We start from the raw sequence: 72,089 nt of genomic DNA, 5'->3' as shown, positions 1-72,089 counted from the left end.
TTCCAGAGCTTTACTAGAATCACAATGTTCACAATCTCCAGCTCCTGAATAGCTAGATGCATGCTTGTTTTAAAGAGTAGGAAGAATGTACAGGAACCGCCTAGTCCTATGTTGAGAATTATCTGAATGGGAATTGCTTCAGCACATTGCTGGTTTACAGTGCAGTTAATTGAGACAATAATTATATCAATCCTGAAAACATGCATATTCTGTGATTTTGGTGGTTATTTCCCACTTAAGTTGGTAAGGAGCATTTATGAAAAAGTTAATATACTACCATTAATTTCCAGTCCCACCTATCGAATGAGTATCATCTTGTTTTCAGCTGTTTGAAAGATTTTTTTTTCTCATTGTAACAAACTACATTGGTATGGAAAATTGATAGTGGAAGGAATAAGTATTCAGGGGGCAGAGGAAAAATTTTGCTCCATTCTGCATGTTTAAAGATTGCTTTAAACAATAAAGTTTGATAAACATATATATAATCAAATGATATCCAGACTCTACTATTTCAATTTTAAATGCATAAAACTTCATGTGGTACAAACGCCTGTTTTCATATGTGGCTCCTAGTGCACTATTATTATTTGCCAATCATTTTTCTTTGCTTCTGGTTTAACTTAACTCTAGCTTTAATTAGCACATTACTGAACCATCTGAAATCAGTAATAATTTTGATTCTACCCTATGCTCCTTAATCACTTGTTGGTTCTCTCTTTTTTTGGTGATTAAGACAGAGCATGTAATTATTGAATAATTCTTAGGTCATTTTTACTTCTGTTTCTAAAATACACTAAGTGAGTCATTTTACAAGTATCCTGATATCCAGTCATTATTGCCTCACTGCATATAATTCATCGTTGGTCAGATTTCTGCAGAATTTTAATTCCTTCAAAGCATCTACTTTTATTACATCTCAGTGTTCACTCATAAGTGATACTGGCCTGTATAATACATCTTTATAAGTAAATGGAAACTTTTTACAACAAAAGTTTAAAATGCCATGTTTGGATGATAATACTGTAGAAAAATAAAAGTAAATACAGAACTCACAATCTGAAGAACACAGTTACTAGATTTTGTAGAAGTATCATAATTCTCTGCAATCTCTGTTACCACTCTGCCAGTTGCAACACCCCCCTGTACCCTAATAAGAACATCAAATTACAAACAATCTCTGTGTATACTAGTTCTTGTGTGTTTCTAATTAAAGTCGTAGCAGTGCTACCCCATAGACTGTAAAGAATGAAGAAGTTATCACTTGTTCTGACACATAGGAGGAATTTGTACATTATAAATGCTCTCTAAAGTTATATTTCAATGACTGGAATCCTCTTAGCAAAAGGCAAACATTGAGGAAATATTTCTAGTGGGCCTAGCTGAATGGAGGATGTTGAGTTCAGTGGACTCAGTGCATGCAGCCCATGCCTGTCTTCCCATGCAGGGTCCTCTGGCTCAAACAGGAACCTACAAGATGGAAGCCAGTGGTGTGGCTGTGGGAATGATCTTCCTATTACAGGCTGTGGTCGGAATTCTGGCAAATTCCTCTCTTCTCTACCATTGTTTGTTCCTTTCCTTCATGGGGTGCAGTTTAAAGCCCACAGAGTTTATTCTTGAGCACTTGATTGTGGGTAACATCTTAGTTCTCCTGTGTAAAGCAGTTCCCCAGACAACGGCAGCTTTTGGTTTGAAAAGTTTTCTCAGTGATATTGGATGAAAACTGCTTTTCTATCTTCACAGAGTGGGCAGGGACGTGTCTCTTAGCAGCACCTGCTTTCTGAGTATTTTCCAGGCCATCAGCATCAACCCTAGTGGCTCTAAGTGGTCACAACTTAAGTTGAAAGCTCTCAAGTACACCGACTCCTTCATATACCTGAGTTGGATTCTATACCTCCTGATAAACATTGTTTATCTTATATATATGACTGGAAAGGGAAGAAATAAAAACAGCACAAACCTAAAAGATTTTGGATATTGTACATCTGTTCGTCATGACAAAACCAGAAACATACTGTTTTCAATATTTATGGCATTTCCTGATGTGTTGTATTTGGGGCTCATGCTCTGGGCCAGCAGTTCCACGGTTTTCATCCTGCAGAGAATGCAGCACATTCATAGGACCAACCTCTCCCCCAGATCCTCCCCTGAGTCCAGAGCTACCAAAACCCTCCTTCTCCTGGTGAGCACCTTTGTCTTCTTTTACATACTTTGTTGCATCTTTCATGTTACTGTGTCATTTACTTATGATCACAACTGGGTGATGGTGAATGCAGCTGCAATTGCCTTGGGATGTTTCCCCACGTGAGCACCTTCCTGCTCATGAGCCATGGCTTTAGAGCATCTAGTCTTTGCTTTCCCAAGACAAGGAAAAGAAAATTCCCTACTTTCTGAGGACATTTGAAACTTATATTTTTGCATAATTTTCAGTTTTCCTTTCATCTGCATACATCCTTAGAGCAGTAAAACAGTCTCATCATGGAAATAGGTATTAGTCACACACATAAACTCACATAGGTACTCACATTTACCTTTCTATACTGTATTATATGTATTTGCGTGTCTCAAATTATGTCGTTTTTCCTTTAAGAAAATTAAAAATTGTTTTATAAGTAATATAACTTTTAGATTTTATAATATAATTTAAAAATGACAACCTTCAGTTTAGAGACCATTTCTTTTGTTGAGCAGAAGCTTTTTAGTTTTATGAAGTCCCATTTATATATGCTATCTCTTAGTTGCTGTGCTGCTGGGGTTCCACTGAGAAAGTTCTTACCTATACCTATTAATTCCAGAGTATTTCCTACTCTTTCCTGTATCAACTTTAGAGTTTGTAGTCTGATATTAAGATCCTTGATCCATTTTGAGTTAATCTTGGTATAGGGTGATATTCATGGATCTAGTTTCAGTTTTTTGCAGACTGCTAACAAGTTTTCCCAGCAGTTTTTGTTGAAGAGGCTGTCTTTTCTCCATCATATATTTTTTAGCACCTTTGTCACACCCACAGAGTGGGAGAAAATATTTGCCAGGTACACATCAGACAAAGGACTGATAACCACAATATATAGGGAACTTAAAAAACTAAATTCTCCCAAAATTAAAGAACCAATAAAGAAATGGGCACGTGAACTAAACAGAACTTTCTCAAAAGAAGAAATTCAAATGGCCAAAAAACACATGAAAAAATGCTCACCATCTCTAGCAATAAAGGAAATGCAAATTAAAACCACATTAAGATTCTACTTCACCCCTGTTAGAATAGCCATCATTAGCAATGCCACTAAGAACAGGTGTTGGCGAGGATGTGGGGGAAAAAGGAACCCTCTTACACTGTTGATCGGAATGTAAACTAGCGTAACCACTCTGAAAAAAAATTTGGAGGCTACTTAAAAAGCTAAACGTTGATCTACCATTTGATCCAGCAATACCACTCTTGGGGCTATACCCAAAAGAATGTGACACAGGTTACTCCAGAGGCACCTGCACACCCATGTTTATTGCAGCACTGTTCACAATAGCCAAGTTATGGAAACAGCCAAGATGCCCCACTACTGACGAATGGATTAAGAAAATGTGGTATTTATACACAATGGAATTTTATGCAGCCATGAAGAAGAAGGAAATGTTATCATTTGCTGGTAAATGGATGGAATTAGAGAACATCATTCTGAGTAAGGTTAGCCTGGCCCAAAAGACCAAAAATCGTATGTTCTCCCTCATATGCAGACTTAGATCAAGGGCAAACACAACAAGGGGATTGGACTTTGAGCACATGATAAAAGCGAGAGCACACAAGGAAGGTATGAGGATAGGTAAGACATCTAAAAAAACAGATAGCATTTGTTGCCCTCAACGCAGAGAAACTAAAGCAAATACTTTAAAGCAACTGAGGCCAATAGGAGAAGGGGACCAGGAACTAGAGAAAAGGTTAGATCAAGAAGAATTAACCTAGAAGATAACACACATGCACAGGAAATCAATGTGAGTCAACTCCCTGTATAGCTATCCTTATCTCAACTAGCAAAAACCCTTGTTCCTTCCTATTATTGTTTATACTCTCTCTACAACAAAATTAGAGATAAGGGCAAAATAGTTTCTGCCAGGTAGCGAGGGGGTGGGGGGGAGAGGGAGGGGGTGGGGGAGGGGGGAGAAATGACCCAAACATTGTATGTACATATGAGTATAAATAAATAAGTAAATAAAAAATTAGAACAAGAACAAAAAAAATAAAAATGACAACTTGCTTTAACATAAAATCTGTTTTATTTGAACTTTATCTTGCCATTCAGTTGTTTTCCAGGATAAAATGCAGTGCATGTATTTTGATTTATCTACTTCAATTCTATATTTAAGTCACTTCTCTTGGGAAAAGTAGACAAATGAATACAGTAAGTAGTATTTAACTTTAAAACAGTAGTTAGTTTTCATATTAACATAATGATAATAGTCATAATTGGGAAGAATTTACCAACAAATTATATGCTCTTCATGACACTTTTCTAGTGTCTAATTTTTTGTGTTGATTTCTTACATGTAATTTATTTTCATAATTCTATATTTTACCTCTTTCCTTTGGTGGTGATCTATTAGATTTTAATTTGAAATTAAAAAAACCATACTTTTGAAAGTGATCACACCTTATTTATTTTATTGCAGTTGTGGGGTTTGAACTTAGGTTCTTGTGCTTCGTAGGCAGGTCTCTACCACTTGAACCACACTCTTAACCCAATTTATTTTTAAAAAAATTTAGTCTCTCTTTGACAGTATAAGCCATTATGTACTACCCTATTTGCTGTCCTGCGTTTATGGGGTCATACTTGCACCCCTGGATTAAAGCCAAAGACAGCGTGGTACGTGATTTTTTTCACGTGTCATTGAATTTAGCTTGGAAGTTTTTTCTTAAGGATTTTTCCAGCTACGATTATCAAGGAAGTTGTCTATAATTTTTTGCTGTTGTTTTATCCTTATCTGGTTTGGAATCACAGTAATACTTGTTTTATAGATGAGTTTGGTAGTGTCCTTCCTTTCCTTTTGTATTTTATGTAATAGTTTGAAAAGCGTTGATGTCAGCTCTACTTTAAAACTCTGCGATAACTCAGCAGAGAATCTGTCTAGTGCCAGCCTTTTCTTGGGAGACTACTACTGCTTCATTCTCATTGCCCATTACAGATGTTTGTATCATCTTAGATCAAGTTTGATTGTTCATATGTGTATAGAAATTTATCCATTTCTTCCAGCTTTTCTAATTTATTGGGGCATGTTTCTTAAATATCCCCAAATGATTCTTTGGATTTCATTGGTCTCTGTTCTAATATCCCTTATTTTGTTAACACGGGTCTTTGCTTGTTCTCTTGGTTAGTTTGGCTGAGTTTGTTCATCTAGTTTACCTTTTCAAAGAACCTGTTCCGTCTTTGATTGACTTGTTTTATTATTCTTTTAGCCTCCATTTCATTGATTTCTATACTGATCTTCACTATTTCTTTCTACCTACTAATTTTGAGTTTTCATATTTTTGTCTAATATCTTAAGGTGCATCTTTTGGTTATATATTTCAGCTATGTCTGATTTTTTAAAATGTAGACACTCACAGCTATAAACTTCCCTCAGCCTTTTACTTATCCTAACGGTCTGTAATTTGTATTCGTGTTTTTATTAGATCCTAGTAATTTTGAAATTCCTCCTTCATTTCAATGACCCACTAATCATTCAAAAGTGTTTTGTTCACTCTCCACGTTTTTATATAATTTCTTCAGTTTCTCTTGATTTCTAATTTTATTCCATGATAGTCTAATCAGACAAAATTTATTTCAGTTTCTTGTATTAAGACTTACTTTATGTCCTGATTGTAGTCTACTTCTGGGAAGTTTTCATAGGCTGCTGAGAATGTGCATTCTGTAGCATTTAAATGGAATATTCTGTACATGTATGTTAAGTCCATTTGATGTATGGTTCAGTTTAATTCTGAAGTTGCATTATTAATTTGGTCTGGATAATCTATTAGTCAATGAGAGTGGGGATGGTCAACCACTATTATTGTATCTGGACTTATCTGTCTACTTATGTCCAGTAGTGTTAAGTTTTATTAAATTAGTTGCAAGATGTTTGTTGCATATTTATTTGCAATCATATCCTCTTGATGAATCATTCCCTTATTAGTATATATAATCCCCTTCCTTTCCTCAGACTAATTTTGGCTTGATGTCTACCTGAGCATTTGTGAGTACAGCCACTCCAGCTAGCTTCCAGACTCCATTGCACTTCCAGTCTGTTTGTGTCTTTGCCAGTGAGGCATGAATCATATAGACACAAAGATTTTGAATGTTACTTTTTAGTCCAGTTGGCCCCATGAATGTCTTTTAAATGGAGGATTAAGACTTTAACACTTAAGGTTATTATTATTTATAAATTCCTGTAATTTTGTTGCTTGTTTCCTTGTTGATTCTTGTACTGTTTTCTCTTTTCTTTCTCCCTAATCATCTTAGTAGTTTTCTGAGTCCAATATATTTTTTTCTGAATTCTCATTTGTTTAATTTATCCCTCTCATGAAATTGATTCTTTGCTAATCTCTTGTGTTTGTGATTGTTGTTTTTCTTCATCTCTGTGTAAGATTCCTTTATGTATCTTCTGCCATGCTGCCTTCATAAATTGCTTTAGCGTGTGTCCATCTTGGAAGGTCTTTATTTCTCCGTTGATTTTAAAGGATCACTTTGTTAAATATAGTAACCTTGGGTGATAGTTATTTACTTTCAGGATATGAAATATATCAATCCCTTCTTTCCTGACTCTCAGGATTTCTCTTAAGAGGTCTGATAGGAGAAAATTGACATATGGCATTGCATTAAATTAAATAGCTAATGTATAATAAAGGATAGCATAAAAAAAGAGTGTACAATCAGTCAATAGAAATGGGAGATAGTGTTTACCAGAAAATCACCTGGCAAAGGATTAATCCAGAGTGCATGAAACAAAATTTAAACACAAAACATCAAATCATCCAGTCAATAACTGCAAGTGAACTGAACAGACACTTTGCAATGAAGAAGGAGAAACTGCAAAAATTACATGAGAAAATGTTCACCATCTTTAGACATCAGGGAAATACAAAACTATATTGAGATTCCATCTCACTCCAGTCAGAATGGCTATCATCCAGACCAAAAAAAATTTTTTTTTTTGCTGAGATTGTGGAAAAGGAACTCTTATACACTGTTTTAGGAAATATAAAGTCCACCATGGAAATTAGTATGGTTGTTCCTCAAAACACTAAAAATATAACTACCATACTATACAGTTTTACCACTCCTGGTATATACAAAGGAATCAAAGGCAGAATGCTATGGACCCTACATACCATGTTTATTGTAGCACTGCTCAGAGTATCCAAGTTATGGAGTCAGCATGGATGCCCATCAATGGATGATGGGTTAAGAAAATATAAGTAATTAAGCACTATTCAGGCACTAAAGAAATGAAATTGTGTCCTTTGTAGGTCATGGTTGGAACTGGGGAACATTATGTTAAGTGAAGTAAGTCAGACTTACAAACATAAGTATCACGGTTTTCTTTCGTATGTGGAATCTAAAATAGATGATAGATAGAAAGACAGAAGAGAATAGGGGGACTACTAGGGAATAAGAGGGGGACCAGTGGCATGGGTTTGGAGTAGAAGCATAATGGGGGATTTGGCTAAAAAGGATCAAAATACTTTATGCACATTATGAAAATGTTACATTGAAAATATTTGTATTTCACAACTAATATACACTAATTAAAAAGTAGGAAAAAAAACCCTAATGTATGCTGCAGGACTCTCATTCTGGGCATATATATTCAAGGGACGGAATTAAGTACCTCAAAGAGATATCTGCATTTCCATTATCAGTTCAGCACTACCCACAAGAGCCAATAGGAACAATTATACTGGAATTTTATTTATTTATTTATTTATTAGCACTGGTGTTTGAACTCAAGGCCTCATGTTTGCTAGACAGTTGCTTTTACCACCTGACCACCTGAGCCACTCCACCAGCCCATTTTTGGGGATGGGCTTTTTTGAGATTGAGTCTCAGGAACTTTTTGCCCAGGCCTGGCTTTGAACTGTGATCTTCCTGATCTCTGCCTCCAGATTAGCTAGGATTACATACATGAGCCATTGGCACTGCCTATTTGGCTTCTGAAGAGTAAAACACTGCCACCATTTTATGACATAAATGGACCTTAGCACAATATGCCAAATGACATGTCAGAGTAAGATACTTCATGATCTCACTTACATGTGGAATCTTTAAAAAAAAAAATCAAATGCACAGAAATGTAGAGTATGATGGAGGTTACCAAGAGCTGAGCAATGAGGAAAATGGGAAGAGGTCAGTCTAAGGGTATAAACACTTAGGTACCATAAGTTCTGGGGATCTATGTGCAGCATAGAAACTGCAAATACAGTATGGTATACTTGAAATTTTGTAGGCGAGACCTTAAATGTTCTCAACACACACACAAACACATAGCCTTGTAAAGTCATAGATATGTTAACTTTTTAGTGTTTGATTTTCAAAATTCCATGTTTTAATTTATCTGCATTCATGCTGTTATTGGTAGAATTCCACTGTGCGAGTATTTAACAGTTAACATAATCACGACTCTCCTGATGTACATGAGTGACTTTCAGTTTGTGAACAGCAGTCTTGGTATGTAAACTCTACCATGTTTAGATATACATGTAGGGATTTCTGTTGGGTGTATGTGTAGCAGTCAAAGTGTTGGGTTACAGTTCTATGGGTTTATGCAGATGTACATAAATTTAGAAAATCCAACCAGCTCTATTAAATTTTTATATGAATTTCACTCTAACCAAGAGCTCTTAATTTTTAATATAACATCTATATTGACACTATTTCATTTTTCATTCTATTTAAGAATTACTGTTCATAAGGAATGAAATGTTCATCATACATAAGTGGGAAGAGAAGTAAGACAGACTCAGGAAAACAAGTATTATGTTTTCTCATATTTGAAATTTAGATTTTGAAAAAACCATGAATGTGAAATGGGGACTATCTGGGAAGTGGAAGAAGATCAGCGGGAGGATAGAGGGAATGAGAGGAATAGGGAGGATGAATATGACACATGTAGTAAGTGTCATAATGAAACCCTTTGTTATTCACTTTTGTTTCTGTCTTTTGAGGCAGGGTCTCACTGTTATAGCCCAGGCTGGTCTTGAACTTGCTCTGTAGCACAAGCTAGCATGAAACTCAGACTCTCCCTACCTCCGCTTCCCAAGTGCTGGGAAAATAGGCCTGCATCACCATACCCAGCTTGAAGCCCGTTATTTTGTACAATTAATATACGCTAATTTAAAAAATTGTTTTACTTGAGCTGCAGTTATATTTCAGTGGTACAGCACCTACTTTGATAAGTGAATCCTTGGGTTCAATACACATCTCAAAAACAAAAACAAAAAAAAAACCCAAACGAACAACAAACAATTCTTTTCTCATCTCAGAGATGTTTTTCCACTTCTAAAAGTAACTATTTATACATTAAAATTTTAGAATCACCCACCCATTCAGAACCAATTTATGGGTGGGCAGCAATTTCAGTCCTTTTTTTCTCCATCAAGCTAATAAACTGATTCTGAAGATACTATGGATGTGGCTGTTTTTATTTTCAGCATTCGCCATGGCCTTACACCTGTTAACCAGTAAACATAACCTCATCCTCAGACTGACCTCTTTAAAGTTTCCTGATCATTCTGTCTCCTGGTTCTTTTTCATATTGACAACTCCACTTCACCACAGTCAAGGTAATTAGTCTTGGCATCAGAAATGTCTAATGGAAAGGGATTCTGAGAAGATGGTAGAGTACAAGCATCAGAATTAAGTCTTTTCAGAATCGGTCTCCTCACCTGAACTGTTGCACTGACAGTACCTGTCTAAGCTAAAATATTCTGACTCTGGAGTCTTTCCCAAGCAAGGATTGCAACTTCTAAGAGACAGAATGGAAGTTAAACTGCATTCAATTTAGGTCAGTTTCAGCACTTAGAACAGTAGCATCTAGTCTCCAATCTCATGGCAGGCATCCCTGAGCCTGTTCCTGGAGCAGCTTGTGGGAGCAAGGGTGATCAATAAGGACCCTAATCAGTAATAGTGTGAACCTGTGTTCTATATTATGGCCTTGACCTCTGTTGTCCTGTAAACTTTTTGATGTCTATCACTCTGTGACTACTATTCTAGGATTTCAGTCTGTTCCTCTTCAACTTTTATTACACCTGCACATTCCACTTCCTCTTGTCCAGCATCCATTCCCAATCTCAGAATCTCCATCCCATTCCTCAAGTCTTCTATGCCTCACAATAGCAAATGCCCACCATCCACTATCAGGCATCAACTAGTCCACAAAACCAGTCCATCCAACTCTGTAATCCCGGACACTTTCTCTGGGGTTCTTTGGCTTACTCATGCCCACTGTCCTGTCTAATCCTCCTTTGTCCTGTGTCCTTTCTGGCTCTTTGCCAGGCATCTTATCTTCCCCTACTTTTGTCACCTACTCCCACACCCTTAATCTGCCTTGGACTACTATCTCCTTCCAAGATCTGCCTTCCCCACACATGTCCCTTAACCCAGCACACCCTGTTGCTAAATCTCTCATATAGTCACTCATCTAATCATTCCCAAATGCTGGCCCTTACTATGCCCAGTAACTCCCCAACCCCATTTCTCCTTTCATTCTAAAAAAAAAAAAAAAAAGTCCTATACCCTTGTATAGTTCCCATCCCCTTAGTTTAACTTCTTCACACCCACTACCCCCTTCCCCCCACCCCGTGCCCTCAATCCTGGTAATGGACCATACCGCTCTGCTACACTTGACACAAATTTGCCTTCTATCCACTCTCCTTTCTTCCCCTGCACTCTCTATTCCCCATGCCCATAGACTCTCCTAACCTCCATACTATCACTGCAAATTAGGGTTTGGATTTTAAACATTCCTCAAGTCATGTGTTGAAGCCTTGGTAGCACTGCTGGGAAATGAAGCCTTCAACAGGAGGGGCCTCTTTGAAGAATGTAGGCATGGGCAGAGTAGGGGGTGACCCCTTGAAGGGGATTAGATGATGGGATCGCAGCTTCTTTCTCATCATTTCCTGGATTGTGCAGTTTGACTCTACCACGACTCACAGACCCAAAGTAATAGGGCGAGGCTGGGACCAGATATCCTACATTCCTAATAAGCCTTAGGGATGCCCAGGCTGCAGCTGCAGACTGTCTGGTTATTCTGGTTATCAGGATTCTGAAGTCCTTGCATTAGCTGGGCGGGTTAAGGTCTGAATTTAAGCCAGACTTCTGTGTGTTCAGATATATACGATGTCACTTGCAGAGCCTTGGTTCTCAACCAAGTCTTTCCATCCTAGGGCACACACAGTGAAGACTGAAGATGCTTTCGGTCTCTTTCAACCTCACCCCCCAGAGCCCAACAGGGTCTAACAAACAGAAGGGGCTGTCACACAGGGGCAGGGCTGGTGAAACCACTATCACCTAGTGCCATATTTCCCTTCCACTTAGCTGAGCCACATGTCGCTGAGCTGTCATTGCCTCTGAAACCCTTTCATACATGTACACTGTCCCTAAGTCTTTCTCCTTTCTCCAGGGCTCTTTAGGTCCCTTGCTGCATCATTTATAGTTTGGGTGACCTTCAAGTGATGAGATCCCAGTCACAGAGTTTAGACTTCCAAAGGAGACCAAACTTGGCTGGTTGCTCATAGCATGATGGACCCAGGCTCTTGTCTTGTTCTTCTGTCCTGCCTGGCCTATACTCCCAAAATCATTTGCTGGCCTGAGATGGCTGCCCCTACTCCAGCCATCTGCTTTACATTCTAGAGCACAAAGAGGGAAAATGTTCCTAGAAGCTGCACACACCACTTCTGGTCACATCTCATTGGCAAGATTTAGTCACACCACCACACCGAATGAAGCTCCCTTAGCCAATTGTTGCTGTAGCCTGGATTGTTTTTTCTTGGTTTTGGCAATACTGGGGTTTGTACTCGGAGCCTGTGGCCACCTGAGTGCTTCAGACCTTTTTGCTTTTAGTTGTTTTTCAGATAGGGACTCACATTTCTTGTCAGTTTTTTGGCTCGGGCTAGCCTCAGTTTTCTATCCGCCTACCTACATCTCCTAAGAAGGTGGGATTACAAGCATGAACCACTACACTTCACTTGTTTGTTGAGATGGAGCCTCACTTACTTTTTTCCCAGGCTGGCCTTGAACCTTAATCTTCCTGATCTCCACCTCCTGAGTAGCTGGGTTATAGGTGTTCCCCACAACACTCAGCCCAGCCCTGATTATTCTGAGACTCCTTGAAGACATGGTCAAAACCCAAGTGTTACCAGCACATAGGGCCTGACCTGCAGGGGGTGTGTGGAAAATCAACAGCTAGCCCTGAATTGATTGCATATCATGTGTCACGAAGGACTTCACACTTCCTAATTCAGCCAGGACTCACACACAACCCTGTGATCCAACCAAAATTGCCACCCCAATGTACAAAGCACAAAACTGACTACTCTGCCAGGGTCTAAAACTGAACTTCACCAGGGGACTCCATGGCCTGAGATGCCTTGGTGAGCCTCTACTCTGCAGCAAGCTGCTCTCCTGCTAGACTAGTTCCCCCCAGAGAGAAGGCCAGACACTGTAGCATTGAGATGGTGCCCCCTCCTCCATGTTGAAGACTAAGAACAGAGGACCAACTATTTCTAGACCTTTATTTCTCTGTGAAAATAGGGGGGAAAAGAATAAAATAAAAACGGCACAGTTGACACAAATAAACCACCAGGAGGAGGGAAGGAACAGGGATGGGAAAAAAGGAGGTGGATTAAGTATGTGGGGGAGGGGGTCCCATTACAGCAGCAGGAGCCAGTGACCTAGGATGCTTGCTTCTCTCCCCCAACTTGGTGGGCAAGAGCAGCCCATTCCTCCTGGTTGCTGCCCTGCCCCACCTTGTGCTCCCCCAGTCCCTCGGGAGGTGGGCAGTGAGAAGTCTTCCCAGGCTGGAGAGAAGAACCGTGCTAGGGGAAGGGGCCTGGGGTCAGACCATGCACAGGGAGTGACAGTCAGTGGCCCCCCCACTATCTCCCCAAGGGAGGTACTTGGTGGGAGTGGGTGGGAGGGTGGACACCAGAGGCCGGTGTTGGCTCTTCTTCCAGCATCAGGCAAGAGACAGAACTGGGGAAACAGGAACAGGTAGGACTCAGAACCACATAGTGCTATATCACCAGCCCCTTCCCAGGAGCCCCCGAGGCCTTGCAGACCACCCTTCTGCTGGGTACTCTAGGTTCTCAAGGCCTCACCAGTCAGAGCCTCCTGGGCAAAGTACTTGACATCCACATCCTGGTCCTGTGTCAGCTTTTCCAGGATGGGCTTGACTTCACTCTGCAAGGTGCTGGAAAGAGAAGGGAAAAGAGAGGGTGAACCAGGCTGGGCTGGGGACCACAGGCAGGTGGAGGGCTCCTGAGCAAGGAGGTATAAAGAGACACAAAGTGTGGGGGGATCCTCCAGAGTGCAGGGGACACACACATACACACACAAATTAGAAGTCTCCGAGGCCCAGGTAATAATTACTTTGAAGGTTAGAGTATGAAAAACAAGGACATAGCCGTCTCTGTGGCCCAGAACAGGAAAGTAAGTGCAGTCTGGGATTGCAGACCATGGAAGCATAGAGTCCACAATTCTCTGAGGCTGAGCAAACAGATTCTTTTACTGACTGAATGTACATCACTGAGGCCTACTGTGTAGTAGGTAGAAATCCAGATGTACATTCATAACTGCTGATTCTTGTCCATGTGAAGCTTGGACCAGGAGAAAGACATGCCCTAACTCGTAAGAACCAACAGGTGTGGCAAGAGACTGAAGGGGAAGTTCTTGGTCCTGGATTTGCAATGCAGTCCAGGCTAGCCTAACTCTCAAGCCTCCTGGAGTGCTGGGATTATAGGCATGTGCCACCAAGAGCTGGTTCACCTGTTTTTTTGTTTTTTTGTTTTTTTTTTCAGACTGGGTTTTGAACTCAGGGTCTATACCTTGAGCTACTCCACCAGCCCTTTTTTTGTGAAGGGTTTTTTCAAGATTGGGTCTCATGAACTATTTGCCTGGGCTGGCTTCAAACCACAATCATCCTATCTCTGTCTCCTGAGTAGTTGGGATTACAGGCATGAGCCACCAGTGCCCAGCTGGTTTCCCTGTTTTTGGGTCTGGTCTCTCCCTCAGTATGATGTCTGTGAATCACTCATGCTGCTGCTTAGAGCAGGAGTCTCTTTTCTCATTTCTGAACAGTTTTCTATCATAAGAATAAACCACAATTTATCCATCCACTGTGGAGAGGCATATGGATTGTTTCTGACTAATGGCTACTACACATAAAGCTACCATACACGTTTTTGACAGAAATGAGCATTCATCTCTCTGGGCTATAGAACCCAGGAGTGCAAGGGCTGACTCAAAGTACATAACTGGCTTCACTACATCCCACCAGTTTTCAGAGTGCTCAGCGACCTTTAAGCCTTACCTGCTGGAAGTGAGGTGTCCCACCTACTCTACACCCTTGCCTAGACCCCACACCAGCACCATTGTGTAGCCAGCTGAGAAGTGTGCAACAATACCTCACTGGGTTCTAATCTGCATTTTCCTGATTGCTAAAAATGTTCAGCATTTTGTTACACATATACACTACATATATAGAATACTAGATAATTTCATTTTCTAATGATTTGTTGCTAGTATACAAAACTAACACCTTCTCTCCCCTCTCCTTCCATTCTGTGCGGGCATACACACATGAATTCTCATGTACAGTTAAGAAGGGGAAGGGACAGGCTAGGACCACAGAACCAGCAGAGAACAGTGCTGGGCCTCAAGCCCTGGGCTCCATTTTGAAGAGGCAAACATTAAAATATCCACAAGAAGCCCTAGCTAGTGTATGAAGGAGAACTCAACCCTCACCTGTTGTCAAGGATGGGTCCTATCTTCTGTAGGGACTTAGCCACATTGAAGCGGACATTGGCGACCGGGTCCCCAGCCATACGCAGAACTGTGGGCAGCATGTGCTTGGTGGTGATGTCCTGTCCGCAAACTTCGGAGAGGACCTAAGAGGCCAGTGAGTGGCAAGGGCATGGATTATGCAAAGTTCACTACTGAATTCTATGTCCCTCTTCTTCTGACCAGGCCACATAGTGATTATCGGCCCGAGGGGCAGACTGGGCAACACAGGAGGCTCAAGGTCCAGAAGTTCCACCTTAGAGGAAGTTTACCCCCTACAGCTCCCAATCCCCTGAAGACCATACATCTCCAATCTGGGATGTAATGTTCTCTGCCCTCAAACTTCCTGCATCTCTTAAAGAAAGGTCTTCATTCCTAACTCAACCCAAGATCCCTCTGTAAGGCAGTGGTCTTCAAACTGTAGCATGGGAAGAAATTATCAGAGTACTCAGTTGTATGTATTTCTAAATCCCAACCTGTAGTTTCTAGCTCTGTATATGATTTATAGCTAAGTACTGTAATACATGACATGATTACAATAATGAAAATCAACAGACATGTGTACTTCCTATACATATCCTAACTGTTCTAAGTCTTTTGCACTTATAACCAGGTTAAGCTTCACAACCTAATGAATGAGGTACTCTGAGGACCAGCATGAATCCTTTACAGATGAGAAAAAAGCACCTTTAAATGCTTAGGTAATCTCTCCAAGGTTCAGAACTAATGTGTGACAGAGCTAAATTTAAACCTAGATTCAATTGTAGCCTGCACACTCAGCCACTGCATCATAAATAGATATGTTCACCCACTCTACAGGGTACAAGAAAGTGCCCAGAATGCTTTGAAGACCACTGCTCAAACAAGTCAAGCCTCCCCAGCCCTGGATCGCTCACCATGCAAGTCCCTGCCTGCAGAGGCTCTATGACCTAAACCCTGGAGACCTAAGGCCATGGCCAGGGTTGGGTCCCAGGCAGGCGGGATACTCACGTTGATGCAGAAGAGCGTAGTCATTCGGTGAAGGTAGTTGGGGTCCCCAGACATGGCCAAGACCTTGGGGATGATAGTGGCATGGGCCCACTCCTTCCCGAACTTCTCTACCAGCTTCTTCAGGTTGCTGGTGGCCGCCTCACGGATAGCATAGACTGCAGTCAGGTAAGGGTGAGAGGGGAGGTGATTCGAGGGTAGAGGACAGAAGGAAGTAATGGTCACACTTGCTACTGCTTACTGAGTAACCCTGTTGCCAAGTCACATGGAGCCAATCAACAGCCAAAAAGAAAAAAAAAAAGCCGGTCACTATGCTTAATTTAGGGTCTTCCCCTCGTACAGCACCTTCTTACCACTCCAACAGGTAGGCTCCATTATTTGTGTCATTATACAGAAGGGCAACTATGGCTCTGAGAAGTCATTTGCCCAAGTAAACTATTTAGCACTGACAAATAGTGCCTGATAAGATAAACATTAACTTTTATGTTTTTACCACTCTTAATAAAAGCAATGAGCATATTTCACAATGGTCTAGAAAGATTGGAATAAGAAGTCTCATGAATGAGTACAGGGCAGAAAAATAGTAAGTGACTTATTTAAGCTTCAAAGGCCAAGGCAGAAGAATAAGGGGATTCAAACCCAGTTCTATCTGCTCAGATGGGAGGGTAGGGAGAATGCAAACCCAGATCTGTCTGCTTGGTAGGCCTTTATCTCCATATTAGGCAGTCCCTGGGTGATCTGCTAGGTCCTCATCCCAGTCAACACTTCTATAACCAGCAAGGAAATGCGTCCATGTGAGCATCCCACAGATGGGGGAATGGCCCCAGTCCGTGTGTCCATCTTTCTTGGAGCTGACACCTCTCCCGTCTGTCCTTCTGGAGGTACTCACCATGATCCACCAGCCAGGCCATGCACAAGGAATTGAGTTTCTCATCAAAGAATTCCACTCCCTGCAAGAAAAAAGGAGTAAGGGCTCAAGGCAGAGTATACAAGGAGAAGTGGATCATGGGCACCCACCCTGAAGAAACTGGATCCTTCTTACTCTCAGCTGTGCTACCCCTTCCCCTCCTCCCTCTAATTGAACTCTACCTACCTTCTAAGGACCTGTTTCCTGATTCACTTCCTTCAAACCCTTAGGTAGTATCACAACTATACCAGGCTTCCAACCCCCTAGTCATATTATCACAGCCCTGGACATTGCACCATAACCAGACCCTGGCAGTGTAGCTCCTGGAGCAGCACTGCCTAGCCCCCAGGCCTACCCACTCACCAGCTGTCCAGCCAGCAAGGGCATGTACTCAATGATGGCCAGCCGCACTCGCCACTTGGCATCCTCAGCCAGCTCCACAATGGCCGGGAGCAGTGACTGAGAGAGCTGCCGAATGCCGATCACCTCGTTCACACAGTCCAGGTTGGAGATGATGTTCAGCCGCACCTCAGGGCACTAGGGAGAGGACAGGAGGGTTCTGAGAGAATGTACCACATTCAGCAACCCAGGACAGGGCACAAGGAGCCCAATGGCAGCAATTCCATATCACCACCACCTCCTCAGGGTGCACTGCCTAAGCCCACCTCCTGGCCCTGGGAACACATTAAAGGCACACACACACACAAAACAAGCAGCGTGGGTCATTAAGCAAAGCAGCTTGTTTTTTTTTTTTTTTGGCAGTACTAGGACTTGAACTTGGGGTCTCACACTTGCTAGGCAGGCGTTCTACCACTTTAGCCACTCTGCCAGCCCTTTTTTGTGTTGGGTATTTGAGATAAGGACTTGTGAACTATTTGCCCAGAGCTAACTTCAAACCTTAATCCTCCTGATCTCTGCCTCCTAAGTAGCTAGGATTATAGGCATGAGCCACTAGTACCTGGCTGTTAAATCTTAAAAATTGCATCACTACACATATTTAGCCATTTTGAAAGAACTTGTAGGAATTACAAGGAAGACCTATCATTGTGGGAGTAAAAAGGTTAATGCAGACATAATTCTAATTCAGGCTCTGCTGCCTGTTAGTTATGGGCCCTCAGGGCAGGGCTCCTTTCTGGATACTAACGAGTAACATGAAATATCCATCTAGCCTTAAAAAGTGGTTGAAGCTATGAAGAATGAAGTGGGAGCCACAAAATCTGGCACAAAAGGTTAACATTTGGGCTGGCAGAGTGGTTCAAGCTGCCTGAAGGCAGGTGCTTCAAGAGTATCTACTTTCCAAGAGTGAAGCCCAGTGCCACCAAAAAACCCAAAAAAAGTTTGGTCTTCTGCCTTGGGACCCTTTTCTTACCTTCCCTCTTACTTCTATTCTCTGCTAGTCTGAGTTCCCAGGGCTCAGGGAATAGTCTCATTCATCCTTTTGTCACCAGTGCCCAGGAGAGTCTGTGGCCCATAGTAGGCACTCACTGCAGGTCTGCTGATGAACTAAAACAGATTTTGAACTGCTTCTGACTGTATTATAAGCCTAACTCCCAGTATGTATGCACACCCAGCATGCAAAAAAACTTACAAGAAAAACATAAACACAAGTGCTTCCTATTATTCAAAACAGAAGCCCAACTAGAACCTGTCCTACATTATATATTCCTAGATGGCACATACCAAAAGTTATTCCTCTCTATATTTCCCCAGCGGTTAAGAGTTAAGAAACAATGAATTAAATCAATGAACTATATGAGTCTACAACAAAGGGTTAACTCAGCAGGTTAAGGCTGCTCACATTCTGCACATTCCAAACAAAAGTCTGGCTCTCAATCAGCTCCTGGGAGGGAACCTCCAAGGCCCTCAAATGTCCTGCCTGGTAAGAGTATCTTAAGTTTGCCTGGGACCTCCAGCCACACCAAAAAGTCTATGTTAAGTCTGTGATTTATGTTGGGCCCTTTTACCACTCAGTGTCAGCCTGACCTCTGGAGGGGCTGGAAACAGAGTAAGGCTAGCCATGCAGGTGATCCAGGTCTGTGCAAATAACTACCAATGACCACCAAGGCTCAGGTGCACCTCCTGGTTGGCAACACTCCATATATGATGCCACTCAGGGTTGCTAGGAGAAGTGAGTGCTGTCCACACAACTCTCCTAGGAGAAGTTATATGGAAACACAATTGGTCTCTCTCCCACACACCTTTTTCCTGTGCTGATTTCAATCTGTGCCCTTCCACAGTATGAAACAGGAAATGTGAATATAAAGCTTTTCTGAGTTCACAGGTTTTTCTAGTAAATCATAGAACGTGAGGGTCATCTTAGATACCTAGACGCAGAAGCATTGAATGAGAAGTGGCAATCACTGGGAAGACAAGACGGCCTTATTCCAAAGTGAAGTTCCGCAAGAGGTCCCCCAACAATTCCTTTGTGAAAAAGCATATAAACCCCTCCTTATCAAAATAACAAGATTCTCCCTCAGGAATGGAAGACAGCCAGTATGCTCTAGAGTCTGAAAGCTAAAGATGTATTAGAAGCAACACAGCTTCCCTCCTTCCACCGTCTGAGTTCATTTCTCCTAAAGCCCAGGTCACTGAGGAGAGGGGCATGGCTGTCCCGTGCTCATCAACGTGCAGTTTCCTTTTTCCGTTACATTCCTCTCAGCAGTCCCTCCACATCAGTTCTTCAACATTTGTGTAACACTGTTCACATACATTGCAGAAAATAAGTAATCACCACAAGCTTCCTCAGCTTTCCCTACCTAGGACCCTGTATGCAATGTCTAAAAAAGGTGATTGTCACGACATTGGGAGAGCCATCCCAGCATTCTTCTACCAAAGCAAAACTTGTATGAAATACAATGACTCCACCAGCAGTCTGAAACCTAACATAACCCTTCTGTTCTGCTTACTTGGCTCTAAGAACTAATAGCTCTATGGGACCTAAGCCCAGAATTGATACACTGAATACCGACTTTCCTCAAGAAAAAAAACCTCAATTACAAGTAAAAGCTTCTTCATTCGCCCATATGCTTGCTTCGTTATTGTTGTGGTGCTGGGGATTGAACATGGACCCTTGTACACAAGAGCTTCTGGTCCATTCTTTCCTTCTCTGAAGCCAGACTTCTGAAATAGGAACGGCCTATGTGGCCATTTTTGCTCTAGTCTGGGAAAATGAGCTAATTTTATGTGCTCATGCTAGAATCTACACCTAGATAATGAAAGCACTCCACTGGAAACAATAAACAGCACCACCAGTTCAGCCTTATCCCCTCTAGGTCCTTGCAGTTACCTCCTTTGGTCCCATGCACCCACTGGCACCTTGCCCATCTTTCCCACAGTGGTTGCAGGGTTACTTCCTAACATACAGATCTACCCAGCTCAACCACTTGTCCACAGATTCAAAGCCAAACTCCTTCCCCAATGGTCCCCCTGATGACCTTTCTAGTTTTATCACCCAGTACCCTTACTCATCCTCAGTGGTCAAGGCCACATCAACAGACAGTTACGGTCACATGACTGGCTCTAGCATACGGAGTGTCAGCAGATACGATGAGCCTTGTTTCTAGGAGGAAGGCCTCCTGTCATCTGATGCCTACCCCTTCATGGGGGTAGAATTACAATTGTGGCCTCAGATCCAAATTGTTAAGGTCAGCAGGGCTAACCCACCAGTACAGGAGTAGCTGGAATTAAGTTAGAAAAATAATCCCGCCTATTTAAGCTACTGTATTTTGGGGGTTTCTATTATATCATCTTCGCCTAAACCCCAAGAAACATGGCCCACCCAACACAGCAACAAAAGCATCTGAGTAGAACCATAGGTCTGCTCCTCTCCAGTTCCAGTCACTGAAGGTTCCTGTGTATTAAAATTTTCTTGTTCTTTGTTTTCTTGTATCCCCAACACCCAAAAAAAGGACCAGCATGGAGTTAAAGACACCCAAAGCAATGCCTGATAAAATGAGTGGGCATATAGAAAGTGGTGCCTATAGCCATCAACGTAGCCAAGATGTGGGTGTCTGTTCAAATTCTAAATCTTCTTGGCCAATCAGGGAAATCAGCTTGCCAGTCACCATCTCAGTCGCAGAGCAGAGATCCCTCCTGGCACCCTTACCTCATCTTTCAGCTGAGCTAGGAAGAGGGGCAAGAGGTGCTCAATGGTGTTGTCTTTGCCCAGGATGGGAGACAGGCCCATGATGACTGAGGCCAGGGCTGACTTTACATGTTGGTTGGCGTCCGATACCAGTTCCTGAGAGGGAGAAAGGAGGAGACTGGGGTTAGGGCAACCCCTGCAGTGGCAAGCGGCCAAGCAGATGCCAACTCCAAAGAAGCCCCTAGACTACAGCCTGCTGGCCTTCTCACTCTCACAGCATGGGCAGTTTAGGGACATGGACATGATTGTTCTTTTTAAGTCCCCACTTCTTAGTGTTAAATGACTCCTGCTCTCAGAAGCCCCCACCCCAATCCCAAGCTCTGTGCATGAAGTGATTTAGTGGCCTCTAAAGGCACACACTCCCTCCTCCAAGGCCAGGTCAAGCCTCAGATTCACTTATCGCCAAGATTCTGCTTGTAGTCAGGATGCTCAAGCACTTCATGCTATGTGTTCACAGAGTGCTGAGAACCTAGTCTGCATTTGGCTGTCTCCAAAGCCCAGTCTCCACCCCCTCTTTGTGGCAGGCTCAGATCCTCCTACCAACCTCCCTGTTACCTTGATGCATGGCAAGATCTGGGTCATGATCACATTTTCCCGACAGTCAGCTGAGAGATTTTCACAGAACTCTGTGGGTAAGAACAGGAAGGCAGGGGGAGATGAGACCTGAAGTTCTGGTCCCACGACTGACAACCCACGTACCCACCCACCTTGCTGTGTTCTAGTCACCAGCACCAACCTTTGACCTTGTGGGAGGCTGCAGCCCTCACCTCGGCCTCACAGTCTTTCATAAGGTTCTGGAAGGCAGGTACAAGGTCTGTCTTAGTGATCTCAGGCCCCACGGCTTTCTGGAGCTGCAGGTAGGGAGAAGAGGGGGTAAGGACAGTGAGAGGGCCTGGCAGTCACATTGGGCTAATTAGGCCAAGGAAAGAAACCAGAATAAGGCTAGGAAATGAAACTCCTGGATCAGCAGCGAGATCTAATCTCAGTACCACTGTGTGACCCCAGGCAAAGCTGTTCACTTCTCTGAGCCTTGGCTTCCTCAGAAGCAGAAAGAGATGAGGAGGGCACTTCTCTCTAGTGTTGTGTGCATTAAAAACAATCAATTTCCTTATTGTTTGTGTTATTCTGAGTTGGGTTTTCTATTACCTTATCCAGAAACATGATACAGTGGTTCTCACTTTTTATTTATACTAAAATACATAGGACTGGGTGTGGTGGTTCATGCCTATAATCCCAGCTGCTCAGAACAAGGAGCTGGTGCTCACAAACATGGTATGGGACAAACATGTGCACAAAAAGCATGGTTCTGGGAGATTCAGAGACCGGAAGCCTTGTCCCAGTTCTGCCTACCTGGTGGTGTCACTCTTGACCAAGTATACTTTTGGCTATGTCTTTTCTTTTGCAAAAAAAATAGTGCCATGAGGTAAGAAACACACCGCCATCTGGGGCCAGCACATGCAGTGTGATCCAACAGAAAGCTCACTGCTCAAACACACAAGGATTCACTGCCTGAACGAGAAACCCCAGTTCCTACATGTGCCTTGCCCCTGCCCTTCAGAGGGCACTGGTGTCCCCACCTATAGAATAATGCTAATGTTAACAGTCCCTCACCTACCTCCGTGAACTTGTCAGCCACCATGTACCGGACGCGCCAGGACTTGTCCTCAGCAGCCTGACGCAGAGTGGGCATCACCAAGGCCTCCAGATCCTCCTGAGGCAGTAGCTGAGCAATGTTCACACATGCCTCCACCGCCAGCAGCCGCACCGAGTCCTGGGGAGAAGAGGGAGGTAGTGGGAGGGCAGCAGAGGCCCTGCTGAGCTCTGCAGATGCCTTTCAGCTTCAGGGTCCACAAGAGGAAGGGCATGGTGGAGGGGTCTGGGGAGTGAACCCACCTGCTCATCAGAGGCCAGGTTGGAGAACATGGGGATGATCTCACTCTTGACATTGTCCAGCTCCAGCACCTTGGCAAACTCCCCCAGCTTGGAGGCTGCGGCCCGCCGCACCATGGGGGTGTCATCTGAGCACAGGTTCCGGAAGTACCTAGGGGTTGAGGATGGGGCTGAAGAGGAACCCTGGGGATTCTGAGGCAGCATGGTGGAGAGCGCCACACACTGTGGTAACTCAGGTATTGGTGCTGGCGGGTGACTTTGTCTAAGTGATGACCCCCCTTTCGTCTTTCAGCCCCATAAACTGGAACTGATGGCATAACATATACCCCACAGGGTCGACGTGAGGTTTAAATAAGAAAATTCGGGTGAAATACTTAGCAGCTTCTCTGCAAACCTAAGTCTACGAGCAACCATAGATGCTGATGACATAACATTATTACGACCACATAAAACAGTCAACTGCAATGCCACCAAAGTGTCTCACTTTTCAGCAGCAATTATCTCAGTTAGAGATGCCTGGGGACTGGCACAGACTAAGCATGTGTGTACGACTATAACCCAGCTCAGGGCCTGGGCTTGATACTCAAGACTAAGGAACAGACAAGGCACCAATAATTGACAGGGTACATGTCTTGAGCAACCTAGACCTGGAGCAGGCCTGAGTAAACATGAGACATCGCTTTGTTGAGTGTTTTATGAGCCAGATTCTGTTCTAAGCACTCTACATGTGACAGTTCTTTTAATCCTCACAATAATCAATGGGAGGAAGGAACTCTCACTGAAGCAAAGCAGGTAAGTTTACCTAGAAGTTCATGATTGAAAAGAAGCCAATAACATGGGAGATCTCAAGGACAGTAGAGTCCTGGGTAGACTTACTGAGATTTCAGGGAAGGGGACCACAATGATGGGGGGGACTGGCTGCCAAGGAGGCAGAGAGACTCACTGTCGAAGTTCTGCCTTCACAGCACTGGACACTCGGGGGTAGCAGACAGAGAAGAGGCCGCAGGCAGAGGTGCGGGAGGTGAACCAGTCGCCACCCGCCAGACGCTTCACCAGTGGCACGAAGTGGGCCTCCAGGTCTGATGGTGAGTGCTCATGCGAGATGGCCCGCAAGGACTCCACAGCTTTGTCCCGCACCACTGTTTCCTCCACTGTGGCCAGTGACTCCAAGGGTGGCTGTGGTGAGAACATGAGTTCACCAGACAGCTCCCTCCCCACTACCTCAGTGCTGGAGCCCCACCTCATGTCCATGTGTGGGCTCATCTACTTTGATCATACCACCCCACCCTTCACAAAGCCAGCATCCCATGAAGATCCTTACTGAGGGGTCCTTGAAAGAACTTCACTGGGGTCCATGAAATCATACTACTTTCTGAGGAGAGGGCCGCACCTGTCCTTAGTGCTCAAGTGCAATAATTATAATAACACTGACTAGAACACTTATTTACTATATCTGAAGCAGGATCACGATGTCCTCAGCTCTGGGGTGCTCATTGTGAAGCAGCATTTTAAAGAACTGCCCTCACTGTAGGAATCTGAGTCACAGACTAAGTAACTTATCCAAGTTGGTGACAGCTAAGCAAAGATCTAAATCCAGGCCATTTGGCTGTCCGTCTTCTCCCAACAGCAGGTCCTATTAGTATCTAACCCTCTCTATGTTTCCAGTTGTCATCCAACACAGGGAAGCACAAACTAGTAGTGTGATGGGGACTGGTAGAAAGTCTGGGCCGTGGGATGGCCCAGAATGTAGAGCTCTGCCACTTACTAGCCCTGCGACCTTGACGTTAATGCTCAACCTCCTATGCTCTAGGTGGTTTATCTATCAAGAGACTCTCCCTATCCCAACAGGAGGACACATATCACACAACAATGGCAATCTCAGCACACAGCTATTAGTACTACGTGCCAAGTGCTATGCTGCAGGATTCGTAAGTCAGTTAGAAAGGTGGGCTTCAAAGGCTTCCATTTTTATAGAGGGGACACAGAGAGGTTAAGTATCAACAGTCACACAAGTGAGTGGTAGAACCTAGCCTGACTCCACACTCACAGCTGGGCCTGGCACTAGTAAGTAAACATCATGGATGATGTCTACTATACTGTGTTAAATGCCTCTACTGACTTGCAGGATTACAGTGATGTCCATTCTGAGGTGATGCCAGCCTCCCTCAAATCCACCCTTCTGTCCCCAACAGGCAAAAACCACAGATCTGACCCAAAAGGAGAGGCAAGAGAACTTCCGTGCTTACAGACTCACCAGCAGGCAGTGTACATACTCTGGGCCTCCCACCAGACCAGTGAATGTTCCCAGTTGTTCCGCCAGGGCCAACAGAACCTCATCTTCATCATAGATGGTGTCTATGGGACCAACACAGACTCTGTTATAATCCTACCCTAAACCTGACCCTAGGCCCTCAGTAACCCAAGCTTAGAGCAGGCAGGCTCCATTCTGCTTCTGTGCTGTCAGCACCTCCAACAACCACCGCCTCTCCCTGCCGGGTACAGAAATGGAGACACAGGCTTGGGTGGACCAATAGAGCCCCACTCCTGCTTCTGCCTTCAGGAAGTATGGAAAGCTGGGTGAGTGACACTGCCACTCTGCACCTGTTTCTGCTCCTGAGAGTGGTGTTCATCACTGCTCCCTTTCACCGAGGAGCAAGGAAGACCATGTGAGCAGTGCTGTGGTAAATGGGGGCTTTCTTGTCTAGGTAGAGCTTCTACCCTCAGCACTGTTCTCTCTGCCAGGAAATTCCCTTCTATCTTTTCAGACTTGGTTTAGCTACTGCTTCCAGGAGGATTTCCAGGATGTCCCCTTCCCTCGTCTCACTCCCCATTTACCAGTGTCCTTATCACAGGCTACCATCACCTGCACCCAGGACCAGCCTGTGTGCCCCAGTTCCTGCCACAGACCAGCACAGCAGGAGCTCAGTTCAGTTTGCTGAAAGAATAAATGAGTGCCAGGAAAACTGCTCCACTCATGTACCTCTCAAGTTGCTGCCTCTCCTCACAGAGGCAAAGGAACTGCTGCTCTCTGACAAAATAGGCTGAGTCACTGGCATTCACCAGCATTTAAACCTCTTTGACCTTGGTCGCGCCTCAGGCAAGCCAAGGAGAATAGCCCCAGGACAAACCAAGTCCAAGTGTGTTAACACCTAAATCTTAGACTTCCAGCCTCTAGGACTACAAAAATAAATTTCTGTTGTTTAAGACAGTCAGTGGTATTTTGTCCCTAGCAAACTAATACAATATGGCAATTTTCCCCTCATAAAACCAATGTTGAATGTTCTCTAGGTGTGAGCTCAGAGGGCTTGTTCTTTCTGAACAGTATCACCTTTTCTGAAAGACACAGTGTACCTGCCACATGTCATTCTGACCTTTCTCCAATGTCTGGAAGCCCAGAGCAGAATGACTTGGGACTCCAACAGTTCAGAGAAAACTTCTCTGAATCATCAGTTCCTCTTCAATCTTACAGCTCCCACACTATTCCAGCTCCCACAATTCTTCCCATCTGGATTAGTGATGTGATTCTACAATAACAGACCATACTTATGTATTAAACTCAATGATCCAACATGTATTAAGTAGTTATTGCCACCTTGCCAAGGAGGCAGGACTGAACCTGGGCAGCTCTGACCCCAGGGTCTCTGCTCTTAGCCACTGTCTCCCCTGTAGACTTCCTGCCTCAACCCTTCTCCTTCTCAGCCCGCCCCTCAACACAAATTTGTCATCTCTCTACAATGGTAACACTCATCTACAGGATAAAGCCTCAATTACTCCATCTGGTACTTAAGACCAGCAAAATCCAACTCACTGTCACCTACCCTCCCCAAGACTCCCCTGTGTCCTTCCATCCTGGTCAATCACCAGGGTCAGCCCTGCCTACATTCACTAGTTACTCATGCTGGTCACCCTCACCAGCTGCTTTCCCGCCACCTCCTACAGAATCGTCCATAGCACCTCCTGAGTGCTTCCTACAGAGCAGCCTGTGTGAACACCTCACCCTCCCAACAACCCTGAGTTAGGGAGTCCTCATAGATCCCACTACAGAGAAGTGAACTGAAGCCAAGATGCGGAGCAAGCTCCCCACACAGCTGCTTGTTTGAAACCCAGGTTCCTCCAGCTTTTTTCCCCATAACTTTTTAACCATGTTACTATCCTGTCATGTTACTACCTCCCCTTACCCCAGAAGATGTCCCTGTCTCAGTATTCTAAAGTCTTCACGTACCTCACAGCAGTTTACTATGGAACTCACTTGCTTGGAACCATCAGCCCAGCATCACATATGAAAACATCTTCTCCTAAGGTGGTGTTCGGAGTCACACACATGCCCCCGGGTCACTAGCTGTGTTGCTATGGGGAAGTCACTGAATCCCTTTAGTCCTCAGTTCTCGAAGTATAGGGGAAGGGTAAAAGCCTTGGGCTCCTCCCTTCTGAGGATCATCCCTAGGTCCATGGGAGATGATCTGTCTGATATGAAAGACCTTCATCAGTGACAAAGCCCTTTAAACCTTCAGTTACGATTTTAACGCATATTAAGTGTGAAGTGTGAGGAGAAATAAGACTAGTGATAACAGATTATGAGCTGGTGGCCAGGCTGGCACAGCCTGGCACTGAGTGCTTCACATACAACTTCATCTTCACAGACAGCAGACTTGCTTACAGGCTTACAGGTAGCCCAAGCAGCACTCACTACATACTAGTCCCTGTCACAAGCTCCTTACAGGAGCCTTACTTAATTTTCTTCAGGTTTGCTTATATTATTATGCCCATTTTACACCTGGAGACCAGGAGGCAGACAGAAATACCTTGCCCAAACTCACACACCTGGAATGTGGGAGAGCTTGGACTTGAAATCAGGGAGTCAGTTCCCAAGTCTGTTCTATTAACCAACACTGTGAGTTTGGGGCCAGAATGACTACGTAAGTACACCTGCTTTGCCTCCTAACAGTATGACCTTAAGCAAATGAATTACTTCACCTGTCAATGCCTGAGTTTCCTCATTCACCAAACGGGAGCCATAGTATTACCTGCCTAAAGGGGTGTGAGACTGACCTTGGTGAATGCATGTATTTCCTACGTGAACTAACTAAATCTCCCAAAAAGTGGCTGAGATGCCATCTAGCACAAAGTGAGCATGTGGTAAGTGATAGTAGTTGTTAATAATCTCTCATGCTCACATTGGCAATATAGTCCAGGATGATTAGCCTGCATTTTATAGATGAAAACGTAAGGAACAATGAAGTAAAGAAACCTGTCTAACGTCACTAGGTAACAGCTGGAGTTGCAATTCAAACAGCATTCAGTTTTTGTTTTTGTGACAGGGTCTCACTATGTAGCCAATGCTGGCCTTGAAATTATTATCTCGTCCAGCGTGGGTCCGATCCTCTTGCCTCAGCCTCAACCTCTTGAAGGCTGAGATTATAGGCATGCAGCACTGTGTCCAGCTCACCAACTTACTTTACTACCTACAAATGCAGTGTAATATTAGGAAGACATATTTACCCTTGTAGGTCTCTTTATTTTTCCCAGAATTTAGCAGGTGACTTTCAAGCACAGCTTCTTTTACCTACATTTACAGAACTGACAGTGCATCCAGATGTGGCCCAGATGACAGCACTAACAGCTAAGGCCCACACCCCCATCTCCAACCTCTACCTAGGTGTGAAGCCCTCCCAGGACCATGCCCAATGGAGCTTCCTCACAGGTTACATGTCACTGGGTCACACTGAAAAGGAATCTAGGTGGAGATGGGAAAAGCTGAAGAAACTGGGTTCTATCTGCCTTCACACCCTTTTCACCAGTGCCTGCCGCCATCATCCAGACCATACTCCCAAAGCAGGACTGTACTTGGCCTCCTCTGGATCCCTCCCGGCCACTCCACAGCAGCACAGCGCAGACACAAGATGTCAAATCCACCATGAGGCTTCTCTCTTACCTAGCAAGAGCTACTACCCCCGAATCATCCCCACTGCCTCTGAGCTCCAGGAGTCCTTACCTGTAAGGAAGGGCAGGAGCTCGCTTCGGGTCCTTTCAACCCCAAGGGCCAAGGCAATGGTGGACAGCTTCTTGATGCTATTGAGGCGAAGCTAATGAGAGAACAAGAAAAGGAGAGGAGACTATCAGTAATCCCAATCTCAAGGGAGTCTGGCAGCTCTGGAACCAGTCAAGTCAGCCTCTGGAAGGCCTGCTACCTCTACTTGAAGATGCTCAGTGGTACCTTGGTAAATACTGACCAAAAGATTCTGTTATCCTGAATGAACCTTTAAATAAAAACAATGGTAGCAGCAGCAGCAACAAAAGTCAGAGCCCAACACCTACTCAGTTGCACTTTCCAGATTCACTCTAAGATTGTACCCCACTTCCCAACGACCCCTCCACTGCCTTATCCCCTCTTGCACTGAGCACCAACTAATATCCTACACACTATGCTTAACAGCAGCAGCCACATCTATAGCATGCTTGCTCTGGGAAACAATCCTATGATGTCAGAGCTATTCTCAGTCCTGTTTCACAGAGGAAAACACACTTAAGGAGCTAAAGTACCTTCACAAGGTCACAGAGTTAAGATGATCTGGAGTAGGCACTTAAATCACTGGTGGTAACGATGATGAAAAAAAGAAATGATAACCGAACATTACAATGAAAACAAAGAAGCCAGGTGTGGTAGTGCACACATGTAATCCCAGCACCTGGGAGGCTGAGGCAGCCTGAGCTACATGTTTTGATGTTTCAAACAACAACAAAAATACAAGAGCAGCATTAGCGGAAGTATAATGGGTTAAATAGTGACGCATGATATTATTATATGCATCTTTTGGTTTTCATCCAGGGTTTCTGGCTTGTAACTCCCTCCACAATGCAGGCCCCAGAAACTAGAATCTCTCTTCCCTGAGGCAGGTCAAAGAAACTCTAATCTTCCCATCCTTTCTGTCTTGGAGCTGCCATAGTGAAATTCTTTGACAGACATCTGATAGTAAGTAAAACCCCATTTCAGAATTGGTCCTGTCCCATACCCTGGAGGGACAAATGCTGCACAGAGGCCAAGACAACTGCTGAAGCAGACAGGCCTTGCTAAGTCTCCTTACTCACTAGCGGCACTAGGTCACACCCTCTCTAATCACATTTCGACACAGATGTCCCTGCTCTGCCCATGTAATAAAGTCTGCATAAAAAAAGCAAAAGGAGGGGTGGTGGAGTGGCTCAAGAGACAGAGTGCCTGCCTAGCAAGCACAGGGTTCTGAGTTCAAACCCCAGTATAACCACAAAACCAAAACAAACAAAACCAAAAGGTCAGGGTTTGAAGACATTCTAGATAGCTGAAAATGTTCCAGTTCCTAGAGGGCACAGTACCCAGGGAGGGCATGGAAGTTCCATGCCCTTTCTCCTATGCCTTGCCCTATGCATCCTTTCATCTGTATTCGTTGCAATATCCTGTGATAGACCAGTAAATATAAGCATTTCCCTAAGTTCTATGAGTACTTTGAGCAAACTAATCACCCCCAAGTGGCGGGTGCATGGGAACCTTCACTTATAGCCAACTGGTCGAGAGCATGGGTGCAACAACCTGGGGCATGCAACTGGCCTCTGAAGTTGAGGATTTGGGGGATAATGGTGGTGAAGCTATTTCCAGGTAGACAGCATCTGAACTGAACTGGATTAGAGGATGCCCAGTTGGTATCCACTGCTGCAGAACTGACTGCTTGCTTGCTAACAGAGAGAAATCCTCACACCTCACAGAATCACAGAATATTCTGTCAACTATGGTATGAGAGCAGAGGAAAATCTGACAGTTTGCTTTTCCAACACTCAGCCTGTAAGATATAAATCCCCAACCTAAACCCCAGTACTTGTGAATGTGAAAGCAGCACCTTTGCGAGGTGTTTAATCAGACATTCCAATATGACATCATCCTGAATTGAGGGCTGGTCCTACATCCAACGACAGTGTCTTGATTAAGTAAAAGAAACAGAGAACACACAGAGCTACACAGAAAGCACAGCAACATGAAGACGGGGGAAAGGCTGGGGTGATACATCCATGCGCCAAAGAACACCATGAATTGCTGGCAGGAAGAAGAGAAATGCATGAAACAGATCTCCCTACAGCCTCTGAGAGCCAGCCCGGGACTCCAGAACTGTGAGAGGGTAAGATTACTGTTTTAAGGCACCTGGTTTATTTATGGGTATTTGTCCCAGCATCGCTAGAGAACAAATACATTTGATTACCATGGGTAGTTTGAAGTGTTTACTTCAGGAAAGTACCACTGATACCTCTCTACCCTATAGAAACTGAGGCTCAGAGAGATGGACACCCGCATAGGCCAGCCCTGAGAGGGCAAGGGTCCAAGTCCAGCTGCTCTGATTGCAGGCTGACTGCAAAACCCTCCCCATGTTTCCTCATATCTACAAGGTGTGTCTCCTACCTAGCTCTGGGCTGCCCCAAGAATGTAATGACACCATGCTGTGAGAGTGACTGGGCCCTGACAGGCGTACACTGGAATCCTTTTTCTGAAAGGAGTGGCAGAACAAGAAAGCAAGCTTCTGTAACAGGAAAAAGGACCAAAAGAGAAACAGGCTGCATTCTGATGAAACAGATCTCCCTTACAGCCTCTGAGAGCCAGCCCGGGACTCCAGAACTGTGAGAGGGTAAGGCAGGGGGAAAGGATGACAAAGCAGAGAGATAAAACTTAAAAAATCAAAACATAAAAAAGGTCACTGGGGGAATGAAATAGCCAATAAAGTCATATGCAGCCGTATGTGGGTTGAGCTTTAATTTTTACTTCTGTAACCTGCTTGGAAGGGTACATAAGATGAGACACCTTTGTTCTTGGGGCTCGGCCTTTGGACACAGCCTGCTGTGCTGGTACAATAAAACGCTGCTTCCTGCTAAACTGCCTCAGTGTCTTGTATCTCGGCTTGAGATTCTAACACTTCCTCTGCCTGTCCTTTTCCAGGGCCTCACGCAAGTTGGAAACAGTCTGAAAGTGACTGCAGTCCTTCACATGTAGGGTTCTCCAGTCAAGGTGTTTAAGCATCTCTTTGGGATCACTGACAATGATAAGGATCTTATGAAACACTATGGTGAAAAATGCAGCTGGGCATGGTGGTGCACACCTGTAATCTCAGCACTGGAGATGCTGAGGCAGGAGGACTGTGAATTTGAAGCAAGTCAGGGCCAAGTGAGCAAGATCTTGTCTTACAAAAAAAAAGAAAGAAAGAAAAGAAAAGAAAAATGTACACTCCAATTTTTTTCCTATATCACTGGGCCCAAAAACTCATTTTGGCAATAAAAACAGAATGATGTACTATAAGACTCTAAACTTATTTTCAGTCAAAAAAAATAATAATATGTGCAGAGATAGGCCTATGGAAAAAAAAAAAGCCAAATATGGCAATCACCGAGTGTGGATGGTAAGTATCTTGGTGCCTCTCACTCACTGTACAAGCTAGAGACCAGAGAACCTTGTTCTATTAATTGCCAGCAAATGTTCTCAGCTTTGCAGACCACGCCACTCTTCACCCAATCATTTAATTGTGCCCTCCCTATACAACAGCAGCCACAGGAACAGACGTTATATAAATAAACCAGCACAGCTGGGTTCCAACAAAACTTATTTGTAAAAGCAGGTAGTGGCTGAATCTGGCCCATAGGCTATGTCTGGCAGACCCTTGTACTAGTCTTAACGTTCTCATGTTTGAAATTTTCCTAAGAAAATACTGTGTGGAGTGCTGACCTAGTTGCCTGTTTTCTTTCCTTTGTCATCAGGTTATATCTTTGTTCTTTTCTGAGCTGGGCTATGGGGAAATGCACACCTGGATCAGGGCCACAACAGGTAAGCAGCAGCCTGATGACAACCGATGGTGGCAGCAAAAAATCACAATAACAATCACAATCATAATGCCAGTAACAATAGCAAGTAACATACACTGATCATTTCCTGTATGCTTCCAAATGCTCAGCATAGCTAATTAACACACTTAATCTCCACAACTGTGCTCTAAGGCCATGTTTCTAGAATCCGCATTTAACAGGTGAGGATGCAGAGGTGAAGGAGTCACCTGCTGTAAACCAGTGGAACCACCAGCAGAACCCAGGCAGTCTGACTCAATCTCAACATCACAATCTCCTTGAGGAAAGATGCCCAAGATCTGGGTTCCTGGGAATCAGTTCTTCTCTCCCACAGTGTACAGGTATACTTAGACATTCTAGTTTTGATTTCATCAACAATGTCCACTTGAGGCAGATGGCACTGTGGATATTGGAGAAAGACAGCATGGGGTAGTATTTCCAAGCCATACCACCTAGGTTCAAGACTAAGATTGGATCTTGGGCAATCTCTGCAGCCATCTGAGCTCAATTTTTCATCTCAACAGATGATAATACCTAAGCTCAGAAAGTTACTGTGAATTCAAAATGACATACTCCAAGGAACCTCCTAGCTCCAGGGCTAGATTAATAATGGCAACTGTGGTCCTTCGCCCTGTTGGCAGCATCCTGTGTTCTCTGTACCCTCCCCCACCCCACCTCCGGCCCCAGTTATCAAAAAGGGAACAAGGTAAGGGCTGGCCAGGTGTCCACCAATGTCCCTCCTCCCTTCTTCCGTGATGACCAGAAAATAATGGCAAATTCTTCCCACAGTGCTTGCTGTGCTCCAGGCTCTGGGTAAAGTACTTGGAACAGGTCTGACTGACCATTACAGTTCTGGAAGAGGTGAACATAACCAACACTAGAGAACAGGATACACACAACACATGAAATGAGATATGAATTTCCATTGGTGACAGTCACAGATTGTGCTTATGACACTGTGACACTACACTTTATAACAGAAGGAAAGTTAAAGGTAAGTTAGAAATTAGTGAAACAAAAAAGTTATCTTTTCATCCACATTTATGGACCTACCTGAGAACCAGAGATGAGCCTCAGATTAAGAGCTCCTGCACTGGACTACACTATTGATCATATCCCTGGTTTTCGACTATGCACACAACACCCAGAAAAGACATTTCCAAGTTGTATTTGCATCTGGATTGTGCTATAAGACTAATAATCAGTGAAATCCAAGCAGAAATGGTACGTGCTACTTCTAAGAAGCAATCTTATAGTGGAATGAGGCCACACCTTTCTTCCCTCCTTCCTGTCTAGAATAGGACTATACTATACTGAGGCTTCAGAAGCCATTTGGGAGCCTTGAGGTAAACTGGAGGGTGGAGAAGGAAGGACATGCAAACAGAAAACAATGCTAAGAGCCTGGGACCCTAACACCACAGAGAGCCACAGCAGTTTAGACTGCCACCAGACTTTGTTCATCAGTCAGAAATAAACTTCAAGCCCTCTTAAGCTCCTGTTGTTTAGTTTTCCTATCACAGCCAAAATTAATCCCAACTGACTAAGCACATGGCCTAGTTCTAGACAAAGAGATATAAGGGGAGGCCTGCTGAGGAGCTTCTAGAAGATTCCCTCCTTGACAAAAGGGAGGAGGATAGCACGAACCTCTGTCCTAGGCTGAATCTGCTTTCAGTGTGCTTCCACAAGGACAGCAGATGCCAGGGCAACCCTGAGCCCACATGAGCCAGGTCAAGAGCTGCATGCTCTGACTGAACTCTGTGATAACCTTGAGCTGCTGAACTTACTATATTGAGGGGGAGAAAAATGATTGGTACTTGGCTCAAACAAGTCTTAGCTAGGTTCTCTGCAGCATTTACGACAGAATAGCTATTAACATCAGTATGAAGCTTTCACTGTCCTTTGATAATGTTATATTCCAAAGACTTCCCTGTGCACTGTCTTCCAAGTGTGCTACTCCAAGCACCCATCAGATCACCCATGTTTCCATTTCAGCACTTTCACCCTGGGCTAGGCCCGTCTGTGTCCCCAGCAGGCCTCCCTACACAGCCTAGTACACAGAGACTTCATAAATAACATCCTCCTTCCCCTACACTGCCCAGACTCACCTTGCATTTAACCCATGGAGCCTTGCTGGATACAGTATGATCCAGTATGATCCCTTCACAATGAGCATAAAAGCCAGAGGTCTTACTCTGGGTTAAAGAGCCCAATATGATCTTGGTATCTGCCTACTGAGCTATTCTTACTGCTCACCACACCCCTTGCTCCCTGGGTGCTGTCACAATGGATTCCTTAAGAGTAACCAAAAAACAAACCAAACCCCACATCTAGTCCCATCCCAAGTCTTTGCACTTGCTGTGTCCTCAGCTGGTACATTCTACAAGTGCCCCAGAGCCACTCATTCTTCCTCATATCTCTGATAAATCCTTACCATGCCAAAACCCTACATTAAACAGCACTGTCACACCACTCCCCAACCACATACTTGCTCACTTACTGTTTCCTTCCCCACTAGAGTACAATCCTCACCAGGACAGGGTACTTGGTCTTCTTCACTCTGTGCCTAAGAACCTAGCACAGGGCCTGCAGAGGAATAAGTACCCAATAAACATTTACAGGAGTAAGTTTTGTAAAATACAGATTATACCGATGTTAGTATATGCAGAAGAAAGTATCTGGAGGAATGTGCTCAAAACTGTTAGTGTTTGGCAAGAGCTGGTGACTGACAATGGGGTAGGAGGGCCTGCAATGTGTGCACTTTGACAAGGTTCAAGGGATAGCAGAAATGTCTCTGAGTTTCTCATTAAGACTACCTGCTCCTGCCACCCTCTACTCAACAGCCAGAGGAATTCTTTGGAATTAAGGCCAGGAAGCTGTTTGCTAGAACATGTCACATTTCTGCTATAAATCTTGCAATGGTTCCCTAAGCCCCAAATTTGCTGAAGACCTAGCCCCGGTCAATAAACCCTGCATCCTCCACTACTTTGCCATTTATTCTGCTTCACTCACTCAGCCCTTTTTTGCTGTACTTTGATAGCACGAAACATACTCCCCTTTCATGGCCTTTCCAGTCAACGCTCCCTCTGTCCAACCTACTATTCCCTCACCTGTTTTTCCTCATTTCATTCAGATCCTTACTCAATATTCCTTCCTCAGGGGAGACTTCCATAAACAGAAACAGCAGCCCTGGGACTGCTCCATTCCCTGTTGCTGCCTAATTTTAATTCTTAGTAATCACTGCCATTGACATCACATCATAGATCTACTATCTGTCTCCTCTTACTAGAAAACAAACTCCACAGAGGCAGCCTCGTCACTGTTCTGCTCCCTGCCGTATCCCCTCGTATCTAAAACAAAGTCTGTGCATAGGAGGTATTAGATAAATATTCGCTGACCAAATACCTCAAGACTATGGGAACTTGTACCCATGTTCTTTCTAGAATCCTGAACTGGCCTCATTAAAGACAAGATCAAAATACCTGGCACATGGATAGCAAGTGTTTGTCTCACCCCAAATTCTAATCTACCCTCAGGCCCTTCTTTCTTTCCAATTCTTTGTTAATTTCTCCACTTCTCAGATGCAAGGCTTTGATCAAGTTATTTACCTTTACCATGCACGTTTCCTCACCTGGAAAATGTAGATAAGGACAGGACCTACTTCCAACCTGTGAGAACTCAATAAGAACACAGAAGCTTTGCCTCTGTACAGCAACTCATAAAGCAAGCGCCCAATAATCTGACAGAGATGGTTAAAACCAGTAGTTGGCAATTTTTTTTTTTTTAAAGCAAAGGACCAGGCAGTAAATATTTTGGGCTTTGAGAGCCAGATCATTTCTACTAGAACATCTTTTGTGTTGTAGTACAAAAGTAGCCACAGAAAATACACAAACAAATGGGTGTATCTGAGTTTTTAAAACAAACAAAACAAAAACTTTATTTATCAAGGCAGGCATGGGGCCAGGCAGCTGTTTGCCAATCCCTGGTTTAAATGATGGTTCACAGGTCTTTGCATAATCTGGCCTTGCTTCCTCAAAAGTTCATTTCCCCTCATAAGCAGCTCATTCCCTTGGCTCCTACAGTATTCTTCCTGTTCCCAGAATACACCCTGCACATTGCTGCCTTAGGACCTTTACACTATTTCCTCTGATGGAGATGCTTTTCCCCTAGATATACATGGGGCCTGCTCCCTACTCTGCTAGAATGTCACCTCACTAAGGCTTCTCTGGCCATCCTTTCTAAAACTGAGGCACATAGCACTCTCCAGACTTCTCCTAACCCAGCCTTGCTTTATTTTTTTCCATAGCGCTTATCACCACCTACTGCCCTCTACATTGTACCCACTCTGCTGCAAGAAAATGAGCTCCACAGATTTTTGCCCATGATTCACTGCCTTGACCCCACCACCTGGATCAATACCTAGCATACAACAGGCACTCCATTTGTATTTATTTGTTGAGATTCCCTTTCCTGACCTTAATGCGATAAAATTAAAACAAAAGAACAAAAAGTTAAATTACTTATAACAAAAAGAAACCACTTTACCACCACCCTTAACCTCCTGTGGTACAGGTTTCCCCTTCAACCTGTACATTCAAATCACAGCAAGTATGACAGCTAGAATGACGGCACCCAAGATATCCATGTCCTAATGCTCAGAACCTGTGAACATCTACCTTACATTACAAAAGGGACTCTGCAGAGGTGATCAAGGTTAAGGACCCTGAGATGGGGAGATGATGGTGGGTTACCTGAGTGGGATAATGTAATCCCATAGATCCCTAAAATCAGAACCCTTCCTGACTGTGGTCAGGAGATATCACTAGGAACAACGAGGGAAGAGATGCAACATTGCTGGCTTTGAAGATAAGTGAAAGAAGCTACTGACCAAAGAATAGGGGTAGCTTCTAAAAACTAGAAAAGGCAGAGAAACAGACTCCACTAGAAAGTCCACAAAGGAATACAGCCCTCCCAACACCTTGATTTTAGCCCAATGAGACCCATGACATGCTTCTGCTTTACAGAACCACAAAACAACAAAATTGTATTCTTTTATGTCATGAAGTATAATTGCAATTTGTAACAACAGCCATAGGAAACTAACACAATGACCAAAGATAACCAAGCTCCTTATTGCCTCTAGGTGAATTTCCCATAAAACAGCTTCCCTCAACCTTAGCACTAAGGATCTTTTAGGCTGGATAATTTTTTTGCTATGAGGGGTTGTGCTGTGCATTGTAAACATGTATAATAGCCTATCCCACTAAAGGCCAGCAGCAATCCCCCAGTTTTGACAACCAAAAATATCTCGAGACATTGCCAAATGAACCCTGGTGGGCAAAATCACTCCAGTTTGAGAACTACAGCCTTAACATGTCTATGCTGTCTTTCTGAAAAGCTTCTCTCCCTTCTTCCAGTGGCATCTCAAATGCTGTCTCCTCAGAATAACCTTCTCTGAGTGGCCCACTTCCTTACCCTACTTTGCACTTCCTGTGTGCTCTACCCAGAGTCTCAAGACTCCTCCTCTGGCCTCCACTGGAAATTTGTTCAATCATCACCTCCCCTGACCACTCTTCAAAAGTGAATCCATTTCTCTCCCCAATCTTACCCCTATTTAGTACAATATACATTTGATTATGTCTGCCTCCGCTCACTATAAGGTTAAATTTCCCAAAACCAGTTTTGTCTGTCTTGTTCCCTGCTATTTATCAGTGTCTAGAAGAGGGCACAGGGTAGAGGCCCAGTAACTGTTTGCTGATTCACTATCAAAACATCCCCTTTGTTTCCTTCTCACCACTTACTTGTATTAATACTATAGTTGTGTACCTGTTTTATACCTGTCTTCTGCACAGCAACTGGTGATATCTTTATATTCCCAGCAACATTCCTGATACATTGGCAGGTATTGTGAGTTCCTACAAGAGCCCTATGAACTAGGTAATTACTGCCTTTTTAGATAAGAGGAACCTGCCCTCTTCAACCAGCAAGAAGTGGAAGAGCCAGGAGCAAAACTGCAGCCTAAGTGACACCTGACCAGTCATATATCCTGAGCTGAGTAGGCTGGGCCCAGGAATGCATCCCACACAATTTTATAAAGTGAGAAACGGAGGCCTCCACAGAGGATGAAACCTCTTCAATTGCCACTCCTAATAATTACAGCTAACATTTATTAGGCCTTTGCAAGAAGCAGGATACCGTTCTATTTTACTAGCTCAGTTCTCCAAGTGAACTTCACCCAGAAGTTGGGGCTATCATTAGCCCATACTTTATATAAAACAGAAGCCCAGGTCAATGAAGTACCGTGCACAAGGTCATAGAGGCCGAGTGGGATGTGGACCTGCACTCACCTCCTCACAACCCGCTCCAGCACCGTCGGGAGCCCAGGACCACCCCATCCCATCCACCAGAATGTTAGCGCGCTTAGCAAACTGCCCTGAGCTGGGGTCGGGGAGAAGCGAGTTTCACCCGTTTGGCTAGTTCTCCCCTCGGGAGGAGAATGAATGTTACCACGTCCTCCTCCTCAAAAAGAGTATATACAGCAAAAGCAGGGGCGGAAGGAGGGCAAAAACTGGTGTAGCAGCTTTGGGCTCAAGACCCACGTGGGCCACATGTATAAATTCAAAAAACTAAAAGAAACCTACTCGCGTCCCCACCAACAAGGCGGCCCCTCCCCCACTTGGAGCAAGTCACGCGCCTTCCCCATCCTCCAAGGGACCATTCAGAGTCTGCCACCAATCACCGAGCCCTCTGCTGTTCCCAACCCCGGCCGCCGGGTCCCAGACCCCGGGCCGCCGCGCGCACTAGGCAGGCCCGGGACCCTCCAGGCTTCCCCTGCCCCCGCCCTCCGCTGGGCCAACACCCAATCCTGGACGCAGTCTCATCGAGTTCGGCGACCTGGAAAGATGAGAGCTGGACGCTGATTGGCCACCGCCCCCTTCCGCCACTCCCAGCGAACACTGAGTCCTCTTCGCGAGGACCACTGGAGCCCCTCGGTCCCCCTCCCCGATTTCCCCCAAAGCCCTGTAGCCTCCGGACCTGAACATCCTCGTTGCGGAGCTCGTCTATGAGCACCGCAATGGGATAAAGCGAGTCGTCGCCGTCGGCCGCCGCCATCTTGGCTCCGTCCCGTTCCTGTCAGACTGCGACCAGCGCTCTGCTTAAACCGGGTAGGGAGGGGCAGGGCTGAAAGGAGGAGCAAAGGCGGGCGTGGGGGCGCCCGAGCCACTCTACAGGGGCTGCCCCATCGTCATTGGCCGCACGACACTACGCCAAGACAGCATTTCTTTGGTCCGGACAAGTAAGGTTCCGCCCACTGCCCATTTATCATTGGCGGAAAGAACGTGACTGGCTTGCCCGAACCTAGACTAGAGGGAAAGGAAGCGGAAATGCTGAGTATCTTAGCGACCAAAATTGTATCCACCTACGTCGCCACTAACAACGGCTGAGACGAGCAGCTGTTGCTGACCAATCAAGGTTGGGAGTGGGAGGAAGCGAAGCCTGCCCTTCGGCAAGTTGAGAGAAGGCTTCTGCGCATGTGCATCGTAATGTATGATGTCAGTGGGACCCGACAGGTCTGCGGGGTTTGGCTTATCAAGCTGGGTTTCTGTTGACTGTCGGGCCGATTCCCGCCGCCTTTGTGCGGAAGGAGGAGGCATTGAGTCTTTGATATATGCCGAGGCCCACAGAAGGAGCGTCTGGTGTGTTCAAAACCCAGTGTAGGGACATCCCCCAACCGTCCCTTTACCCATCTTCAGTCCTGAGAAATTGGAGCTGCCCGAGCAGCTGTTTCGTTGCCAACAAGGTTTGGAGTGCAGCACCTCCTTTATTCACTTGTCAGATTTCTGTTCAGAAATTAGCCCCCTGCCTGCTGCCTCCCTTCTTTCAGACAAAATCACACATCCTAGGCTCTTCTTGAACTGCCCTAGATCAGAAATTTTTTTTCAAGAAGCCCGGTTCCTTTGAGCAAGGAATGCTATTTAGCGACCACAAATAGGGCCAGGGTGTGTTTGTTGCTACTAGGTTGCCATTGGTTTTTCAGGGGATGGCGCGAGAAAGTGTGCATTTTCAGAAATCGTGAGTTCAGATTGACATTTCCAGTCATGAATTTATATTGATTACAACGATTCCAACCTAGGATTTTCACTTACTCCCTTTTTCTCTTGTGTTGAAAAAGCTTAATTTTTAGTGACATTGCCATAATCGTTTATCAGAATTCTGGGGTATGTATTTATGTGCAGATGTATATAAATATATAATGTACTTACGTTTTAGGATATCATTACATTTGAAAACACTAAATATTAATATTGTTTTATAAAATGTTGAGAGAAATATATAACTACATTTCTATATAATAGGAAAATATATGAGATATGTAATACTATCAAAATAGCTAATGGAATGTCTTTTATTATTATTTTTGTGCAGAGTGGAGTTACATTGTAGCATTTACAAGGGTTCTTACAATGTACCAAATATATCATATTTGAATTCACCCCTCCACTGCTCTTCTACCTTGCCCCTCCCCTGATTCCTGGAACAGTTTCAACAGGTATCATTTTTGCATTTACATACATGTGTATACATTATTTACACTGTATTCATCCTCCTATTCTTTCCCGCTGCCTCCCCCCTCCCACCAGTGCTAAACCCCTCCTCCCCACACCAGAACCTGTTTCGCCCTCTTGACTAAGAATTTCTAATCAGTGTACCAATTGTATTTTAACGTTTGTGTGTGTTTCCTTCTGCCCTTCAGAAATTTCCCACTTGGGATGTGTAGACAAAATACTGTGGATGGGTTTGTTTTTTGTTTTTTTCTCACGGTGTTGGGATTTCAACTCAGGACCTTGAGCTTGGTAGGCAAGCACTCTACCACTTGAGGCACCTCCCCCGCCCCCTTTGTGCTTTTGTTATTTTTGCACTTACCAGCAGGCCTGGATGGCAATCCTATTTTCATTTCCTGCATAGCTAGAACGACAGGTGCATGCCACCACACCCACTTTTTTTTTTTTTTTTGGGCTAGGCAGATGCTCTACCACTTGAGCCAGAACTCCAGCCTGTGCCTAGCTTTTATTGGTTGAGATGGGATCTCCCCAACTTTTTTGCCTAGACCAGCCTTGAACTGAAATCCTCCAGATCACCACTTCCTGAGTAGCTAGAATTAAAGGCATGAGTCGCCATGCCCAGCACCAAGTAACATGTTTTAAAGTCACTTTAAAAAGTTCTTTTTCTGCATGGTCATGCCCCTAACTTGATATAAACTTAAGTTCATTTAAGAATTTGTTGTCTATGTTCAATATTCATAGAGCAATCAGAGGTCTGTCCATTGGTACCAGCTGTCCCTGGAGTATCTTCCAGATCATCATGATCAGCCCCAGGAATTCCAGGTGTTCAGAGCTTAAAGTAAAACTCCCATGTTCTTAACCCACTCCAACATCCTGTGCTGAACATTCTAGTTAGTATCATTTTACCTATGAATATGTTTGTCTAATGGAACAACAGACTCATCTCAAACAAACAAAAAAGATTTCAAATAATACCTGCAATAGCTAATTATGAAACCATGTAATCACTATTTCACCATTGTTAGCTTCTCCTGATGTTTTGTGTTTGCAAATCATGATCTAAACCAGTGACTCCATGGTTTTCATCCTATACAAACACAAAGGGCAAGTTCATAACATGTAGAGATCCCCTGGGATCCTGTGCTAAGATCAGCTACTAGCTGTAATTAGTAATCAAGCCCTTTGTCTCTGACCCAGGAGTCTCATGTCTTTTTCCAGCATCTATGAAATTGTAACTGACTAACTTGTAGCTTACAAGTAGGATAAAAATCTCAGATCTTTCACCATTCTTGGTAATTACAAGGTATGATTTAATACAACAAAATAGTATCAGACAGCAGCAAGTGTTAGAGAGGATGTGGAGAAATAAATTGGAACCTGTTGATAGGAGTGTAAATTGACACAGGCAATATGAAAAACATTATGAATATTTCTCAAAAAATTAAAGATAGAAGGGTTGGTAGAGTGGCTCAAGTGATAGAGTGCCTGCCTTGCAAACATGAGCCCCTAACTTCAAACCCCTGTAATGCAAAAAAATAAATAATTAAAGATAGAATAGCAAAACTGGCAATGCTACTTCTAGGTATATACCCAGAGGAAATAAAGTCAATATCTTGAAAAGAGAATTGTACTTCCCTATTCATTGCCACAATAGCCAAGGCATCAAGGCAGTTTAACTGTCCTTCAGTGGATGAATGGATAAAGAAAACATAATGTGCACACACACACACACCTACAGGAATATTATTCATCCTTAGAAAGAAAGTAAATCCTGTCAGTGACATGGGTTAATATGGATACATTAGGAAAAGCAAAGTAAGAAAGACAAATACTATATGATTTTGATTGTATGTGGAATCCAAAATAGTCAAAATTGCAGAAGTAGAATGATGGTTGCAAGGATCTGGAGAGAGGGAGAAATGGAGAAGTGTTATTCAGAGTAGAAAGTTTCAATCATTCAAGATAAATAAGTTCTAGATATCCTGTACATTATAGGAATGTGATTAACATTACTGTATTTTACACTCAAATTTTTCCCTAAAGAAGTTATATCTTATATTAAATGCCTGTACTGAAAAAGGTCAAAACAAAGTCAACAAAACTTTAAAAATAAAACAAAGGGAGAGGGAAGAAACTTCTGGAAGTTCTGGATTCATTTATGACATTCATTGTGATAATACCTTTCTGGATGCATACTTATTTCCAAACACATCAAGTTTTATACATTAAATACCTACAGCTATTTTTGTGACAATCATACCTCAATAAAGTAGTTTTTTTAAACTCAAAACAGCAAAATCATACCATATTGCCTTATATAGCTAATTGTTCTCTTAAAAGATTAGATTATGTTATGGAGAAAACTCACTTTTCTCCAAATCAGAATGGATTTAACTGTACAGGTTTGGGAATGGATTTGGGGGAAGCAAAATTGATGCATAAAAAATGGAGAATACAGTGAATGTGGGTATACCTCAGCAGTAGAGCACTTGCCTAGTGTGTTGACAGGCCATAGGTTCAATCCCAGCACTGAAAAGAAAAAGGAAAGAAAAGAAAATGGAAAAATATAAAATGTTGTGGGAGAGATGGACCAGGAACATCAAGAGCATGATATCAAAGTGAAGAGACTGCATAGGTAAATGCCATTATCCCACACTGACAGAGAGACTTGAAAGAAGATAATTACTATGAAGTTTTCAGACTATTTCCCCAAAGAGTTAGATGCCATCTCTCTACCTGAGTGTCAGCCATATGGAATCTTAATAAAGGTAAAATAGCTCACTCAGGATTTTGTGTGAACTTGGTCTCTTTGGGGGATACTGTAGTATCTACAGAGGGCTGAGTTAATAAAAAATGAAGACATTGTACAGGGAAGCTAGAATAGAACACAGTAGATCCAAGAGTATGAATCCCTGGGAATTAACAAATATTTACAGAATATCTCTGGACTTTTAAGGCTGTAGGGTTGAAGTCTAACTCTAAGAGTAGTGCTAGATCCAGCCCATGTCTGGGTTACATAGAGTTGTGTCAAAGAATGTTTAAAATGACAAGAGAGAATGTAAATGGGGGGGGATGGGGGTCCAGAGAAGAGTGAAGGGATTGAGTGGGTTTTGGATGTATAGTGGAGTTGCCTAGACTGTCAGAAGATGGAACAGGGCTCACCTCCTTTTTATCTCTTTCCCCCACCCTGAACAACTCTTTGTGCTGTTTCATCACTCTGTGATACAGGCCTGGGACTCTCGTCTGGAATGCATACTCTTATTCTGCTGCTCCAGACAATGTGTTACAGATAATGCAGAACTGCTTCCTTGTTCTGAGGACCCAGTGCCTGTGGCACTGGACTCCATAATTCTTATTCTACTTCCTGTGTGGTCTGGAGCTTCTGTTTTTCTAAGGTCTGGAGAATAATCAATTTTTACCAATATATGAGGAAGTCAGAGGCATAAGTAAGAAAACAGTAGACCCTGAAACCACCATACACTACTTGCCTGTTCCTCTTTTTACTTTACTTTATCAGTAATGTCACTGTAAGAGACATCTGAGATCAGACTCTTAGGATAAGGAAGGATACATTCTTATATAGAATAAGGTTGGGCAAGGCAAGGGTCAGAGTGAGGAATAGTGCTTTTAGTCTTGTAGGTGGCTCCAGGAAAAATTCTAGACTGAGATACAAGATTCCTGCAAGAAGAAAGAGTCCAGCATCACCTATTCATATGCCACCTTCGCATACCACAGATCTTTAAGTTAAGGCTCTGAGGTGATGCTGGTCTGCAGAATAATGTAGAGATTCAAGAAGAATCCTATCTCGTGGAGTCATGCTTCTAACAGATCACAGCAAAGGACCACGGGCTGAAAAGTCAATAGAAGATCATGAAAAGATAAGCCTTCTTTGAATTTCTTGAGAAAGGGAAAACATATATAAAAATTAAATCTGCTTTGCAAATGAATTATAGGGAAGGAATACAGACCTTCATTAGTTTGATGGAGAAAAACCAGTATATTTATGAATAATATCTTCAACTTGCTTTGAGAGAGAACAGTGAGAATTGGGTTGCAACCTCCTATTCTTTAACTGTCTTTCTATATCAGTCAGAGGAAAACAGAACGACAAAAGTGAAGCATCAAAAAGTGAAGACCTGCCTATTCAGCCCTGGGCTCACCAAAGGCCACCTCTTTATCTTCTTTTCCATGGGCTCCCAAGTCCCCACCACTAAGGATGTCAACTTGTGAAGATGACCCTCTCAGAAAGCAGAGCCCTCAAAGGGCAGACTATATAGGAACAAATCAGAACCTGGGGCAGTTCTCCCAATGTGTGATGCACATGACTATGATGGAAGCCTGCAATGTGTCTTACTAGTCAGTAGGTGGTGTAAGATCCAATGAGAGTGCTATCCATTAATTTGGTAAAAAAAAAAAAAAAGTCCATGTTGCATAACTTCCCAAGTCACAGACAGTTCCTTTGGAATACTTCCTGCCTGCACAATCAGGAACACGGTAAGTTTCACAGGGGCTGCTGTATATGATGGGACAATGTAAGTCTCACAGGGGATACTGTATATGATGGAATTTAGTTAACTATAAATCACCATTCATAAGTGAATCTTCCTACTACAGGCAGAGACCATCCAAAGTATCCTAATTCCTCAGATCCTTGCCTTGCAGGATTCTACCCCCACAGGGCCATTCTCACTTTCCTATAAGCTCTCTTTGGTCCTAACTTCATCACATGTAACTAGGGCTCCTATATCCCACCTTGGACAGCTTGGTGGGGGGGAGGGTTACAGTGAAGGTAAAAGGGCCTTCTTTCTCTATGAAAATATGTTCAACATCCTTAGCCTTAAAGGAAATATTAATTAAAATGACATTGAGATTCCATCTCACAACAGTCAGCATGACTATCAACAAGAAAACAAATAGGCATCGAAGAAGGAGAAGAAGTGCAAGCGAAGGGAATGCGTAATATATTCAACAAAATAATAACAGAAAATTTCCCAAATCTAGAGAAAGATATTCCCATACAAATGCAAGAGGCCTCCAGGACGCCAAACAGACCAGATCAAAATAGAACTACTCCACAACATATCATCATTAAAACAACAAGTTCAGAAACTAAGGAAAGAATATTGAAGGCTGTAAGAGAGAAAAAACAAGTAACATACAAAGGTAAACCCATCAAAATCACAGCAGACTTCTCAACAGAAACATTAAAAGCAAGAAGAGCGTGGGGTGAGATCTTCCGGGCACTGAATGAAAATAACTTCAATCCCAGGATACTCTACCCAGCAAAGCTATCATTCAAAATAGATGGAGCAATAAAAGTCTTCCATGATAAGCAGAAACTAAAACAATATGTGACCACAAAGCCACCACTACAAAAGATTCTGCAAGGGATCCTGCACACAGAAAGTGACACCCAACTTAACCATGAAAAGGCAGGCAGCACCAAACCACAGGATAAGAAAAAGCAAGACAGTAGAGAGTAACCTCAACTTAGGTACACACAATCAAACCTTCAAACAACTAAGACAACTAAATGGCAGAAATCACCACATACCTATCAGTACTAACGCTTAATGTTAACAGACTTAATTCACCCATCAAAAGACACCGTTTGACAAAATGGATTAAAAAAGAAGATCCAACAATTTGTTGCTTACAGGAGACTCATCTCACAGACAGAAATAAGCATATGCTTAGGATGAAAGGCTGGAAGAAGATTTACCAAGCTAATAGCCCCCGAAAACAAGCAGGAGTAGCAATACTTATCTCTGACAAAGTAGACTTCAAACCTACATTGATCAAACGAGATAAAGAAGGACATTCCATACTAATAAAAGGGGAAATAGACCAAAAGGAAATAATAATCATCAATCTGTACGCACCCAATGTTAACGCACCCAATTTCATCAAACATACCCTGAAAGACCTAAAAGCATATATAAACGCCAACACAGTGGTTGTGGGAGACTTTAACACTCCATTATCATCAATAGATAGGTCATCAAACAAAAAATCAATAAAGAAATCCAAGATCTAAAATATGCAATAGATCAAGTGGACCTAGTAGATGTCTACAGAACATTTCATCCAACCTCTACACAATATACATTCTTCTCAGCAGCCCATGGAACCTTCTCCAAAATAGATCATATCCTAGAGCACAAAGCAAGCCTCAGCAAATATAAGAAAATAGAAATAATACCATGCATACTATCTGACCACAATGCAGTAAAAGTAGAACTCAACAACAAAAGTAAAGACAAAAAACATGCAAACAGCTGGAAACTAAATAACTCATTACTTAATGAAGAATGGATCATCGATGCAATAAAAGAGGAAATTAAAAAGTTCCTAGAAATCAATGAAAATGAAAACACAAGCTACCGGAACCTATGGGACACAGCTAAGGCAGTCTTGAGAGGAAAGTTTATAGCCATGAGTGCATATATTAAAAAGATTGAAAGATCCCAAATCAATGACCTAATGATACATCTCAAACTCCTAGAAAAACAAGAACAAGCAAATCCCAAAACAAATAGAAGGAGAGAAATAATAAAAATAAGAGCTGAAATCAACAAAATAGAAACCAAAAAAACCATACAAAGAATTAATGAAACAAAAAGTTGGTTCTTTGAAAAAATAAACAAGATCGATAGACCCCTGGCAAACCTGACTAAAATGAGGAGAGAAAAAACCCAAATTAGTAGAATCAGGAATGCAAAAGGGGAGATAACAACAAACACCATGGAAGTCCAGGAAATCATCAGAGACTACTTTGAGAACCTATATTCAAATAAATTTGAAAATCTTAAAGAAATGGACAGATTTCTAGATACATATGATCATCCAAAACTGAACCAAGAGGAAATTAATCACCTGAATGGATCTATAACACAAAATGAAATTGAAGCAGCAATCAAGAGTCTCCCCAAAAAGAAAAGTCCAGGACCTGATGGAATCTCTACTAAATTCTATCAGACCTTTAAAGAAGAACTGATACCAACCCTACTTAAACTGTTCCATGAAATAGAAAGGGAAGGAAAACTGCCAAACACATTTTATGAAGCCACTATTACACTTATCCCAAAACCAGGCAAAGACACCTCCAAAAAGAAGAACTATAGGCCAATCTCCTTAATGAACATTGATGCAAAAATCCTCAACAAAATAATGGCAAACTGAATTCAGCAACACATCAAAAAGATCATTCACCACGACCAAGTAGGCTTCATCCCAGGGATGCAGGGGTGGTTCAACATACGAAAATCAATAAACATAATAAACCACATTAACAGAAGCAAAGACAAAAACCACTTGATCATCTCAATAGATGCAGAAAAAGCCTTTGATAAGATCCAACATCATTTCATGATAAAAGCTCTAAGAAAACTAGGAATAGAAGGAAAGTTCCTCAACATTATAAAAGCTATATATGACAAACCTACAGCCAGCATTATACTTAACGGAGAAAAATTAAAACAATTCCCTCTAAAATCAGGAACCAGACAAGGATGCCCACTATCTCCACTCCTATTCAACATAGTACTGGAATTCCTAGCCAGAGCAATTAGGCAAGAAGAAGGAATAAAAGGAATACAAATAGGTAAAGAAACTGTCAAAATATCCCTATCTGCAGACGACATGATCCTATACCTTAAAGACCCAAAAAACTCTACTCAGAAGCTTCTAGACATCATCAATAGCTATAGCAAGGTAGCAGGATATAAAATCAACATAGAAAAATCATTAGCATTTCTATACACTAACAATGAGCAAAGGGAAAAAGAATGTATGAAAACAATTCCATTTACAATAGCCTCAAAAAAAATCAAATACCTAGGTGTAAACCTAACAAAAGATGTGAAAGACCTCTACAAGGAAAACTATACACTTCTGAAGAAAGAGATTGAGGAAGACTATAGAAAGTGGAGAGATCTCCCATGCTCATGGATTGGTAGAATCAACATAGTAAAAATGTCGATACTCCCAAAAGTAATCTACATGTTTAATGCAATTCCCATCAAAATTCCAATGACATTCACTAAAGAGATTGAAAAATCTACCGTTAAATTTATATGGAAACACAAGAGTCCACGAATAGCCAAGGCAATACTCAGTCAAAAGAATGCAGGAGGTATCACAATACCTGACTTCAAACTATATTACAAAGCAATAACAATAAAAACAGCATGGTACTGGCACAAAAACAGACATGAAGACCAGTGGAACAAAATAGAAGATCCAGATATGAAGCCACACAACTATAAGCAACTTATCTTTGACAAAGGAGCTAAAAATATATGATGGAGAAATAGCAGCCTCTTCAACAAAAACTGCTGGGAAAACTGGTTAGCAGTCTGCAAAAAACTGAAACTAGATCCATGTATATCACCCTATACCAAGATTAACTCAAAATGGATCAAGGATCTTAATATCAGACCCCAAACTCTTAAGTTGATACAAGAAAGAGTAGGAAATACTCTCGAGTTAGTAGGTATAGTTAAGAACTTTCTCAATGAAACCCCAGCAGCACAGCAACTAAGAGATAGCATAGATAAATGGGACCTCATAAAACTAAAAAGCTTCTGTTCATCAAAAGAAATGGTCTCTAAACTGAAGAGAACACCCACAGAGTGGGAGAAAATATTTGCCAACTATACATCAGACAAAGGACTGATAACCAGAATATACAGGGAACTTAAAAAACTAAATTCTCCCAAAACTAATGAACCAATAAAGAAATGGGCACGTGAACTAAACAGAACTTTCTCAAAAGAAGAAATTCAAATGGCCAGAAAACACATGAAAAAATGCTCACCATCTCTAGCAATAAAGGAAATGCAAATTAAAACCACACTAAGATTCCACCTCACCCCTGTTAGAATAGCCATCATCAGCAACACCACCACCAACAGGTGTTGGTGAGGATGCGGAGGAAAAAGGAACCCTCTTACATTGTTGGTGGGAATGTAGACTAGTACAACCACTCTGGAAAAAAATTTGGAGGCTACTTAAAAAGCTGGACATCGATCTACCATTTGATCCAGCAATACCACTCTTGGGGATATACCCAAAAGACTGTTACTCCAGAGGCACCTGCACATCCATGTTTATTGTGGCACTATTCACAATAGCCAAGTTATGGAAACAGCCAAGATGCCCCAGCACTGACGAATGGATTAAGAAAATGTGGTATCTATACACAATGGAATTTTATGCAGCTATGAAGAAGAACGAAATGTTATCATTCTCTGGTAAATGGATGGAATTGGAGAACATCATTCTGAGTGAGGTTAGCCTGGCTCAAAAAACCAAAAATCATATGTTCTCCCTCATATGTGGACATTAGATCAAGGGCAAACACAACAAGGGGATTGGACTATGAGCACATGATAAAAGCGAGAGCACAAAAGGGAGGGGTGAGGATAGGTAAGACACCTAAAAAACTAGCTAGCATTTGTTGCCCTTAATGCAGAGAAACTAAAGCAGATACCTTAAAGCAACTGAGGCCAATAGGAAAAGGGGAACAGGTACTAGAGAAAAGGTTAGATCAAAAAGAATTAACCTAGAAGGTAACACCCACGCACAGGAAATCAATGTGAGTCAATGCCCTGTATAGCTATCCTTATGTCAACCAGCAAAAACCCTTGTTCCTTCCTGTTATTGCTGATATTCTCTCTACAACAAAATTAGAAATAAGGGCAAAATAGTTTCTGCTGGGTATTGAGGGGGGGAGAGGGAGGGGGCGGAGTGGGTGGTAAGGGAGGGGGTGGGGGCAGTGGGGAGAATTAAACCAATCCTTGTATGCACATATGAATAATAAAAGAAAAATGAAAAAAAAAAAAAAGAATTAACCTAGAAGGTAACACCCACGCACAGGAAATCAATGTGAGTCAATGCCCTGTATAGGTATCCTTATCTCAGCCAGCAAAAACCCTTGTTCCTTCCTATTATTGCTTATACTCTCTCTACAACAAAATTAGAAATAAGGGCAAAATAGTTTCTGCTGGGTTTGAGGGGGGGAGAGGGAGGGGGCGGAGTGGGTGGTAAGGGAGGGAGTGGGGGCAGGGGGGAGAAATGAACCAAGCCTTGTATGCACATATGAATAATAAAAGAAAAATGAAAAAAAAAAAAAAGAAAACAACACAAAGGAATTCAGAAAAAGGAATTGTCCAAGATCACACAGACAGCAGTCTTTAGAGCCAGGAATAAAACTAAGCCATGTGAAAAAAAAAGAAAACAAATAACAACAATTGTTGGCAAGATGTGTGTGTGGCAGGGGTGGGGGGATGCACTGTTAATGAGATGTAAATCAGTGCAGCCGCTATGAAAATCAGCTTGGATGTGCCTCAAAAACTAAAATTAGAACAATTTTATGAGCTTGGTATACCATGCCTAGGCATATAGCCAAAGGAATGTAAGTCAGCATGTAATACAGATACCCACACATGTTTATTGCAGCACTATTCTCAATAGTCAAGCTATGGAATCAACCCAGTTGCCCAGCAACCAATGAAAGGATAAAGAAAATGTGGTGTATATACACTGTGGCATATTATTCAGCCATACAAAAAACAAAGCCATGTCATTTTCATGAATATGAATGAAATTGGAAATCATCATGTAAAATAAGCCAGACTTAGAAACACAAATATCACAATGTTTTCTCTTGCAGAATCTAGATTTTTTTTAAGTGACACGAATGTTGGAACAAACTGCCGTGTTTCACTGTTCATGCAACAATTTGAGCTATGTGGTGATTTCTGAAAGGAAAAATCACCTCTCAGTCTTTCCCAGATTTCACAGGAGCCACCCAACCTGGAGAAAATTGCCATGACCAGCCAGTGTCAGGGGATTCAACAGCTCCTTCAGGCAGAAAGAAGGGCCAAAGACAAGCTAGAAGAAGCCAAGAAGTGAAAAGGGAAGAGATTGAAGCAAGCTAAGGAAGAGGCAATGGCTGAAATTGACCAGTACAGAATGCAGAGAGGAGGAGTTTCGGCTGAAACAATCTAAGATAACGGGCTCTCAGAGTAATCTCGCAGGTGAAATAAAACAACAAACACAAGAGAAGATTCAAGAACTGAACAAAAGCTACAATAAATGCATAGAAGTTGTCACTAAACAGCTTCTGAGCATGGTGTGTGACATGAAACCAGAAATCCATGTGAACTACAGAGCCATAAGCTAAATGTCCATCATCCTGTGAGATAAGTGACATGTGGGTGCCTCCTGCTTGCTTAGGGATTCATGTTTATGTTAAGGAATTTGGAGTGTAATCTGAAATTTTCTGGATATTTACAAATTTCCACATGAGAAAATTCACATATAGACACTGATATAAAGATGATTAAAAATGATTTTATCTTGCCTTGTAATAGTTAAGATCTCATCATTTAACTTCTGGTAAGTCAAAGATAAAGAGTAACATGTTTTTGACACTTGAAAACAGTCATGACAGCTCTTTTAAGATGTTTTTCTTATTTCTTCTTTTTATCAATTAAGAAGATGTGATCTTAGATGTGGTTGTTAAGAGTTTTTAAAGGGAATATTCTTATACACATCTAAAGTGAACATGTCAAGGATTTTATTGAATTCGTTAATCAATGAAGAAACCATAAAATGTCACCACTAGCTCAAAAAAAACTCTAAAAAATGCATAAAAAGAAGAGACACAGGCAAAGATAGAAATGATGGTTACATAATCATCTTGAAAGAAATGGATTCCATGCCTTCAACTAACCAGGTACAAGTCTCATTCAAGTAGATTTTTAAAAGAAAAGTACGTGATAATCTGATTTAGTAAAGAAGTGAACTCCCAGGCATAATGAGTTAGCATTATGTCTCTGTAATAACTAAGCTCACTTCTAAAGTGCTCAGTACTTTGTTAGTTCAATGTATGAAGTATCTCAGTCCTATTGTGGAAGAAGTGTCCCCAGTTACAAATGACCATTGGTGTCTAAGGACCTCAGCTAGAGTTGCTTGAGAAACTGCAATGCACTGGGTTTCAGCCTGGCAATGTTAATTCATTTCTGTTTCTGGGGAAGTTTCTACACATGCATCACTAGGAATCATGAATACCAAGTGTCTTTGGTTTTCAAGTAATTTGTGCAGGAAATGGCTAATTCCAGTACAAATAAAAGTAACAAATTTTGGCAAAATAAAAATAAGAATAAAATGACATGAATGTAAAAGTGGGATTGTTTTCAAGTGGAGATCCAGTGGGAGGGTGGTGAGGATGTGAATATTATATACATATATGAAAATGGAATGATGAAATGCATTTAAATGATTTTTAAAGAGGGGAGGAAGGAGTTTAAGGAAGAATAATGTGGGTGAATATGATCAAGGTGCATTGTGTCCATTTATGGAAATATCACAGTTAAATCATTTCTACAATTGATATACAGTTATAAAAAAAGAAACAAAAAGCCAATAAATCTCTTCTTTCCTATTCCCCTTACCCTACCAGATGCTTTGAAGTTAGGGCCTCTTTGTTGCCTGGGTTGACATGAAGTAAGCCCACATGGAAAGGAAAGTGAAATATATCTTAAATTCACCTGAGACTTTGCTTCTGAACACCTAAAAATGTCCTTCAGTTCAAACATTCAGTATCAGCAAAGCAGGAACCCTTATACACTGTTGGTGGGAATGCAAACCAGTACAACCATTATGGAAAGCAGTATGGAGATGCCTCAAGAAGCTAAAGATAGAACTGTCATATGATCCAGTGATACTGCTCCTGAGCATCAACGCAAAGAAACATAAGACAGGATACAATAGAGACACCTGTACACCAATATTCATCGCAGCACTATTTACAATAGCCAAGCTATGGAAACAACCCAGGTGCCCTACAGATGAATAGATCAAGAAAATGTGGTATATATCACAATGGAGTTTTACTCAGCCATAAAGACGACATGACATGCAGTTGGAAAGTAAATGAATACAATTGGAGGACATCAAGTTAAGTGAAGTAAACCAGGCTTAAAAACACAAAGGCTGCTTGTTTTCTCTCATATTTGGAAGATAGATATTTATATACACAAAAACAAACATGATCATACACAAACTCATGTAGAACATGTTTGTAATATTGGAACTACTCCATGGAACTCGGGGAAGGAGGGAAAAGAAAAGAGAATGATAGAGCATCAACAATATCGTAAAACATAACATCTGTGTAGGCAGAGGATATAAGGATATACGTTGAAAGCTATTGAAAAATGGGGGGAGTGGCAGGTAAAAGGGTAAGGGAGAAGAATGGAAGGGGTTGAACAGACTAAAGTAAAGACTCACAGTGGGGATACATTGAGAAACCCCTTGGAGCATTAACTTAAATATTAATAACAAAAGATGGGGTGTAAAATAAGTACAGTATGGGGCATACTTGTGGGGGAGGGAGGGTGAATGGAGGGGATTAAGGTGAGGGTATACGGTGGATGAACTTCATATACTTACACGAAATAGAACAAAGAAACCTCCTGCAATTGCTTTAAGTGGGACAGGGAGGGGACTGAGTGGGAGAGACGATGGGGGCAATCTAAACTAATGTACAATATAAGCCTATTTGGAAGTGTCACAATGCATCCCTCCCTGTACAATGAATATATCCTAATAAAAAAAATTCTGCATGCCAAAGAGCCAGACTTTGTGGGTCTTGAGTTCTGAGCTACAACAGGATATTCACCTACAGCACAGAGGCCAAGTCCTCTGACCCATTCTTCTGACTGCACCTTGTTCCTCTTGTGTATTGCAGCCATCTGTGCAAGCTTCCTATTGGGACATGCTTTGAATAATAGTTACAGCACAATGCCCATAACTATATTGTTGTGAAGGGGTCCAAACTTTGGGAAGCTCACCTGCTCTTGGGGAACTAGCACAAGATGATTTGTGTCACTTTGTCTTGTAGCTCTTCTATGGGTTGTCTGCAATTCTGGCTTCTTCTTTGGCCCTCTCATAGACCCTACATTGAGATTTTTGATACCTTTTCTTCAGTTTTCTGACACCAATCTGGTGTCCAACAATTCAATTCATTTCTGACACTATCTCCCAGAGTTAGTGCCAGACAACACTGCTCCTACTTCAGATGTCACTAGCAAATCCTAAGAGACAGCCATACTTCTGACCAACTGGCTCCCATGGCAGTTGCCAGCCAGAGTATTCTTTATGAAGAATAAAGACAGTAAGATAGGAAAATAAGACATTATTTGACTCACTTCTACAAAAGAAACAGGTTTAGACCTGGGCTGTAATTGTGGAAGGAGAGTCACCTCAAAGCTATTCCAGACCATGAATGGAAATTTCTATAATCTATGCTATAAACATGTCCTGCACCTCAAAATTTTTCCTCCTGCCTGCTTTATTTACTACTTTTGTGAGTGAGAAGATGGATTGGACGAAGGGCAATGGAACATACTCAACAGCATTTTCACAGCTCTCTTATTCATTCTACTAAAAACACTAATTCCATTCATGAGGGTTTCACCTAATTTCCTAATTATCTTCCTGTACCCCACCTCTTTTTTGTGGTACTGGGGTTTTTACTCAGGGCCTACCCCTTGAGCCACTCCACCAACCCTTTTTCCTGAAGGGCTTTCATTTTAGGTAGGGTCTCACAGACCTGTCTGTCCAGGCTAGCTTCAAGCCTCAATCCTCCTGATCTCTGCCTCCTGAGTAGCTAGGATTATAGGCATAAGACACCAGCACCCGGCTACCCTACCTCTTATTACATGGCATTGGAAGTTTAGATCTCAGCTCATGTATTTGGGGGGATATAAGCATTTAGTTGCAAACATCTCTGTATTTTAACAGCAGATAGTTAGGAAACTCAACTGCATCTTCAAAGTTTCTTATGTCATCTAATATAATTTATCTAAGGGAGTAATGCCACAGGATGGAAATCTGCCTACCTCAATTTGAGACCAGTACATTTTTTTCCCGTTTCCTTGATTTTTCTCACTTTAATTTCTTTTTAGCATTTTTAAAATTTTATTCATATGTGCATACAATGTTTGGGTCATTTCTCCCCCCTTACCCCCCTGCCCCCTTCCTTACCACCCCCAATCCCCCTGAACTCCAGGCTCTCTACACTCCCATCTGACCACTATGCTCTTTGTCTTTATGCTTTCTCTCTCTTAAGTCATTCTCTGTTCCACCCATTCTCAGTCATATGCCACACACTTCAACTTTCTCATCATCCACATAAAGTAGCAAAGATCAGATTACTGTTTAAATGCTGAATATGTAAAATATTGTCCTGGTGTGGTGTGGTAAGTTAAAAGGAATACAGAGCAAAGACATGACCATCATTTTCTGGCACTCTCAGGTGTAAAGTGGTGCACAGTTTTTCATATGTGCACTTATTATTGTGTTATATCCCATATTGGGTGACTGCCTTGTGGATGCATATAATGGTGAGTACCAGAATGTGGGTATGTATTTGAAAGTATTTGAGTATGTGCATGTCCATAGTATGTACTTACAAATATATCCAAGTGTGTAAATGTATTTATTTGTATGCATGTGTATGTTTGCAGGATGTGTTGTGAACAACATGGCTCTATTCCTTGACTTGAAAATACAATGTGTACTGAAGAACTAACCTAATTCAAAGTGATGCTGATAGGTCAGTGGTGTAAATAAGTAATTAAGTTAATTTTAAAATGTGAAAATGTATGAAATGGACAAGCAGGGAGGACAACAACTCATTATATGCTACTTTTCCTGGATTCTATCCTTTCTGCTTCTTTCCCTGACTGATTTAACCTGTGTCCTTTCCCTATAACCATGAGCACAGCAGTTTTCAGTGGGTGTCATAAATTCTTCTAGTGAAATATTGAGGATCAGGGTGTCTTGGGAACCCTCTGGCTTGCAGGTGGATCAGAAGTGATGATGATCTTGTGTGAACTGCATCCCTCTAATTTCTCAGACGGCCTAAGAACCCTCACAGTGGAATAGATATAGACTTAGCAAAAATTTCAAAAGACAAAGGATACATTTTTAAATGTTAAGACTTATAATGCTTTGTTAATTATATAAGCAATGGGTGCTCCATATTTTTCTGAATAAAAATAAGTGTGGCTGTCTCTAGAACATATTCAATGCTGTTGCACTGAGAAGGTAGAATTGGCTTATGTGATTAATAAAGACTATGTAGAATTTGCCAACTGATTGATACAATGCTGGCAGTTTTATTTGTGAGGGACTGTCATAAAACTCTTTTTCTTCTAGTGACAGTGATCTATTCAGACTTCCTCTCACTGCTGGCTCTATATGTGTAATTTTTCCTAAAATATTTCTATTTTATCATTTCAAACTTAGTACACATGCAATTGTACAAATGGGTCCAGTGGCTTTGAATGTAAATTACGGTATCATGTTCTTCCTTTTACTCTTACCTCATAAGACATTCTTCTCAGATACTTTCCCTAATTCTGTTTTTCTCTTGAATAATTTAAAGAGTACAGGTTAAGAATCTAAAAATTAAGAGTTAACTTGATTTAGGGTAGACAAACACAGGCAAGCCTAGAACTGAGTGAGACAAACAGGTATCTCTGAAACACTCATAAATCAAAACTCAGTATTTCCTCAACTTTCCATATGAGAGTATGTTAGCCCCATCAGGGATCATGAAAGATTAGGAGCTTCTCCCAAACACTTTACTTTTTGGAAAGTACTCACAAGGTAGACATACCTGTACAACCATATTTATTGTAGCACTATTCACAGTAGGCAAGTTGTGGGATCAGCTTAGGTGCCCATCTACTAATAAATGTGTAAAGGAAATGTTTTATATATATATATATATCATTGCCACTACAGGCAAAATGATAATTGTATATATATATAGTGGAATATTATTCAGGAATAGAAGAATGAAATTATGTTATTTGCTGGAAAGTGGTGAAAACTACAGAGTATCAAGTGAAGTGAAATAAGTCAAGCTAGAAAGGGTAAATACCACATTTTCTCTCATGTGGAATATAGATCTAAGAAAAGTACATAAACATAAGGGACGCTAATTAGGGGAGAAACAGTTGGGGGTGGAGGGGTGGAAAACACTGAAAAGGAGGCATATGATTCAAGTACATTGTACAAACATGAAATTTATTTTTTAAATTTTGCAAGAAAGGTAAAAATGGGAAATTCTTGGGAAAGTTGGATATGAAAGAGGAACAGAGCATGTGAATATGATCAAAATACATTACATGCGTGTATGGAAAATCACAGCGGAGCATCTCAATTTGTATAATTAGTATACACTCATAAAAACAACCATTAAAAACATACTCACAAGAAACTCATAATTGGTTTTGGTAATTGGCTATCAGGAAAAACATTTTAGCAGTATTCTGAACTCCAGAAGCTGGCATTGTCATTGCCACTACAGGCAAAATGATAATTGTAGCTCTGAAGGGAGGTGAGGTCACAGAACCATGAACCTTTATCTCAGGGATGAACTGCCTCCCTCTTTCACAATGCTGGCTGTAATGATGTCCTGACCTTCACACTGAGCCCACTGCCTCAGAGGGAAGGAGTCAGGTAAGTGTTCTGTATTTCAGACTCAATGGCAGAGCAAGTGAGGAAAGGAAGTCTGAGTTAGTGCACAGGTCTGTAAAACAGATTCTGGAGTAGCACAAGATCCAGGATAGACAAGGAAAAGGCAGCAATCCTTAGGTATAAGCTGAGCTAGTAAAGACAGAAGTGTCCCTGACCTTATGCCAATCTTTGATAACTCCTAATATAATTAAATAAAATCCTCACTGTGGGTGAGTATTGGTGACTAATCTTGGTTACAATGAAAACTGATTGTCAAGGTGCTTAAAGATTGTCATAATTAAATCAACCTGCCATTCACATTACCTTACATGAAACCTAGGCTAATTTGTGATACTTACCATTATAGATGTGATTAGAATGGCTTCATGCCTGTAGTGAAGATTATACTGGAACTATAAAATCACCTAATATTCTGAAGAAACCAGGACTTGAATATGTTTCTGAAATAAAAAAAAAAGTTCTAGGACTGCTGGAGTAGCACAAGTGGCAGAGTGCCTGCCTCAGCAAGTGTGAGGCCCTGAGCTCAAACCCCAGTACTGCCATAAAAAGTATGATTAAAACAGTTCTTACGTAAACTCTCTATTTATGATCCATGTTATGGAGACAGAAATTACTATGTCTCTACTAAAACATCTGTGGTGTGATGATTATGGTGAGACTGCATTCCCTCTTGAACTTGGAGATGAAACATTTCACACAAAGGTAACAAAATGTATCTTGTGTTATTTCCTCAGGTTTGAAAATATTCCAATGCTAATCATAAATTCACAGCACATTTTCCTTTGTAAGTCAATTTATACAATGCACAAGAGTGTGTATTCTCTGGATTCTATTTACATACGCCTCTTGTATTTGGATGTCTTTCATAAATTTTGCTTCATTAATACTCGCACTTACTCTAGAAGAAGAGTAAATGCAGCTTTTGGTGATAACTTGATTTCCATCCCGCACAATTCTACCAAATAATAATGTTTCATGTCTCATGGTTTAGAGACAAATTAACATTGCTCAATAATTTATTTGAGCAATAAATTACTATGCTTTTATTCCTATAATGATAATAAATATTTCTAAAGCCAAACTAAATATTGAGCTGATCTTGCATTCATTAAATCCAACTAGGATGAAGGTCAGTTTCCTGAAGGATTAGACTATACTATGAATATTTTATTAAGATCTCTGCAGTTTTATTTATACTCTCTCTCTCTGTGTGTGTCTCTCTCTCGCTCTCTCTTTCTCTGTCTGTTAGGAGATTGAATTCAGGGCCTCATGCTTGAAGCCAAGATTGCTACCATTGTACCAACCCCAGTCATCTTGATTTTATTGTGTTTTACATATAAAGTCTTGAACTTTTGCCTGGCTGAGCCTTGGACCATGATCCTCCTACCTCCACCACTAATTTGTGATTACAGCCATATGGTTCATATGTTTTATGCTGCTTAGTAAATATCTTCTTCTCTAAGGCCACACAGATATGCTTTTTCTGATAAAATTTTCATTACTTTAGAGTTGAGATCAGAAATCTATTCAGAATTGATCTCTTGTATGATGCAGGTAGTGAACAATGATGTATCTTTTTGCCAACACGGCTAGCAAATATCTATTTATTCTAGAAATGTTGAATATGCTTTCTTTACATTTGTTCTCACTTATTGTTGATTTATTTTCCAGGGAAATACCATCTCATCCTTAGTACTGACTTTTCTATGAAATACACTGGTAATTCACACTTTTGATATGTACATTGTAATGTCTTTAACAGTCTCATGGAGCATACAATGAAAGTTACTGTTGATGTCAAAAAAAATTTTCGGAGACTGAGTTTTTCTATGTTGCCCACACTCACTTCAAACTCTTGAGCTCAAGCAGTCCTCCTGCCTTAGCTTCCCAAGTAGCTTATGGGACTACAAAAAGCTTTTAATGGGCCATTTTTCTTAAGGGAAAACTTGTTCACATAATTTTGAAAGACATTTTTTGAATAACAGAATGTCTTCCAGGGATTTTGTAATCGGAATAATGTTCCTGTCACTGACTATGGTTGGAATTCTGGGAAATTTCTCTCTTCTTTACTACTTTCTAGTCCTTTACTACAATGAACGCACATTAAAGATCACAGACTTGATTCTCAAGCACCTGATTATAGCCAACTCCTTGATCATTCTCTTTAAAGGACTTCCCCACTCAATGGCAGCTTTTGGATTGAAAAGTTTCTTCGGTGATTTTGTCTGCACACTTATTTTGTATATTCAAAGAGTAAGCAGGAGTGTGTCCATTGGTACCACCTGCCTCTTGAGTATCTTCCAGGCCATCACCATCATCCCTAGGAACTCCTGCTGGAAAGATCTTAGAGTTAAAGCTCCAAAGTACATTGGACTCTCCATTAACCTCTGCTGGATCCTGTACATAGTGGTAAAATGAAATTTGCTATGTGTATAGCAAGAACATGACAAACAGAAGAGATTTTGAATACTGTTCCTCTGTAGGCAATGATGAAGTCACAGACTCATTATATGCAGCACTATTTGTATTCCCTGAAGTTTTATTTTCTCTGTTCATAATCTGCTCCAGTGGCTCCATGATTGTCAGTCTACATAGGCACAAGCAGCAGGTCCAACACATTCGCAGTAGAGTGTCCACAGGAGCATCCCCTGAGTCCAGGGCTGCCCAACGCATCCTTGTCCTGGTGTCCACCTTTGTGACTTTTTCCACCCTCTCCTCCATCTTACATGCTTGTATTACTCATTTTCATCATCCCAGTCAGTGGCTGGTGAATATCACTGCCCTAATATCTATGTGTTTTCCAACTTTAAGCCCCTTTGTTCTCCTGAGCCATGACTCCACTGTATCTAGGCTCTGTTTTGTCTGGAGAAGGAATACAAAATCTTCTAATCTGATCATAAGACTGTAAAATTGCATGTTTGTACAGACTATTCTATTGTTTAGTCACTCATCTCCCTCAAATATCAAACATATAGAGTGACTCATTCACTTTCTAAGGTAAACCCTAATACATACATATCAGGTTGTCCTCTGGTGGGTGAGTGGACCTACAAAGATACAGTAGTAGCAGTAAGATAGGTTCATCTTGTCGTAATGCATAGCATCTTGTTGACAAAAATTTTACTGTTGCTTGAAGGAAATTGAATGGATTAGTTATCAGTTCTTCAAGTCTGTTTAAACAGAGTGGTTGACCAAGTGGTGGTCCTGCAAAAGTTTGCAGAAAGCAAAAGCACTGCAGAAATGAGTGAGGAATATTGTATGGAAACAACTTTCTACTCATTTCTCATGTATGTTTATGTTTTATGGACAGCTTTTGATCTCAACTGTCTTTTATTGGATATACAAAAAAACAAGAACTTTGGAAGACAGGGATAGTGTCAACTTCTGGAAGTGTGGACAGAATTCTCTCTTGCACAAGAAAATAAAGATTATTTCTCACCTGTTACGAGGGATATAGCAGGTGTTAGTAGCTCTTTAAAGGATTGGTTTTCCTATGTTCATCAATCCTCAGGTGGGGGATCATTCATCTGTATCATTCACCTGAGCCAATCCATGTCATCTAAATTAGAACTGCATTGTGATGGTGGGGACAGACACTGTGGCAATCAGAATGTTCATGATGATTGTGCCATGAGTATAAATGCCTTTTTCATAATCTAGTAATCTTATTATTCTCCTAGGATCTTCAGAAGAGTTATAGAAATATTTTTGATTTTCACATCACAGAAATTAACCATTCAGTGATGCAAAGCAAAACAGTTAGCAAGAGCCTCAACTATTCTCCTAAAAAGGTGGATGTACTACTCTCTAATCACAATGAATTTAAGTATTTGTAGGTATGTTAACCTGTATTCTTGGGAGAACCAATTGATCTGTATCAACTGAAGAAGAATGTAAGTGTCTGGAGCAGATAGGAACATAGAAAGAGCATAACAGGACCAGCATCTGAGGCACTGCACAAGTGAAGACGATGATACAAGAGGCCTTTGGGCACAGCATCCTACAGGATTTTGAAGGAAAGTCATTTATCATAAGAGGTACTAATTTGTTTAGCCTGGAGTCCCATAGTATCTCTATCTAGATCTGTCACCCTTATACTAATGTGTGAGACTGCCACAGGAGTCACTGAGGCTTTTTAGTGACACATTCATTGAGGAATGATTGAGGAGTTTGACTTTTATGTGTTTGTTTCTTTAAGGCAATGTCTTATTTGATGGAAAAGGCTGAGTTGAGTACAGGGATGACCTGATAGGGTAAATCTCTTAGGTATTAGTATTAACTCCTGGGAAAACCTCAGCATTTCAAGGGTATGAAAGTGATCTTATAAAAGACAAATCTTCAAGGGGTGAAACTAGACCCAACTAGTAGCTGGGACATGTGTAGAATAAATAATTTCCCAAAGAGTATGGTTTGATGTGACAAGAGAACAGAGATTATGTAAAGGATATTCCAGATAAGACTAGAGTGATCAAGCTGACCTTACATGGTTGCAGCCTGCTGCACTGGACAGTTGGGTAATGTAAATAGTAGTCCTTCGTTATCCAGGGGGGACATGTTGCAAGGTATCCAAAGGATGCCTGAAACCATGGATTGTACTGAACCTTATAGATACTATGTTTTTTCCCTATATGTATATAAATATCTATGGTAAATATTAATTTATATTTTAGGCATAGTAAGAGATTAACAATAGTAACTAATTATAAAATTGAGAAATTAGAATGATATACCACAAAAAAGTTATGTGAAAGTAGTCTGTCTCTGGAATTTTGCATTTAACCCAAGATTGGCCACTGGAAGCTTAAATCATGCCCTGGATTTTAACTTGCTTTTGTCCTCATGCTGCCACAAAGAAGTATCTATGGAGATAAAAATGAGTGAGAAGAGGGATTGAACTAAAGATAATGAAATGTGCTCAGCAGCATTTTCACATTTCCTTTGGCACAGAACAAACAGAATGGACATGGCGAGTGTGGGATGACCTGCTCTTGACTAGTATACCTGTCTCCATATTGTTTGAGGTGCCAGTCCACTCACTTACTTGACAGGCCTGCTTATGTATAAAGAACTTCCATGGCACAACAAATTTTATGTCTCTGAACTAACATGATGGAAATATCTTTGTTTACATGGTTTTTGTAACATATTACACTTTTTAAGCTGTATGTGCCTTTTTTGATACAGGGCCTCACTGTGTTTCTCAAGCTGTCCTTGAACTCACCATCGTCCATCCTCAGCCTCCTGAGGGCTAAGATTACATCTGTAAGCCATCATGCCCTACCTCTTCATGTTCTTTTATAAGCTTGTATTTGTAAACTTTACTTGGAAAAAGAAAACCTAATAAGATAACAAAAATGTTAAGGTTGTAGTCTCCCTTGCTTTATACATGCATGAAACCAGCACAAGAAGTAACCAGTGTTAATATTATTGTAAATATGTTGACAACTTTTAATTTTTAATGGAACAAAATTACTGGTCTCATTACACCACAAGCAGATCTCCAACAGTATATTAAAAATAACTTGGCTAGTTAAGATACACTGCAGCAAAGATTTTGCAGTTGTAATTGAGGTTACTATTCAGTTGATATTAACAAAAGGTGGTTGCCCTGGGTCATCTGGTGGAGATAAAATAATTACAATAGTCCTTAGGCAGCAGAAGATGGCAGAAGATGTTGTGTAAAGGACTTGAATGATTTGAGACATGCCAACCTAAATCAGAACATCTGCTCTAGACTCATGGATTTCGTGTCTAACAAATGGTGCTTTATTAAGATGAGAAGTTGTTATTCAATAATTTAACAATATCATACTATATATAGTGAATTTGTTTTCATATGAAATGCAACACTGAAACTTAAACACAACATAACATCAGTCTCTGCTAATTTCTTCTAATCAGTCCTGTTTTCACTGTCAATGAAGTACATCGTTCTTGGTGTATTCATATCTCATACTGTAATGTGACACCTGAAGCAGGGTATTTACCAACCACAGACCTTTGTTTACTACAGATTTGGAGACTGAAAAAGCAAATAGTGCTAGCTCTGATGACAGCCCCTTGGATGTGTTACACTGGGACAGATGACAACACAATGGCAGGGCCACATGCAAGAGGGACAGATCAATTGGTGAAGCAGAAAGCCATGGGGAGGACTGGAAGTATGACTCAAGGTATAGAGAGCCTGCTTTGCAAGTGTGGTTAAGCCCTGAGTTCAAGCCACAGTCTCACCAAAAAAAAGAGTTTTGTATTGGTGGGGTGGCTCAAGCCATAAAGTGCCTTCCTGGCAAGTGTGAGGCCATAAGTTCAAACAACAGAGGTGCCAAAAAAAAATCAGAAAGCCAGGGGGAGGAGATATTCTTGTTATCTACAATAAGCCTGACCTCTTAAAGATCCCACCACCTCTCAACACTGCCACACTGGGTAACAAACAAGCTCCCAATGCATGAACCCATAGCAGTCTTTCGGCACTTTGAGAATTTTATTTCAATTGCACTGCACACACGTACATGCACACACACACACACAAACACACACACACAACATATTCTACTTTTGACTAACACTGAAGAGATAGAGAAGTAAATGTTTTCAAGTTTTAAAAGCCTGCTGTTTCCAGAGCAAGAGAAGGTGCAACATCTGACCTGAGGATCAGCCTTTAGGCTGTATCCTTGTTATTTTGCAGAACCAATGCTACCTTTTGCAAATATGCCTTTCTTATGGCATCTACACAACCATTCTCTTACAGCTGGTGATTTGTACTAAACAAAATTCACATATTGAAGACTGAAATCCAAGTAACTTGGAATTAACTTTATTTGGAAATCAGATCATTGCAGAGGCAATTAAAGGTAAGATAAGGACCTGTAACCCAATAGAATGGTGTCCTCATTAGAAGCAGCAATTTGGACACAGGCATGCATAACGGAAGTACACCATGTGACTCCTTCCGTCTTAAAAGCCAGCATGAGTACAGAGGCACTCTCTGCTGTTCTGAATCTCTTACTTCCTGTCTGCTGAATCTCTTTCACCAAGGCTCATGTGATCACCTGGGACACATGTAGATAATTCATGACACTCTTCTATCTCAGTCCATTTGGACTGATACAAACACGAATATCATAGGCAAGTGGCTTAACATTTTTTCTCACAGTTCCAGAGTATGGGAAGCCCAAGATTAAGGAGCCAGAAGGTTGTGTGCCATCTGACTGTACTCTTCCTGCTTTACTGATAACCATCTACTCATAGTATTCTCATATGGCGAGGAGAGGTGTAAGCAAGCTCTTAGGTCATTTTTAGTAAGAGCACTATGACTGTTCTTAAGGGTTCCATTCTTATTTCTAATTATCTTCCTGACACCCCACTTCTTAATACATGACATTGGAGGTTTAGATTTCAGCATATGAATTCGGGGAACACAAACATTCACTAGCTAACACCTCCCTATCTTAAAAGCAGATATCCAGTAAACTGAATTGCAACTTCTAAGTCCCCCATGTCACCTAACGTAATATAGCTAAGGGATATGACACAGGATGGAGATCTGCCTATCTAAATATGAGACTGTACATTTTTTCTTATGAAAATCTATTTTAAATTTTTATCACATCCACAAAACTCTTCCCAGTCATTCCCTTAGCATGGCATCATACAGTGAGAAAGAATAACATACAATTTTTAATGCTGTCATTTTATTTCTCATAGAAAGCAGGTACAGTAGATCCCCTAGTATCCATGGATGTGTGGTTCCAAGGGGAGCACCACTGAGGAAAAAGCATGAATGCTCAGAGTTCAGTTCTGTACTGCAGATGGTTCATTCATTTTCCATGTCACCCTATTTCTGCCAAAACATACTGGCTTTCATCAAACTTAAATTTTTCCCTTTATCACTTAAAGGGAAAAACACAGTAATTCTTATCTTGCTTCTTTAGAGGCATGTCGTGACAAAGTTAAGGGCAGGGAAACACTCAGCAAATCACACAATGATTTTAAAACAATGGACTGTAATGTGGTATGGACAGAGAGCTTCTCATCAACCAAGCTGAAAAATACATGTAAAATTTACAACTTCTGGTTTGAAATTTCTTTTGATTTTTTTTTTATTTATACTGTGCTCGCCTAAGACCACATATAGTAAATACACAAATAAGGTGGGCTTACTGCATTATGCATTAGAAATAGTGCAAAAAATGAGTAAAGGAATTTCAGCAAGTCAGTTTGAGGGCACAAAAGTTCCTAACACATAAGAGAATTGCTAGGATCTGGCACCTCTTCCAACACTGAATATTTCATAGGCCTTCTTGCCAGACCCACTGTTCACAACCTCTACCTGAAATTCTGATAGAAAAGTCAAATGGTGTTGGAGTCTTCCTCACTCCACATTCTCTCTTACACAGTTTGTAAAATGTAAATGTTTTCTGAGTATTTTGTATGAGCAAGAATTTTGCTCATATAATGTAGTGTGACCCATGAGCAGTGAGTCAAATGGAAATGAAGTCATCATGAATGAGGAAATGAATTATTGACCTCAGAACTGCCCTCTGCCCTCATTCTTTTGATCTCCATCTTGATTATCCCCTTCTAGCCTGCAGTCAACATTCCTACTTAGGACTTTCTTCATCCCCTAGACATAGCATCATCACCCTCCAACTTCTGGATCTTCATTTGACCTCTTTTACCTCCACTTCATCCTCCTGGATTTCCATATTCCACTTCAATGCTTCACCCTTTTTTCATTTTTTATTCATTTATTCATATGTGCATACATTGTTTGAACCATTTCTCCCCCTGTTCCGTGCTCCCTTCCTCTCCCCCTCTGCCCTCTTGCTTCCAGGCAGAATCTGTTCTGCCCTTTTCTCCAATTTTGTTGAAGAGAAGACATAAGCAATAATAAGAAAGACATAGCATTTTTGCTAGTTGAGATAAGGATAGCTATACAGAGAGATTCCTAGCATTGCTTCCATGCACAAGTGTATTACAACCCGAATTGATTCATCTCTACCTAACGTCTTCACTACTTCCCAGTCACATTCCCATATTGACCTCTGCTGTTTTAAGGTTACTGTACTAGCTCCTCTGCAGTGGGGACATCAAACACTTTCAATTTTTGCGTTTCCTACCTATCCCCATTCCTCCCTGCACCCTTTGAACTCCATTCCTTTGAGAACCCTGTCACAAACACCCATCCAAACAATCAGTTTAATAATACTCCTCACCTTCATATATCCTTTCACCAATGATCTATCCCCATTTTAGAATTTCAACCAAGTTCTCATGCCTTGTTTTGTTCCTCCAGTTAGGGTGGCATCAGCCACAGTGTCTCCATCCACATCCCCACCTCTGCTCTTTTTCTATGATCCCTTGTGACATTAATATTCCTTAGCCTTTCCCCTACCCTGCCCTTCACCCATGCCACCCATTGTCCTCCATTCACCATTGTGTCCTGTGTTTCCATGGCTACTACATACTTTATTCCTGCAGAAACAAAACGTGTTATTCCCTCAATTTACCCGAACAATTTCCCCCATCAGGCTCTTCAACTCTGCACTGCATTTTATTTTTTTATGGCTTCCATTTGCAATGCATTTCAGATACAGCACACCCTTTAACCTTGTGTGTAATTTAAACATGAGGAAGGATAGATAGAGCTCTAAGATCACATGAAAATCATTTTTAAAATCCAAGAAATACTTAAAAGGCCACATTTGGGAGTTATGGCAGAAGCAGAAATAAAGCTGAATATCACTAGAGCAGAAAGGAATTGAATGTACCTCCTACATTCCTTCCATCACCCTTCTTTTCTTTAGACATTGAGATCCAATGTCCTTACATGAGTAATGTAGTCTGAAATAGAAGGTAATTTGTGTCAAGAAGAGAATACTCAAAAAGATTGCACAATTATTTCATATTTTTGGTAATAATATACTCAACTCAAACCTCTTGTCTTCATGCTTGGGAACTTAGTAAATTTACTAGGGGATGCTAGGTAATAGGACCACATGTCTCAGTAAGGGTTCAAGCCAGAATCCCTCACCTCAGAAGGTATAAATGTACTAAGTATAAGGACCACTGTTTTCAGCCTCTTCCCCCATCTCCTACATGTCAGTAGTTTCTCCTTTCTACTTTCCTGTTTCACTCTGCCTTGCTATATAAATCTGTGCTAACCTTCCATATTTTGAGCTTCATTTTGTGGAACCTCTTTATAGATTTTTTGTAATGCCTTGCCACACACACATCAAATTTCCCATCAACCCCCCCATATGAAGTAGCAAAGATCACAATACTATTTAAATGCTGTATGTGTAACACATTGTCCTGGTGTGGTGTGGCAGGTGGAGAAGAATAGAAAGGGCAGATAGAGGCATCATTTTCTGGCACTCACAAGTGTGAAATGGTGCACAGTTTTCATATGTGCACTAATCATTGAGAAATTCCACACCTGGGGTGACTACAAAAATGTGTGAAAATGAGTGGAATTATGACATTTGTGTTGGATTATGGTTTGTGAGTATGTAGGAAGGTGAGTGTGAGATTATAAGAATTACTGTATGTAGGCATATGTTTAAATGTACTTGAGTATACATGTGACCATACTATTTGCTTACAAATATAGCTGAGTGTAAATAAATTCACTTGTGTGTTTGCCAGATGTCCTATAAACAATATGGCCCTATTCCTAGAGTTGGAATGAGTGTGTACTGAGAATTGTTGTAACTAAGAGTGATGCTGCTTCGTCAAGATTGTAAGTGAGTAATCAAGTTAATTTAAAAACATGAAAATATATGAAATGGATTGATAGGATGGAGTCACTGCCCCTTTTAATCTTTCTCTAACCTGTATTGTCTCCTCCAAATGATGGGCACACTCACATGATACTATTAGTGAGTGTGTCCTATGAATGCTAGTTTAAAAAGTAGATGTCCACACGAATATGTGTATTTTTCTATAAGAGAGCCCTGGACAGAAAACAGGAGGTAGTCATTGTAGTAAAACAAAATTAGCACTAACAAAGGTAAGGTCTAGCTAGGCAGGCTGGCACAGGTCTATAATCCTACCAGTCTGGAGGCAGAATAGGAAGGTTGGGACTTAAGGCTACAAAGTGAGGCCCATACTCTACCCTTAGATAATGTGAGGTGGTCATCAGGCACTTTGAAATATCAGGCCTAAAAGGAATGTCTGGATTTGCCTGGGGACTCCATACCAGATAGTCTAACAGGGAGATTTAGGATGGTGCTTTGAGCCATGCAGTAAAAGATTAGCCTTTCAGAAGTTGGAGACAAAAGGTCAACAAAATAGAGAGTGTGCGATGGAGCTCCAGACAAGGGTGGGCACCAAGATTTGGTGAGTTTCCCTGGCTGATGATCCCCAGGAATGCTGTATTACAGTGTGCAGGGAAAGGAGTGCATCTGTGTCCCCACAGTGAGGACAGCAAGCTCACTATGTGGTACTTTTCATGAATTCTATCCTTTCTGCTTCTTGCCTTGAATGATTTAACCTGCTTCCTCTCCCTGGAATGAACCATAATCATGAGCACTGCAGCTTTCTGTGAGTTTCACAAGTTCTCTATTTTTGTTTTTGTTGTTTTTCTTTTTTCTCTTTCCTGTTCTTTATGCTTACGTCCTTCTAGTGAATTATTGATCATCAGTTTGGTTTGGGACCCCTCAGACTTCAGGTGGGTCAAAAACGATGGCAATATTGTGTAGACTATGTCCCTCTAACTTCTCAACTGGTTTAAAGACATCACAGGGAAATACATAGTGGACATAGGCGAAATTCTCTAGAGCCAAAGAATGGGTTTTTAACTATTGACTTTTATATTTCTGAGTTAATTACATACCAATGGGTGCTCCTTATTTTTCTCAGCAAAGGTAAGTGCAAGTGACTCGTGTACATATTTCATGCTCTTGCACTGACAAATGCAGCATTGGCTTATGTGAGAGTTGACAAAATGATAGAAGTTACCAGATGGTGCTGGTGATTTTTTTTTTTTGATGGACTATCTAAAATGTTCCTTTTTCCTAGTGAAACTGCTTTTTTTAAGCTCTTGTCACTGTTGGGTCTATATGATAATTGTCCTAAAATATTTCCATACCATCAATGGCAAATTAGTTCACATTTAATTGTATATACAGTCCAACAATTTCAAATGTAAAGTTATAAGGTCATGTTCTTCCTTTTACTATTAGCTCATTAGACATTCTTTTCAGATACTTTCTCTGATTCTGTTTTTGTGTGCCTAATACATTAAAATGGGGCAGATTAAGAATCTAAAAATTAAGAGTTATCATGATTTGGTGTAGGAAAACCTGGAATTGAGTAAGACAAATAGACCTCTCTGATAGTCCATCAGAAATCAAACTTTCTCATTTCCTGCATCTTCCCTATGAGATCCCGATAACCCCTTCAAGGATAATTGAAAATTAAGAGCTTCTCTCAAACACTTGATTTTTCTAAGACACTCACAAGATGGAGTTACCCATGTACCCATGTTTATTGCTGTGCTATTCAGAATAGCCCAAGTTATGAGGTCAGCCTAGGTGCCCATCTACCAACAAATGGATAAAGAAAATGTATATATTCACTATAGACTAGAGAAGAAATTCTTCCTGATTTGCAGGAAACTAGTTTGAACAAGAGATTATTGTGTTAAATGAAATAAGTCAGACTAGGAATAATCAATTCCATGCTTTCTTCCATGCAGCATCTAGATCTGCAGAGAGTACATGAGCATAAAAGGGTGGCTTTTTAGGGGAGGAGCCAGTAGGAGTGGGATGGGGAGGGGAAATGGAGAGGGTGAGGAGGAGACAATATGAACATATAAACATATATGAAATGGTCATAATGAGAGTCATTTAAAGAAATTTGAAAGAAATTTTAAAAGGTGATTTATGACAGGCAGATGGACATGAAAGAATAACAGAGCATGTGAATATGATCAGAGTGCATTTCATGCATGTGTGGAAAATCACAGTGCAACCCCTCAATTTGTACAATTACTATACACTAATAAAGACCATCATTAAAACACACTCACATGAAACTCGTAATTGGTTTTGGTAATTAGCAACCAGGAAAAACATTTTAGCAGTATTCTGAGCTCCCAGAGTTGGCACTGTCATTGTCACCACATGTGAGATGATAATTGTAGCTCTGAAGGGAGGTGAAGTCACAGAATCATG

At 41.6% G+C, this 72,089-nt stretch overlaps 1 protein-coding gene and 3 pseudogenes across 1 annotated transcript; 3 read left to right on the top strand and 1 right to left on the bottom strand.

The window, feature by feature from the left end:
• Nucleotides 1–1,474: 1,474 nt before the first annotated feature.
• LOC109699355 (vomeronasal type-1 receptor 4-like) lies at nt 1,475–2,305 on the top strand (annotated as a pseudogene).
• A 10,429-nt stretch (nt 2,306–12,734) lies between these two features.
• On the bottom strand, nt 12,735–39,982 carry Ppp2r1a (protein phosphatase 2 scaffold subunit Aalpha). Its single transcript, XM_020184018.2, has 15 exons — nt 39,821–39,982; nt 28,935–29,025; nt 25,197–25,297; nt 23,886–24,118; nt 22,946–23,093; nt 22,668–22,823; nt 21,789–21,903; nt 21,608–21,678; nt 21,014–21,148; nt 17,272–17,445; nt 16,891–16,951; nt 16,005–16,159; nt 14,979–15,121; nt 13,334–13,425; nt 12,735–13,208 (listed from the first exon to the last, which is right to left on the bottom strand). Exons 1-15 carry the CDS (start codon nt 39,896–39,898, stop codon nt 13,192–13,194), a joined length of 1,770 nt encoding a protein of 589 aa, XP_020039607.1. The 5' UTR covers nt 39,899–39,982; the 3' UTR covers nt 12,735–13,191.
• Nucleotides 39,983–52,182: 12,200 nt separating this feature from the next.
• LOC109699362 (V-type proton ATPase subunit G 3 pseudogene) lies at nt 52,183–52,537 on the top strand (annotated as a pseudogene).
• Nucleotides 52,538–60,897: 8,360 nt separating this feature from the next.
• On the top strand, nt 60,898–61,819 carry LOC109699363 (vomeronasal type-1 receptor 4-like; annotated as a pseudogene).
• Nucleotides 61,820–72,089: the final 10,270 nt, after the last annotated feature.

The sequence above is a fragment of the Castor canadensis genome, chromosome 16, assembly GCF_047511655.1.
Source record: "Castor canadensis chromosome 16, mCasCan1.hap1v2, whole genome shotgun sequence".
Lineage (NCBI taxonomy): Eukaryota > Metazoa > Chordata > Mammalia > Rodentia > Castoridae > Castor > Castor canadensis.
This window is presented reverse-complemented; position numbering and strand designations above follow the sequence as displayed.

Coding starts and splice junctions, on each gene's coding strand:
- Ppp2r1a (XM_020184018.2), bottom strand. CDS start 39,898: ATGGCGGCGGCCGACGGCGACGACTCGCTTTATCCCATTGCGGTGCTC. Junction 25,298..28,934: donor GCTCCTGCCCTTCCTTACAG/GTAAGGACTCCT, acceptor TTGGTCCCATAG/ACACCATCTATGATGAAGAT. Junction 15,122..16,004: donor CTACGCTCTTCTGCATCAAC/GTGAGTATCCCG, acceptor CTGGCCTCTTAG/GTCCTCTCCGAAGTTTGCGG.